At 37.9% G+C, this 69473-nt stretch overlaps 9 protein-coding genes across 15 annotated transcripts in view; 4 read left to right on the top strand and 5 right to left on the bottom strand.

Annotated features, from left to right (window-relative positions):
• Positions 1–2291: 2291 nt before the first annotated feature.
• Positions 2292–8617, top strand: LOC141604660 (iron-sulfur assembly protein IscA-like 2, mitochondrial). 7 transcript variants are annotated; one of them, XM_074423099.1, is made up of 7 exons: positions 2292–2636; positions 3836–3895; positions 4618–5235; positions 6366–6657; positions 6932–7056; positions 7156–7264; positions 8105–8617. In XM_074423099.1, exons 4-7 carry the CDS (start codon positions 6496–6498, stop codon positions 8165–8167), a joined length of 459 nt encoding a protein of 152 aa, XP_074279200.1. In that variant the 5' UTR covers positions 2292–2636; positions 3836–3895; positions 4618–5235; positions 6366–6495; the 3' UTR covers positions 8168–8617. The 7 variants fall into 7 exon arrangements, with proteins under 7 accessions (XP_074279200.1, XP_074279201.1, XP_074279199.1 ...); XM_074423100.1 differs by having other exon boundaries at positions 2292–2641; positions 4618–4752; XM_074423098.1 differs by having other exon boundaries at positions 2292–2641.
• A 497-nt stretch (positions 8618–9114) lies between these two features.
• Positions 9115–15652, bottom strand: LOC141604659 (branched-chain-amino-acid aminotransferase 2, chloroplastic-like). Its single transcript, XM_074423097.1, has 10 exons — positions 15261–15652; positions 11569–11627; positions 11311–11494; positions 11021–11197; positions 10495–10626; positions 10276–10374; positions 10066–10182; positions 9862–9957; positions 9662–9774; positions 9115–9541 (listed from the first exon to the last, which is right to left on the bottom strand). Exons 1-10 carry the CDS (start codon positions 15321–15323, stop codon positions 9427–9429), a joined length of 1155 nt encoding a protein of 384 aa, XP_074279198.1. The 5' UTR covers positions 15324–15652; the 3' UTR covers positions 9115–9426.
• A 2982-nt stretch (positions 15653–18634) lies between these two features.
• Positions 18635–25281, bottom strand: LOC141604658 (endo-1,4-beta-xylanase 3-like). The gene is made up of 10 exons (XM_074423096.1): positions 24755–25281; positions 24563–24637; positions 23475–23839; positions 23009–23156; positions 22419–22768; positions 21528–21705; positions 20774–21310; positions 19939–20407; positions 18911–19551; positions 18635–18799 (listed from the first exon to the last, which is right to left on the bottom strand). Exons 1-9 carry the CDS (start codon positions 24821–24823, stop codon positions 18914–18916), a joined length of 2829 nt encoding a protein of 942 aa, XP_074279197.1. The 5' UTR covers positions 24824–25281; the 3' UTR covers positions 18635–18799; positions 18911–18913.
• Positions 25282–27172: 1891 nt separating this feature from the next.
• On the top strand, positions 27173–30740 carry LOC141604657 (uncharacterized). The gene is made up of 9 exons (XM_074423095.1): positions 27173–27429; positions 27523–27597; positions 27749–27835; positions 28669–28728; positions 28855–28941; positions 29720–29792; positions 29958–30033; positions 30139–30229; positions 30342–30740. The coding sequence occupies exons 1-9, from the start codon at positions 27379–27381 to the stop codon at positions 30456–30458; spliced, it is 717 nt and encodes a 238-aa protein (XP_074279196.1). The 5' UTR covers positions 27173–27378; the 3' UTR covers positions 30459–30740.
• Positions 30741–31679: 939 nt separating this feature from the next.
• Positions 31680–35673, top strand: LOC141604656 (small ribosomal subunit protein uS9m). Its single transcript, XM_074423094.1, has 4 exons — positions 31680–32365; positions 34324–34764; positions 35070–35150; positions 35235–35673. Exons 1-4 carry the CDS (start codon positions 31777–31779, stop codon positions 35324–35326), a joined length of 1203 nt encoding a protein of 400 aa, XP_074279195.1. The 5' UTR covers positions 31680–31776; the 3' UTR covers positions 35327–35673.
• A 1500-nt stretch (positions 35674–37173) lies between these two features.
• Positions 37174–38235, bottom strand: LOC141607012 (uncharacterized). The gene is made up of 2 exons (XM_074426389.1): positions 38119–38235; positions 37174–38034 (listed from the first exon to the last, which is right to left on the bottom strand). Exon 2 carries the CDS (start codon positions 38024–38026, stop codon positions 37490–37492), a length of 537 nt encoding a protein of 178 aa, XP_074282490.1. The 5' UTR covers positions 38027–38034; positions 38119–38235; the 3' UTR covers positions 37174–37489.
• Positions 38236–39617: 1382 nt separating this feature from the next.
• Positions 39618–46610, top strand: LOC141604655 (RNA-binding KH domain-containing protein RCF3-like). The gene is made up of 8 exons (XM_074423093.1): positions 39618–39795; positions 41335–42042; positions 42619–43077; positions 43199–43450; positions 44973–45263; positions 45379–45455; positions 45562–45673; positions 46175–46610. The coding sequence occupies exons 2-8, from the start codon at positions 41368–41370 to the stop codon at positions 46319–46321; spliced, it is 2013 nt and encodes a 670-aa protein (XP_074279194.1). The 5' UTR covers positions 39618–39795; positions 41335–41367; the 3' UTR covers positions 46322–46610.
• Positions 46611–47083: 473 nt separating this feature from the next.
• Positions 47084–49991, bottom strand: LOC141607011 (uncharacterized). Its single transcript, XM_074426388.1, has one exon. It carries the CDS (start codon positions 49339–49341, stop codon positions 47227–47229), a length of 2115 nt encoding a protein of 704 aa, XP_074282489.1. The 5' UTR covers positions 49342–49991; the 3' UTR covers positions 47084–47226.
• A 13187-nt stretch (positions 49992–63178) lies between these two features.
• LOC141604654 (amino acid permease 6-like) overlaps positions 63179–69473 on the bottom strand; it is a 10592-nt gene continuing 4297 nt past the window's right edge. The window contains exons 4-7 of the mRNA XM_074423092.1: positions 68762–68976; positions 68206–68348; positions 64304–64531; positions 63179–63742 (exon numbers count right to left, since the gene is read on the bottom strand). Of these exons, the coding sequence (XP_074279193.1) occupies positions 63311–63742; positions 64304–64531; positions 68206–68348; positions 68762–68976 (1018 nt within the window). The 3' untranslated portion in view covers positions 63179–63310. The remainder of the gene's footprint in view (positions 63743–64303; positions 64532–68205; positions 68349–68761; positions 68977–69473) is intronic.

The following is a 69473-nucleotide window of genomic DNA, read 5'->3' as shown; positions in this document are numbered from 1 at the left end:
CATAAGTTATAACTATTACCTACATCGTATTAAATTATTTCAGTGAACCTAAAACCTATAACATGATAATAAACAGTGTCATTATTCTTTATTGAATATGTTCGTTATTATATTGTCACAAAATGCTAAAGTGATTCATGCAATTGTAACACGACATTCGACATATCTATGTTCTCGAGTCGTTATTATCAATTATATCCTAATAGGGATTGTTATGATAATTATGTTAGCAATTATAGTGGGATAACCCTTTTATGATTCACATGATATACATTGGTTTAAATGATAGTCGTTATAGTTACGTTCAATTGACCCATGAATACAACTGAGTAAAGAAGTGCAACTAAAATCCTGATGATTGAGGTAATAGTCGTCCATTAGTAAAGATAGGACTGAAATGAATAAGATGAACTTGTAATTTACAATATAGGAGTCGACACCTCAACTTGTTTTGTTTAAAGGAATTGTATCAAATTAAGTTTATCTGATTTTGAGTTTCGTAGTAAGCTATAAATGAGTTCTATGATGGCCCTGTTATGAGAATATGTTAAGAAAATTAGTCACCATCCTGTATGAAAGTACAAGTTTAGAAAAATGAAGTTAGATTTTGCCGTGTGAGTATAAATCCGGAAGGAGATTTCCAGCTAGTGTCTGGTTGAATGGTTACATGATAGTTGCTAAGTCTGGAGTAATGAAATTAGAACGGAGTCACAAGTGGTGGGTCAAGTTAGTCATGTTGTTCGTTCAGGTAGCAAATTGGTGGGTTGTGGTTGGTTACGAATGTCGAAACGGGAAATGTGATGTGGTGATTTAAGTGAGTTACGTGTTAACATGGTAAGTTGATATTAGCATGACAGGTAACGAATAATTGTAAATTGGTGTCGTTAAATACACTAACCTTGTATGTCATTGTGTTGGGTGCAGTTTAAATATATTAATACAAAGAACAAAAATTTATGTATGAGTCTTGTATGTTGCCTTTCCAATATCGTTGCTTAATCACTTGTGTGACTCGACCAATAAGTTATAAAATTTGCCAATCAATGTGCATTCGTCGTTTATGAATAAATACCGAACCCTTTGTTATGAGAATTGAAAATATTTCTAAGATGATAAGTCTTTGCTGAAACCTGGTTGTCTTCTTTTCTATTGGTGATTCTGTCGTGACCTAAATCTATACCATCAAGTAAAGAAAAGTCAGATTGAACCTATTAAGTTATAAATTCACATAAATCGATTTATCAAATGTCGACCTTAATTCGTTTCTTATGTGATTGATCCCCTATATTCTAAAGTATGAAAATTACAATGATTGGTGAGGCGAATAATTACTAATGATTTTACTGGTGACGGTAGCATCCTTGAAAGAGTTGTATATCGATTGTTGGTAAGAACTAGTTATCTGGAACGTGAGTTGAGAACCTTTTATCCTTTTTAAGTTGTTAGCAGTAATTTGGGACCGTTGTTATAATAATGAAGGTTACGAGGACGTAACCATGTTTCTAGTTGGGGAGGATTGTAAAATCTTGATGCTTAAATTGCACTTGTTTGTAGGTTATAGTTGACCAAGTTGATGTTTAGTTGTGGGGTACCTATACAAATGAGTTCCATACGTGTTGTTCCTACTTCTGTTAGTTGGTTGATGTGTAAAAGGAGAGTGTGATTAAACTACTGGTATTGAGTTATGAGTTGTGGGGCCTCCGTGCCGAGTTATGTTTGCGGTCCAGTGCGACCATGGTTAATGGGTTATGTTGAATTTGAGATCGGAATTTAGATGGAAGATGACAGTGTTCTCAGATGATTATTTAGTTGATTATACATTTGTGTTCCCAGTTAGTTATTAGTTAGAGTTACTTCGGTTAAGTAAAGACGAGTAAAACTTCGGGACGAAGTTTATTTTTAGGAGGGCAGAATGTAACATTTCGTAATTATTATGTTTAACTGATATGTCAAAAGTGTGTGTTAATCGAGTTAGAAATGCGTAACGTCCGTAAGTACGAAATGCATACCCTTCTGGGGTTTGGGTACGGGAGCGAACTTCGGGACGAAGTTCATTTTAAGGGGGGAAGACTGTAATACCCTGACTTTTTATAAATTATTATAAGCCGGCCGTGTTACGTCGCTAAATAATATAATATTATAATATAATTAATAAACAAACTATAATCACAAGACGTTAAATTTAATCATGAAAGTAGGTACATATTTAGGTTACTCAGTGTCGGGATAATACGGAAGTATTCTCGTAAGTTTACGTTCACATAAGATAATTAAATATAGGATTGCGGGTATTGGTTAAACGCAAATAAGAAACCAATCGGACCCAAAATAATTAAGGGGACCGTGTCTTTGGGAGTGTAAAGCATGCTTTGATTATTTTTATTAAACCTAGACTACCCATACTCCAACCCCACGCCTACACCAACAACAATGCAACCCATACTCATTTGTTTACGTCAACCCCCACACAAACCATACCCCTTTGTCCTTCTTCTTCCTTATTAAACCGACAAAGCCTACCCATTTCCCTTCCATTGTTAATTTGTTATACACCCATACTGTGCAAGTAAGTGAGTGAGAGGCAGAGTGAAGCTGACGGCGGTTGCTAGGGTGGCTGAGGTGGCGGTTCAGGCGAGGTAAGGTTGTCATCACCATTCGTTTTCCTTGTTTTTTCCAATGTCGTTTTTGTAGTATTGTGTGTGTGTCACTGTAGTCGATGAGTCGTGGTGACTAGGTTGTGTTCTTGGGGTGGGGTCGAGTCTTCTGGTGGTCTTGAGGGTGGCTGTTGTGGTTGTTGGTGTCGGAAATAGTGGTTAGGGTGGGTGTTTCGAGTCCGTTTGCGCGTAGGAGTCTTGGGGTGGTGCCGCCATTGACTCGGGGGAGGTCGATGTGGTGGCACCACGTGCTATGTGTCGTGTAGGTGTCGGAGATGGTGTCAGAGGTGGTTGGAGGTGGTGTTGTGGGTGTTCGAGGTTGTTGTCGCGTGTCTTTCAGGCGTAGTTGTGGTGTTAGGGTCGTGAACCAGGCCAGGTTATGGCCGTGGTTCGGCTTGTCGGTGGGAGTCGACCCATTTCTGGGTGTCGGGGGTGGAGCTGGGCGAGGTTGGTGCTGGCATGTGGTGGTCGGCAGTGGTTGAGGGGCACGGTTTGATTGATGACGCGGGTTGAGGGGTGTGTGTGTGTGTCGTGTAATGAATCCGAGTCGAGTTCTTCGCGGGCTAAAAATTGTGGTGTCGGGTTTCTTGTTTGGATATCATTATTACTATTGTTATTATTATTATTAGTATTATTATTATTATGTTAGTATGGTTAGTGTGTTACCATTAGTATTATTAATATTGTTATTATATGCTTAATTAATTAATCTAGTTCCGAGTTATTAGCGAATTAAAGACGGGGTTTTCATAGTTTAATTAATATAATCCGTTAATTGGTCGTATTCTTAATTAATTAATATAATTCCCGTGTCGTTAAATAATTGAGTTAAGTTAATTCTCGAGTTATTTAATATAATTAGAGTCGGGATTGTTCGAGTTGTTCAAGTGTTGATTCGTTTCACCATATAATTCATTTAAACCGTTAATTATCGTTTTGGTTTGAGTTCCGAGTTATTTAAAATAAAATAATAATTAATAATGAGTAATTAATTAAAGACGGGTTTTGAGTCGGGTTTGTTAAAAGAGAAAAGTTTCTATTTTGGGCAAGGCTACCATTTCGGGGAAGTTTCTATTTTAGGAAACTTCCCACTTTTAGAAAGTCACTATATTTGGTATCATTGCTATTTTAGAATGGGGGATAATTGAAGGAATAATAATTAATAAATATTATATGTTTAGGTGACGGTTTTCGCGTGGAGTATTTTTAGCAGCTGTTGGATTGTCATTCTGCAATTTGAGGTAGGGGAAATACACTTGTCCTAATATCGTTGTTGTTGAATTGTGTTGGTTGGATTCGTGGTGGATCTAAGTTATCATTTATATTCGGAACGGTGATTGACTGAATTGATCATATTGAGTATGATAGTACAATATCGGATAACTGGCATGATTTTATGATTCATCATTTAATTGATTTATATAACGTGTTGCATCAATTTCCTTTGAGCATTCATATGCATTGGAGTTGGAGGATGTTGTGTGACATGGTGTGGAGATTATTCAGGGTCTTGTGATATGATGTGGAGATTATTCAGGGTCTTGTGATATGGTGCGGAGATTATTCAGGGTCTTGTGATATGATGTGGAGATTATTCAGGGTCTTGTGATATGGTGCGGAGATTATTCAGGGTCTTGTGATATGGAGCGGAGATTATTCAGGGTCTTGTGATATGGAACAGAGATATTCAGGGTCTGTGATATTCAGGGTCTGTGATATTCAGGGTCTGTGACATGGTGTGGAAGTTATTGATATGGTGTGGAAGTTATTGATACGGTGTGGAAGTCATTGATATGGTGTAGAAGTTATTCAGGGTCTGTGATATGGAGAGGTGGAGTATGTGACGAATTGGAAATGGAGTTATGTATTTTGTTGTCGTACTTATTATGTTTTCCCTACTCAACCTCGTGGTTGACCCTGTGTATTCGTGAACACCTGTGATGATCCGTTTTATGGGGAGCAGACTTGACAGGTTTAAGAGATAGGACGGGAGCTTGATGGGCGTGAGACATTGGATCAGACGACTTAGTGGCTAGATCATCACCTAGAAGACTTTCACTTTTATTTATGTCAGTTCTTGTAATCGAGTTGAAAAGAGGTTTGTAATAATTAAGTCAAAATATTATATAATTGCCTTGGAGTTTAATTTGTTATTCACTACCTCGGGAAACCGAGATGGTAACAGTCCGTTTTATTAGAGAATGTCTTGACGAGGACTTCTTTTATAAATCGGGGTGTTACAGTTCATTTCGAGTCGGGTCGAGTTTAGGCCACTAATAACCGGGTTGTGCCAGGTTACGCGTCGTCATCAGGTCGGTGCTCGGGTTGCAATATTCTCGGGTTTAATCGGGTCGGGTCATTTGAGTCTGGTCCAAATTCCAATATTACCCCTACATTTTTTTTTCCTGTTTTGTTATTTGTTGAGCAAGTCACCTCCTCATTCTTATTCATCATCCTTCATCGGTTCACCATCGTCGACGATTCCTTTATCTCTTTCGCTCTTCCCAATCTTCGTATACGAAACTAATTCTTATATGAGACGGTCTCACAATAAACCTCCTCGTTTCCGCACGCTTTAATCGTGAGTATTTACTTTACCCCCCTTTTTTTTTTTCAATTACTCTCTCCGTCTCAATCATTTATTAACCTTTGATTAAACAAATGATTGAGACGGAAAGAGTAATATTTACGCTTTTTATCATATTGTTAATTTTCAATCGAGCCAATTACTCCCTCCGTCTCAATTATTTAATTATTTATTTAGAGTACCTTTTATATTCTCTAAGGAGTATTTTAATCAAAGGTAGATAAATGAGAATACGACGTAATTAAGCAAATATAGCCGTCATTTGATGAATTATGGATGCAATTTTCATTTTTAGTTACTGGAAATAGCCTTTGAAAGCGGAAATAGTCTCTTTGTATTGCTAACACGGAATTAGGTTATGTTGCGTACAACAATCCTATTATATCTCAATTTGCGGGAGCTATTGAGGAACTGGGGTAGCGTAGTTGTTACTGTTTGAAACAGTTGACTGTTATTTTGATGCTTTAGATAATTATTGATATTGATGGTTATTGTAGTTAATTGTTGATTGTTTCTAGTTGTTTCGGGTTTTGGTGTCTTGATTGGAGCTAATATAGGAATTATTAATGATGCCCGGATACTTATTGGTCCGCTTTGTAGCGATTGCAGCTGGTTGCTGGCATAACTGACATATTCTCAATCAATAAAACTTGGGAGAGACGGTCTTTCAATAAGTTATTGAGAGACCAGATTTTCGTACCCTTTTATTTATATTCGTGACCCTTTTGTTGTTGATCGTGACATAGTAATTTCGTAGCTATCGACATACTAAATGTACCCATTTTATATTTGTACCTATTTTATTAGGTTTAGTACCACTTTTTCTTAAAATTGTAAAATAGTCTCTCAATAAACTTATTGAAAGACCGTCTTTTAGGAGACCTACTCATTTTCAATTTGTTTAATTGTTCAAATTTACGTCTTAGTTTGATTTTCTGCGATTGTGTCTCGTTAAACATGATAGTGAATGGCGGGTTTATATGCTGGTGAATGTCATTGGTTGATGGTTTGTTGGTCATAAGCTGCACTGCTGGTGAATGTCGGAGTTTTGGTTTAGGTAGCAGAACATGCTTGCGATCTGTAGTTTTGGTTCAGGATTAATTTGTATTTCATTTGCCCATCAGAAGCGTTGCTTTGGCCGTGATTAGTTTTCATCTCCTCCACGGGGGCCGGAGAAGTGAACAGTCTGAATACCCAATTTGCTTAGTGTTCCGCTTCAGTGATAATGTTTTGAGCTAAGAAAGAAAGAAAAGTATGGCAATGACAAGATCGTTGATAACACGGATAGCTTCAAATTTGGTTTCTCAAATTCAGCATAATCATCGAGTCCTTGCTTCTTCTTCTTCTTATGCTTATTCGTCAGCTCTTCCAGAAACTTCTTCGGATGCCATTCATTTGACAGATAACTGTGTTCGGGTACCTTTCTGATTTATTTCACCCTTTTTCTGCATGTTTCCTATCAAGTACAGATAATGGTATTACAGCTGAGAAAGTGTTGGTTTTTACGTTCTAGATGCATGTTATGTCCGAGTACCCCAGCTTTACGGTCATTAGTAGTTGTGGGGTGAAAATATTTCGCGCCCCTTTTAAAAGTTCGTAACTTTCGTAGATATAAATATGTTAGTTGTCACCGTTTTTATCAACTTTTTACACATACCTATTTACTGACTATCAAAGGAATTTCTCTTAGAGGATGAAAGAGTTGCAAGCTAGTGAGAATGCTGATAAGATGCTTCGACTTAGTGTAGAAGCCGGCGGATGCTCTGGGTTCCAGTATGCTTTTGCTCTCGATGATAAAACGAATAATGATGACAGGTAAGATATCTTCATAATTTCGACAGTCTACATTGTTGGGCACCTCCATATTTAATTTGTATCTACGTATTTGTGACATGTATTGTTATGACTTTGTAGAATTTTCGAGAAGGATGGAGTTAAGCTAGTGGTCGATAATATATCGTTTGACTTTGTGAAAGGTGCCAATATTGATTATGTTGAGGAGCTCATTCGTTCTGCTTTCCAGGTTAGTCACAGTCTTTTGGAACGATGATTTACTCTTTTTGTTATGAAATTATAATTCATCTCAAGAGCATTGCATAATGTATTACCGGAGTAATAAACTTAGATTACTAGGCTCTTTTAGCTTTCCAACAACACTTTCATGATAAAGTCTACTGCTCTTTTAAAATCACTTTCCTGATATAGGGATTTGTCGCGCTATTTTATCAGCAAAGATAACATCAACAGATCAACTGATTCTTACTGAGTAATGCTTAAAAGAGAGTGAAACATTGAAAGAAACAGGAATGCTCTTTATAATGATCAAGTTACTTATTAATTACGGAGTATGTTGTATTTTAGTAATATGTTCAGGACTCGTGATACATATAATTATATTTTATTTGGCTTGAAAGAGCAAGAGTAGTGACCTGATAGACCGTAAAATGATTAAATGAATAATTTGGGCATATGTTTGAAGTATTAGCTGTTGTATTTGTTAGAACTGTCTCGAGGGGGAGCCGGGGAGGGAATGAGGGATGCCATCTGGCACATGTAATGTTTTCTGGCTGTGTTTGCTGAAGTTCTCAATTGAAATCGTCTAAATTGAACATAGTCAGATTGAATTGAGATGAACTAAACTAAACTGTTACCTTCCCCCAAGGTTCGCACTCATAAGAAACTCTTTTGGTATATCTATAATGATTAATGACACGTAAATTAATGCACAAACAACGTGGGAGGCCATCGAGTCCGATCTTCTACCATTATGGGCTCTTGAAAATTGCAACTCAGTTATACATTTCCTCTGTTTTCTCTTAGCTATGCTCTGTCGGTTTACGGGTACGTTTGTGTGTAATTGCAGGTATCTGAAAATCCAAGTGCAGTTGGTGGATGCAGCTGTAAGAGCTCTTTTATGGTGAAGTAGCATTTCAGTTCAGTCCAAACTTAAAATCCAGATTATTTTCCCATGTTCATGGTGACCACCCACCCTATTCCTCCTCTTCGACTTTCCCGATTCCCAGGTTCGAGTTTTTTTCGTGCTGTCGTAAACATTGTTGTGCTAACAGCTGTGATCTTCTGCTAGGGGACATCCCAATGATTTGATTCTGTAGCTAATAGGAATATTCACAGTATAAAATTTAGACTGTGTAAAGGTTTGAAGTTTACCATGATCTTATTATCGGTTGCATTTTATGCAAAACTACTGAGATTAGGCCGCAGACAACTTATTTAAAGACAGAAACCGATGTTTAATACCATTGTTATATCTGTTGGAAAGGAAATAAAGTTCAAGCTCTGCCATATATTTTTGTAATATACTTGTAACATTTAATGATAAACTAATAATAAAAATTTGTATTGAGATTGAGATTCCTGGTAGAGTTTTTGAAATATAATACTTCATAGCTCCTTTTTTTGGTAAAAATCGTTTTTCTGTTCTTTCCTTTCTGCTGTATGCCTGTACTTTTAAAATGGCTGTTTTTTTTGGTTGAATGTTCTTTTCCCAGAAGCTTGCTTTTGCTGTCACTCTCTCCTCTAAATTAGGGAAGGCATATCGTCACAGAGAAAATGGCTAGTACCACGGGGTGTTGCGTCTAGTACTCTAGGACGTGTGTTAGACACAACACCCAACGGCGTTGTCCATTCTCTCTGTGGCAATAGCAGTACCCCTAATTTAACTTCTCCTTCCTACACTTTTGTGCATAGAATTGCAACCGTCTTCCAAATAAAAGTTTCATCTAGTAGTTTCGAGTTTGGGTGTTTGGCGAACTCAAGTCTAGTACCTGAGGTTTGACTTAATTTCCGCTTTGGTTATTCAAAGCGTAGAGCAACATACTGCTTAATAAATGTAAATACATTATTCCATGCTCATTTGATGAATTACGAATTCTATTAAATAAAAAAAAATAAAAAAAATTATGAACATAATTTAGAATTAGCATTTCCATTATAGCATTACTACGCAGTACTTCCTCTGACTCAACAGATTCTTTACGTTTTATTAAAATATTTCTCACAAAAGAATAAATGTGTAAAGAACCTGTTGAGTCGGTTACACACACTTAAAATGTAGAAGTCATTCATCACTTACAAGTAGGAGCCTAGCTACCAAAAATAAATTGCAGCAATACATCTAAAACATTCACTTTGTACAATATCTTGACCGAAATGCCGAAATTAGAGCTAATTTATCTCCATAATCCAACCTTTCTTATCTTCTATAACACCATTTTGAATCCCCATATATGTTGATAGTAACTTCTTACACACCGACTTGTCGTCTGTCTGGTATTCTACCCTGCATTTGTCAAAAAATTTCATTCCGAAAGTTACATTAGTCTCGGAATGGTTATATACTCTCGCTGTCCTACAGTAAGGAATACTATTGCAGGACCGAGGGGAGGACCGAGTGTAATACCTTTCACCCTGGTATGTAATGCTGCCTACAGGAGAAACTACAACAGCAGTTCCTGTCCCAAAAACTTCATCTGCCATTAGTAATTCGTCTATCGTGATGGGTCGTTCCTCGACCTGCATGGTTGTAAATCGGGAATAAATGCAACTGATTTCATAGAGCAGAATCGGAGAAAAAACTTCAAAGAACGATATGTGACTTACTTTGTAACCAAGATCACGGGCAATTTCGATGATGCTTTTCCTCGTGATGCCAGGGAGAATTGTTCCATTTACCGGGGGAGTTGAAATAGTATTTCCCTGAAAATTCCGAGTACATCACTCAAATGAGAACCATCTATCTCTTTGTGGTTTCAATTAGACGATGATGATTTTGGAATGATTGTACTAATTGCAGTTGTCGATTACCTTAACCAAGAATACGTTGCAAGACGAGACCTCCTCGACATACTTCCCATGCACAGAATCCAGGTATAGAACATCAGAGAATCCTCTACTCTTTGCTCTTATTAACGGTTTCAGAGCCTGCAGCAACCAGAAACACAGATAGTTCTTGGACAAGCAGGTTTCGGGACAAGCTAACGGGTTTGAAATGGTGATGAATAATAGTAAGCTTACCGGGCCATAATTGCTTATTGTTTTAATAGCACCAGTACCTCCACGAGAAGCACGGTCATACTCGGTATCCACATACAAATTGAGCGCTGCAGTTCCCGCCTGAGTTGAGAAAACAAGCATTACAACCACGTAAGTACGTAACTAATGTTCAGTCTTCAGTTCTTAGAAAGAATATGCAGCGAAAGAAAAAATTGGATATTCGAAGAAAAGGAAACTTACTTTGAAATAGTTTCCCACGGGCGAAGCGTATACGAGAAACGTGTACTCGGGAGCAGGGGCGAGCCCGAGAATCGGTCCTGTTCCTATAAGCAAAGGTCTCATGTACAGGGAACCCTTTCCTGGAGGAGGAATCTGGTACACCATTCAACCCAAAAAATTACTCGAGTGAAATATGAAGCGTTGCTTGCTGTACCATAATATCGTCCTAGGCAGTGGTGAAGCGAAGGGGGGCTAGCAGGGGCGGCCGGCCCCGCTGACGTTTGAAAATTTCGAAATTTTTAGTTCAAATTTTCGAATTTTTTCGAGACCCCCTTATAATATTACCCTTTCGCCCCCGCCGAAAATTTTCGCCCCCGCTGACTTAAAATTCTAGCTCCGCCAGTGGTCCTAGGCGTCTTACTTTGTTTGTCAATCGATGTTAGCCTTGATCACTGATTTCCCCAAATATCGTCAAAGTTAACATCTTTGACAAATAAAACGAGGCTTACATAATGACGTGTGGATTCGTGAAAAATACGCTACTCACCCAGCGTTTATTGGCAAGAGCAGTTTGTTTCACTGCTTCAACGAACTGGTGAACTGAAGGCGAAGGCATGCACATTCTTTCAGCGCCAACTTTCATGCGTAAAGCATTTTGCTCAGGACGGAACAAGACTACACGCCCGTCTTCTCGTCTGATTGCCTTCATTCCCTCAAATATGCCCTTTAAATTGGAAAATCAAAATTATTAAGTGTTTTGACTGTTATTCTGAAAAAGAACAGTTAGAAAATATCAGTCGAAATTGACGTTGTTTAGTACATTTGTCCGAATCTCACCTGTCCATAGTTCAGAACTCCGGCAGAAGGGCTGAGTTCAATGTTCCCAAAGCGATTAAGTTCGCCTTGTCGAAAATTATCATCTTCAGAGCATTTCATGACATACATGTAATCTGTGGGTTTTAGGCCAAATCCAATGGAATCCCAGTCGATATCTGCATTCTCGTCATCACTACCAATTTGGCTGTCGACCAATACGAAAATGAGAAAAAGAAAATCAAAAAGACATTGCTACAGAAAATGCAATACTGAGACTACCTATAAGCAGGTGATGCTGCATAGGAGGTGAAGAAATGTCGATCTTCAAGTCGAAAACACTGCAAGTTAAGGAAAGGATATTATCACCATTGGCTAACCAATTGATTTATTTTTCACTTTTCAGTTTAATCTAAATTCGAGTCGAGTAAGATCACAAGTGCACATCAGCACATGCTAGTAGGTTTTTGTATAGACGTAACAATATAGACATCGATCTCTAAGAAGTTACGTTCCATGTCCTATCGAATTCACACAAAGTTTTGAAGTTAGAAGACGGAAAATTTCATGCAGCGACGGTAAATTTCTCTTAAGACGACAATATTCGTCTCAAGATGAATCCGGTTCAAATGCTCCCACTTGCATCATAAGACAAACCTTTTGTCACATCTATCAAACTTAACCCGTTTTAGGTTTAAGAAGGATATTCACGTCTTAAACGGGAATTTGCGAAAAACAAATGGGCCAATATGATGTCAGGAGTTGTGTTTGGACAATTAATAGACAGAGATGGATTTGGACAAATGGGCCATATTTTCAGGTATTCCAAGTAAATTTTGGTTCTATTCATTTATTCAACACTGATGTAACTTTGAATTTTGCATGTGCTTCAATTTTAATTATAAAGATGTGGACATGATTTGTAAATTATTATGAAACAATTAACAAAAAAAAAAAAGCAAATTTCTAAGATGCCAAAATATCCTTTTTTTGGCTTTATAATTTACAATTTTGTGTACCCTTATTGGAATCCAATTTACATGGAGTACATACTCATAACCACGGTATTGTTTTTTTTTTTTGTGAAAAGAAGCGGGATAAACCCAAATAAACCAAGTACGCAACCAACAAAAAACTAAAAAGCATAAAAAGGAACATAACGAGGCCTAGCTACACCTCCCATATCTTGCTGAACCAACTAGAACAAATGCGCCGACATATCCGACACTTCCCAAACTAGCAATTTTAGTGTATTGTAAAACCGTCTTTTAATTTATTTACTGTAAAACCTTCTTTTATTTTACTTATAAAGTTACATATAAAACCTTAGTAACCAGGGTCTTATTTCAAGTCATTTTCATACGTTAATTCAAAATCACTTTCACATAATTTAAACAAACATACAAAAATGACTTGAAATTAGAAAGTAGTCCTCATGTTTTCTACTTTCAAAAAGTTGACTACGACTCCTGATCTAGTATGTTACAAAGTTAGTAATTTGTTCATTATAATACAACAAATTCCTGTTTAAAACGGGTCAAATATTATTCATTTAAAAGACAAAAACAGATTACCTAGAAAATAACAAAAGTGTTGTCCTATCTATTCAAAAGGGCATTACTTAGCCGATTTTTAATTGCAAAACGAAAATATCTCCGTCTTAAGGAAGACTAACTCGATAAAAAATTTCGCATTTTGGTCCTTTTCACAATCACAATTGTGAGTCAATGTCTAACAAAGTTGGATGTAGCATTTTAAGTTCCAAATCTGAATTGTATACGTAACTATAATTGACAATATACAGTGATACATGAATATGGACTTGTCCAGAATGAACGGTCTAAGACTCTAAAGGCCTCCAAAGTCCAAACCATTATTGTAATGCACCATATATATCGTTTTCAAGTCGAGTTTAAAGTAATTATCGAAAATGAGTTCACGTTAACTCAATTACTCACGTTTTTTTGACAAACTCAATTACTCACGTTAACTCAATTACTTTTAGCTTTCGTAGTAAGTCGCTCTCTCTAATAGTCTAAACTCTAATGACTATTTTATTTTAAAATTTAAAAAATTATTATTTTCTAATGACAATTTTTTTTTTTAACTTTTTTTTATATTTTTTTTGGTTTGTTTTTGCTTTAAAAGATTTTTGTGTGATGGAAATATTAATTTTGATTAGTTTTTTTTTTTTGACGAGGGTTTGACGAGGTCAACTTAGCATCTACGCAATATACCCCGCAAACCACGTGTGACATGTAAGACATCCTTTAGGATGACAGGTAACCGCAACACTCCCGTGTAGGGAGTCGAACCCGGGATCTCTCAATTCGTTGTCATTGCAACGCTTTGAGGCACTCCCGCACTCCACTAGACTCAAGCCACTTTGGTTAATTTTTGTTTAGTTTTGTCAACTACTCCTATACGATTATATTTTTTTGGGGGGTAAAGGGAGTTATTGGGGGGATTTTGATGCTGACAGAATTTGAACTAAAGTCATGAACATCGGATTTAATGACTTTACCAGTTAAGGTAGTTGACATCTGCATCCAATACGGCCATATCTTCTGAACGCATAATACATTGAATCATCTTGACTATAGAAACTAAACAAAAGAGCCATAAGCCCATAACACACAACTTGACCCAATTGCATACTAACCCGATCCAACTAAAATAATTACTATTTGATTATAATATAAAAACACTGAGGAAATATTTACTTTTACTCTATTCATCCTGGTTATTACTTATTAAATTATCCTTGTTTGAAATTTCTCTTATTAATTTGGATAATAATAACTGTTGACTGAGATGAAGGAAGTACGATAATATTTCTCACGTTTCCTCGTTCCCTTCACATACATGTCATCATATAATGCTTATTAAAATTAGTAATTAGCTACATTTAGCTCAATTAACAAAAGATTGAATAAAATCTCTTGTTTTTCATTAGTATTTAAAATAATTAGGAATTTAGGATGACAATGACCTTTTAGTCCTTCAATATTCAACAACCATGGTCAATATTTCTCTGTTTGACACCTAATATTTTTCGTGCATGGCATGAGTATCATCTTGATCCACTAGACTAACTCACATTAAATATAATATTTCTGTTCAAATCAAATCATTTATTTATATTTGATTAAAAAGTAAACAAATGACTAAGATGAAAAAGTATCATCTTAGAGAAAACATTTAAATACTCTACTTGAAATTTCTTTACAATATTTTATAATAATCTATGATTGCCAATGACCTATGTTTATAGAATTATAGATGCTAAAAGTATATTGGCTTATTAGTGTCGGAATTAAGATTTGGAATTTATGATCTAAACTAAGTTCGAATATAAAAGTATGGTGAATAAGTAACAAAATAGTGTAACAAATTCAAATGGGTAGTAGTAGGAAGTGGAACTATATAATGATATTTCCTTTATTTCAATTATTTGTTCGCATTTAATTAAAATATATTCCTTATAAAAAATAAAAATATAAACAAATAGTTGGGACTGTTGGTCTTTTTTAAGTCGAATATATCTTTTTTTATCACTAAAACGGATCCAGATACAATTGCATGATGATTATAGGGACAAAAATTATTGTAGTCCCTAGGCAGCTTGTCTACACAAATAATATTGCTCGTCTTAAATAAGAATATGAGAACCATATTGATATAGAGTACTAATATAATCTTAGTGGCTATCTATTTGCAATATAGTGGTAATTTTGCTATAATCATGAGTGATATACTCTATATGTGTAAAACAAAGATAATGGGAGATAAGATGAAACACGAAAATAATACAAAAATATTTACTCTTGTAACGCAGAATTAGGAAGCAACAAAACAAATGTCATTAGAAATACAACGACATCAGAACCTTAATTCCAAAATAATTTCGAGTTAAACCACTAAAAATGAAAATGAAAACAAACCCATGAAACAAAATATCAAATAGTTCATACCTTAGTTGGAGGAGACAAAACTCTGAAAAATGGGATGAAATTACGTTTGCAAAGGCTCTTCATAATCACCACCTTCCTTCAAAATCTTGTAGAATATAGTAATTAAATAATAATTTGCCAATTGTAATCTTGAGAGCAAAGAAAATAACTTTAAAAATGAAAAATACAAAGAAGATGAAGAACAGTTTAGTTTTTAAGCAGGAAAAAAAAAAACAAAAAAGATGAGAAACAGAGAAGTTTTGTTTAAGAATGATCACTTTGGTGTTTCGGTCGGGAGAAGTGCTGTCATTTAATAGTCGTAACAATGTATCAATATTACCGAAAATGACTTAATCTAGTGATTATTACGGATTTTTTTATTTTTATAAATAACGCTAATTCTTGTATGATATGATGATGTAATAGTCCACATTCATTTTTGAATATACTCCCTCCTTTTTTTTTCATCGTTTTAATTTTAGGAATATTCTCTCGTGTACCCCTAAACTTTTTCGTTTTCTATTGTGTACCCCTCATTTTTCATAAAAAATCTTTGACCGACAATAATTCTCTGTTACGAGTTCAGGAAATGGTAAATTTTTTTTCAAACCAATTATCTCGTCAAGGCCTTCAATTTGAAAAAAAAATTCACCGCTTTTTGACCTCGTAGCCGGTAGTTATGGTTGGTCAAACATTTTTTAACGAATAAACTTTGACCGACCATAATTCCCGACTATGAGTTGAAACGTCGGTGAATTTTTTTTCACACGAAAGACCTCTTAAAGACGGTCAATTTGAAAAAAAAGTTTATCGTATTCTGAACTTGTAGCCAAGAGTTATTGACGGTCAAAGTTTTTTTTGCATGAAAAGAGGGGTATATCATAGAAAATTAAAAAGTTGAGGGGTACACGAGAGAATATCCCTTTTAATTTTTAGTGTCTCGGTCAATCGTTTACTTTTCTATTTTGGTAATGCTTCTGATGAACAAATTAATCCTCCACACTTAGGAGGCGTTTGGTACGGGAAAAGGAAAGAGAATGGAGAAAAGAAAGAGAAATGAGGTGAAAGGTATGGGTTACCCTTAAATTATATTAGTTGTTTGGAACAAGAAAGGGAAATTCAATTCCACCGTATCCACCACCAACACCACAAACCACCTTATCCCACGCCACCACCACCATTAGGCAATTCATCGTCGCCGCCCAGTAGCCGCCTCACCGTCGTATTGCCGACCCCAGCCTACCACACCGCCATACACCCTTAACCCAAACCCGAAACCAACCTATAAACAACCTCCACCACCCACGAAACTCCCTCCCTCACCGTAGTAAACACCAGATCTGGTGTTTTATTGTGGTTGGCGGAGGCTTCGACAGTGTTGGGGTGTTGGAAAGAGAGGTTACCGGCGGGGGAGGGAGTTTCGGTAGGGTGGGATAGTTATTAAAGGTGTTGGTGTGGTGTTTAGTGGTTGGGGATGTGGGGTCCGAATGAGTACGCCGGTGAGTGGGCCGGAATGATGAGGGACCGCCGACGTCGCTGGTGGTGGTTGTGTCGGTGTGGTGGGTGTTGGTGATAGTGGTTGACGGTGGGTGTACGGATGTAGTGGTGGAAATAGAGAGTAGGAGGGAAAGGGTATGGGCTTACCCTAGGGGGGGTAGGGGTATGGATGTGGATGGTTTTGGGAGTAAGAGAGGGTATGAGTTACCCTTTGTTTGTCTCAAACAAATAACAACAAAAGGAATCACCCATTTTAATTCCCTTTCCCTTTCCTAAAGCCCCCGAACCAAACGCCCCCTTAATTTAGTCACTTGTCATTCAATGATTCCCCTATTTGCGTTAAAACCTAAGGTAAATAAATGACCGAAAATAGAAGGATTTCTCCGTTTTTTTTAATAGGTCTTAATCGGTAATTATTACGGACATTCAGTAAATAACGCTAATTTTTGCATGATGTTATACACTTATACTAGTCAGTAGTCAATATTCATTTTAAGGAAGATCTTTTCTTTATACGAGTAATATAATATGTATATATGTTATTTAGTAGATTTTGTGTGCGACTGTTGTATCGTGAATGCGAATTTTAATTGATTTGATGCGGTATTGAATGGATCGGAATGATACGTAAGTTGTGTATGTGTAGAATGGTAGATACATCATCAATTTGATCCTCGTTGGCTTGTTTCTATATTGGAAATAGTCTCCACGTCATTGCTATCTTGTTTAGTCAATTTGAGCTCATTTTATGCATTATTTAATCACATATTTCAAATTTAAGACGGTAATATTTATTTTAAACTTCAAATGAGTTTAATATAGTATTTTAGACAAAATCAGAACGTTTGTCCTATACACACAAATAGAGATATATTTAACTCGTGCTTATCTTAAAGCAGGTAATGTCAATTAAAGAAAAACTTACTGATATGTAATAATGTATGGTGTATCATGTATGTGCTCATTTCGTCCATTTTTTCAGCTTTTATTTTCATAGAGATCGTAGTAGTCGTAAATAAGAATGTGATTGATGATTGATTGATTAAAGATGAATATGATTTGAAAAATCGTGATAGGTTTTTATTAGACACAAATAAATATACATGACGTTTATTTTTGAATTTTGTATCCGTCAAAAGTCTCATACAGTAACATTTTAGAATTGCTCGGATTTTATGTGATTTTTATTCTATGTGATTACATTTGGCACCAAGACCAAGAAAATACGGAATATGTGAGAATATCAAACGTCGTTTTATTGATCATTTACGTAAAATTTCGTACATCATATAATCATAATCATATTATTTGATCTCAATTGGATACGTCATTATGGTTGATTAAGTTAGGATGTTAGATTAGACATCCACGTCACTGATATGCTAGATAGCATATCTTAACAAAGGTACACCTCATCCAATATTAGACTCCTAATGTGGAAACAGTTGGTCCCTTTTATAACGGTTAGAAATTGCGACGGCTTCAAATATGACCAATAACAATAACAACATCAGAGCCTTAATCCCAAAATGGTTTGGGATCGGCTGAAATAAATCATTATTTAGAACCGTCCAAGGGTGATTGCAGACCTCAAAATGCGAAAATATAGAAAAAGAAAAGTGAAAAATAAAAAGAGAGTGAAACATAATACAAAAACCAAGGTACCCTTATAGATTTTGAAATCAAAGTCGGGATTTCTGTTACACAAATTCTCATTTGTTATAGAAACTTAGAATTTAAATCGAAATTAAGATCAAAACGATTTTGAAAATTCAAGCCGAAGTAAAATTCAAGGGCCGGAATACCTTAAAAGTGATACTGTAATTAATTATTTTTAAAAATTAAATCCGAAAAGAGAAAATAATTTTTTAAACTAAAATGTAACATTGTTCTAAAAATAAAATAAAATGTAATACTGTAATTAATTATTTACATCAAATTATTGTTTTTTTTTTTTTTTTTTTGGTAACATAATTTACAAAGAGATGATTAGTATCATCTGATTTTGTAGGACATAAGAACATAACAATAGCTTAAGCAACCAAGACAGATAAATCAACCAACTGGTCTTGTTTAAGACCGTCTTAACTTAATATCTCACACAACCTCCTTTTAAGTTAAGACGGTCTTAAACATGAATCGGTGATAACCCAAATAAAGTAGGAATAATTAACTAATTACAAAGAAATGCTAATAACCAGAGGTGAGTCCCCTTCATCCACAACAAAAGTCTTAGTAATTGTATCACCAAGACTAACGATTTCGACCTCATAATTTCCATGAAATCCTCGAAAGCAAAACTCGCCTTGATCATCGACACAACCATGAGTATTAGTCATCCACTCTTGCTTCAGCTTGAGATACCGCTTCCCGGCCTCATTGATATCCCCCTCAGCATTGACAAGATGCGAGTTTTCTCTGCTCATAAACAATTCCCAGAAACCCCACAGCATTACACCGTTAACTGCAGGATGCGCGTATACTTCCCTTAACATAACCTCTAAGTCGTCTCCTCTTATGTGCTCGTTTGTGGAAGACACATCGACTTCAGTGAACCATATTGGAAGGCCGAGAATGCCTAGCTTGTCTAAGGCTGAACATACTATTGAGCCTACTGGACTGTCAATATGGCCTTGGATTCCTATGCCTCCTACTGGTGCACCTTGTTCTTGTAAGTCGAGAATTTGCTCGATGTATTTCTCTGGGCTTGATCGTGGGTCGTGCCCATCTTCGACATGGTAGTCATTTACGAATAGAAGGGCTGATGGGTCTAGCTTGTTCGCGGTCTTGAACATGTACGCTCTGATATCTTTGCCTGCACACATGCATTAAACCAGGGTCAGACGGTCTGAGGATATTTGTGAAAACCAGCAAATCTCATTTCAGATGGGTGTATCCGTCTGAAATTATGACGGATAAATGGCCGATATCTTTGCCTACACACATTAAACTAGGGTTAGCAGGAACTCTCATTTCAGACGGGTGTATCCGTCTGAAATTAAGACGGATAAAATGTGACCATTTTACGATAAAATGTGAAGATCGATTTCTTGATAAAAAGTTACCACCAGTTTATTGTTAGAAAGTGACAATTTTAGTTATAACTTTTTATCATTAAATAATTTATTTCTTATTATAAAATGTCGACATTTTTCTCATCTAAGTTAAAACCGTCTGAAATGAGAAATTTGTGAAAATTTACCTAAATGGTCTTGATAGAATGATCCATGCAACATCTCATTATTAACATCATAGTGCTTGAACTTCCCCTTGTAGCGAGTAAGAAGGCCATTAAGACGATTGTCGACTTCTGTAGCAAGATCAGTTTTATTGAGGGATTTAATCCAGTATTGGACTGTGTCATCGACATCCCAGAAGATGCAATGTCCTCGAGTTTGAATGTTGTTCTTTAGACATAAATCCAACATATCGTCAGCGTCTCTGTAGTTGAAATTCCCTTGCTGCGACTCCGTCCAGTACCACTTGAGTTCATTTCCGAACACAGCCCAGTTGAAGTGTTTCAGAAAGAAGGCCACAAAGTCTTCATTGTCTATGTTTGTCCTGTTTATGCAGGAGCCGAACGGGAAGGTGTTGTTTGTTTGCCGAACTTTCACAAAGGACCCAAGTGTACTTCCTTCAGTGAACTTCAATACCACGTCTCGTTTGCGTATCTGCCGCACATATACAGCAGAATTAAACTTTTTTTTTGTTCAAATGAGCGCACTATGTTGCGGGTAAGAATTGAATCCAATTAATAAGAATTGAATCCAGTTGAATCCTATTCATGTCAGCCGACCCCAAATCATTTTGGGATTAAGGCTCTGATGTTGTTGTTGTTGTTATTTTTAGCACGGGATTATGAAGGAATAAATAAAAAGGGATCGATAAAGGACTCTGATACTTGAACAGGCACTCGTGAGTCATGTCGGATTATTCACTTCGAGTCTGAGTATTATAGCGGCTAATTAATAAAAAAAATAATGTTTCAATCAAAAAAAAAAAAAAGGCGCTGTAAACACGTGAATCCGAGGACGTACCTTATCAATCTGCTTCCTCAAGGATTTGAACCTGGCTTGTCGATCAACAGCGAAAATTTGAAGACCACCAAGCATCAAGTCTACTCCTGAACCAGGACCCTGGATGTAAACCATAACCTTTGTTGGTTGTTTCTCAATCCGAAAAGAACCGCCAACTTCGTGCCATCGATCATCATCAATCTCAACTTCACCTCCATTGACCCATTGACCATCCACACTAACAGCAACATTCACATTCTGTGGCCCTGAAGTGGTTGACCCAACTTTGACCCATGCTGATACCTGATAAGTTAGAAAGAGCTCCACCTTGTCAGTTATCATCTGTGCAGGACCCATCCAATTTTGGGTACGGTTCGTGGTAAGAATGTAACGTCCACTTAGAGGCTCGCGAGGACCTAGCGAGTCCTTTGCCATGGGAGGAAGGATGTGTGGAGAACCAGATGCAACACTTAGTGTGCAGTTTCCCAGAGGAAACCAGCTGTTAGTGCCGTTACTTAGTTCACTGTTCTGGATTATATTGACTCCAAACGCCGCATTCTGCAGAAAAATAAAGATTGTATATTGTATTAGGAACTTCAATCTTGTTTACATTTTGACTTGGGCCTAAGAATATTTACTCGTCAGATTCAGAATATGACGGGGAAAAAGTCATAAAGCAAAATGACGGGAAAATTGTATGACGCAATTTTCTTTAATACCGAACGCCAAAACTATGATTTTCAACATATTCTACGGTAAGAAGTAATCTGCTGACCTGAATGAGTGGTGGAAGAGAAGGTGGAGTTTTCTGCGCGTGCTTGATAATGAAACTGTTAAGGAGGATATCAGTACCAGCAGGAGGTCCTTCAAGATAGACTACTATGCTTGATGGATTGCCATTAATGAGGAACTTGCCTTGGAGCACTGTCCATTCTTTGTCTGTTGCCTGGACACTGCAGCATATTTTTCGACTTGAGTATTACACATTTACTCCAGAAACGCATGAAAAAAATGTGGAATGCTATTAAAAGAACCAAAATCCATCAAACAATCAAATCTTCCAAATCCAATTAATATGTTTTTTCTTGTTCCATATGTGGGATGCACATATAGTAGACCGGACCGGTAAACCGGACGACCCAGACCGGCCGGTCCGATTACAATCCGGTCCGGTCTCTGGGTCCATATAAATATTGTGACCGGTCTCCGGTCTGGTCCGGTCCAAGCAAAAAAAGATCACCTCAAATTACCTTTCAAAATAGAACTGGTCCGGTCCAAACCCGAAAAAAACCGGACCTAAAGGGTTCCGGTCCGAGTTCCCACCTAACCGGTCCGGTCTCCGGGTTTGGCATATGGGGTTGTCCGGTCTGCGGGTCATTGCGGTCCGGTTCTGGACCGGTGAACACCCCCACATATGCGCATTATTCTTGTGAAGATTCATTGCAGGACCGACAAATAAGTCCACTATAATAACCTATGTTACTTTGACTCTTCACTTCTGAGGCATACCCGTTTCTAAAACGACCCTCAAGGATGTGAATATGAAATCTGTAACCGAAACTTACCTATCAAACTCTTCTAACAGAGCCATCAAAGAGAGGCTCGAGTGACAAACGTGTAGGAATAGACTAGTGCATTAAACATTGAAAGATCGGCAAAAACTCACTTTGAAATACCAATATATTGCTCACGATTATCTGGTGTTTTAACCCAAAGAGTGGCTTGAACATTTGCGCTGTTGACATTGTTACCAAATATGCGTACAGTAGCAGTAACATCATATGCCAGTTTTCTCTGTACCCTTCCTGTGATATCTTGTTGAATTCCATGCCAGGTTTGGGTACGCCCGGTTGCTGAAGCAAAGACTTTACCAGACAGTGGAACAATCTTTCCGTCTGCCATTGAGTCATGCAACACAACATTGCATCCTCTTCCTGTCCAGTTATTTAAACCATCCTCGAATGCCGGGTTTATAATTATATTATCATTTCCATCATCTTTGTGTGGCTTTGTATTCTAGCAAGTCAACAACAAAATATAGAGTAAGACAATTGAAGACCCAACAGTACTGTAGAGAAGAAAAGGGTTCCCAGTAAATAACAGCATCAACAATACCCTAGAACCAGTGACTAACGACCTAGAAAAAATTACGCTATTTGGAAGGTAATGTAAACTTGGACTAGCATACTCAGAACAGCAGTATTTTTATTTGAATGTACTTAAAAAGATTCAAGACAGTCGAAACAATTAACATACAGCGGGGCTAGAACAGGAAATGACAACTGATTGTATAAGCAGATCTACGCCAGGATCTGGCCCTTCCAAATAGAACACAACACGGTCAGGCATTGTAGAGAGCGTAAATTTTCCTTTCAGGGTCTCCCACTTATCTGAAACCTGAACCCTGCACATATATCAGCATCTTCCAATAGTTAGATCTATATGAGATTGTTCCTTCAAAAAAAAAAAACATCTAGTCTCTTCTGAAACGGTCTCATACTAATGTAATCTAAGAGACTAAGACCAACCTAATTCAACTAGGATCTTCGCTCATATACCCATTAATTCCCGAAAAAATAAATTCAACAACTAACCACTGGTAATATGGATTGGTCTTATGATAATCTTATCATGAGCTCGTCTCATATGAGAATTAGTGCCATAAAGAAGAACACGAACAAAAACCAAGCTCGGAAAGACATTTGCATGAAAAAGGCAGTACCTTTCAATAAACAGATATTTTGTCTCACTTTCTCTGTACTCCAGTTTCACCGTCCCTTGGACATTGGAAGGCCCGTGATGTCCTGACACCCCAACACGAGCAGAAACATTGTATGTTAAACCTGGACTGACTTTGCTTGTAATATCTTGTTCCAATCCTTGCCAACATTCTCTCCTACCCGTAACTTTTGCATATCCACCAGTAAAGCTAGTTGATGTTCCCTCGATATTTTCTGACTCAGACGAAACTACCAATGCATTGCAGTTATTAGCATGCCAGAAATGCAGGCCTTGGCAGAAGTCATGGTTCATTATGATGTTTTCAATGACTTCACCGATTGGATGACCCATATTTCCTTTCAGATTCTGTTATCAGAATGTATAAAAGCTAGGTAAATACGGAGTACTAAATACAATTCAAAACTTATCATACCTATTTCAAGTCTCAACCGCGTTCAATTTAAAACTGAGTAGGCAAGGAACCTCCAAATTCGTCAAACTAATGTTCGGCTAAGCTTTTTGGCATAACTGGGGCCTTAAGAACAGTTTCAAGGCTAACATGTTTCGAACCAAACATCATTTGTCATCCTTCAATAACTTTATCAGCTACGCTAAGTCGTTAATTACAACTGCAATGCTCTATCACGCGAAAGCACACTAAACACCAAAACCCTAGAAAAGTCATAGATGAACAACAACTGAAAAGAAACACTCAACTAACAATCCAACCTTCCACAAACCATATTGGTCAGAACAACCACAGTAAGTCTCTTGTAAGACGGTTTTACACATACTTTATGTAAAACAAATCCAATGCAGAAGGAAAGTAACTAAAAAGAATCCGTTTCACAATATACTTGACCGCCTTATCCCCATCAAACAATGCAAAACCCAAAACCTAATACTTGTGTAAGGCGGCCTTACACAAATTATTGTAAAACAGGTTTTATTAGTAACTACTATATCCACTAATAGGGATGTGTTTGGATTCGTTTTACATTGTATTAATGTAAAACCGCCTCACACAAGACTAACTGAATCCCATAACACAAAAATTACAAGTAAATTTCACAAAACCCACACAATTACCTCATCAACATTAACAATATCATCATTATTCTCCAATGTGCATTCCATATTTTGCTCAGATCTTTTTGGTAACTCCTAAATTAACAAAAACCCACAAACTATTATGAATTGAATTAGTAAAAAAAGCTACCTTTTTAAAAATTAGTTGCAAATAATAAACAATTAATTAATAACTAATTAATTAAAAATTACCTGAAATTGTTTGATTTTGTGATGTTTATGAACTCGACGTGGGAAGCAACAACCTGGGAATTTACTCATTTATAGAACAATTTAACGAGAATTACGAGTGAAGGTACGAAAACCCGGGGCCAACATTTCTAGACCGAATTCTAGTCGGAGGGTACAATCTTTCCCCGTCATTTGGTGTCCTTTTTCATTTTGGTGTGTATCAGTCAATTGTTGTCCTTTTTATTTTAAGAATGAACTTGAAAAATAATTTGAGTATTCCATCTCCTCTTTTCTTGGTCTTTGTGCCAAAATCAAAGGACGATAAATGACCGAGACGGAGGGAGTAACAATTAAAAAATGGGTTTTTTGTCACGTTGCTGTCGGACCTTTTCCTTAAAAAAATGGAGAAAAAAATACCTAGGATTTTAGATTTAGATTTATCCAAGTTGTTGGGAATTGGAGGATTGAAGGGAAGTGTTTAGGTTTTGCTTGAATTTAAATGGAAGGTTTTGCAATCACCTAATTATGGGGTAATTACTTTTAGTTTGGATTAATTAATTCTTATGAAAGTTGAGTATATCGTTTTTGGTTCACGTATTCTTTTCTTCAATCAAAAGGCAAATGAATGGTTTTTAATAGGTGATGGATCGGATCGAGTCGAATTTTTGAAAATTTTAGAAATTGTTCAAGCTAGTTTTGTTTGTGGCGGGAGGAGGTGGGTTGGTCTAGAGGTGCTCAAGGAGTCGGATCGATGCGGGTTGGGCCGAGCTGCGAGTTAGGCAGCTCGAGCACGATATTAACATATGATCGGGCTAGGTTGGGCCAATGCTGGTCTGGGTTGGTCTAGCACTAGCCTGGCCGACTGAGTAGCACGCGTAAACTTGCATCCCTCATACCCTCATTCATCGTCAAAGTGTATTGAGACGATGAGGGTTGAGGATAACACCAAGAATTAGGTGATGCTAGTGTTTTTATTAGATTGGATCAGCTAGTCTTGCTTGTGACGAGCTAATCTCGTCACAAGCTTGTGACCTCTCATAAAAAGGAAGAGGGGATAAGGTGGGGCACCCCCATGTGCTTTTCACTCACCTCTCAATGGGTATTTTACGCCGTCACAAATGAGAATTTGTGAGATTGGACATTTCGGCTTTTTACTAATATTTCTTCATTTGATAGTTAAATAATATGCGGAAGTCATTGAAGTATTGGGGTAAAGCCGTTGTCGAATGTCGATAGATAAACATGGTTGATCAAATTAATCATAACATCGTAGACACGCATGTTGATTAAAAAAAAAAAAGTGGAAACATAGCCCATACTGTCGTGAACTTATAAAATTAACCCGATAATACAAATGACTCGATATATCCAGACCCATTGGTCAACCTTCATGAACCAAATAAGTAATTTGATACGATCAATCCCGAACCATCTTAACCCGACCCGTAACTTGCTTGCCACCTCTAGTTGCAGGTAGACCTGACAAAATTGACCCGACACCCAAAATTGACCCGACACCCAAATAAGTAATCTGACTCGATTCCTTCGCCAGTGTTTTTCCCAAGAGGTTTTTCTAGTGAGATTTTTAACGAGACATCTACCTCAGTAATTGACATCCAAGAGAGAGTATTATGAAATATTACTATGTAATATTATATGGTTGTCCATATATTAGTATATTCTAGAAATATTATATTATGGAAACTCTACCGTATTGTGTGTATATATATAAACCCCCTCATAATCTCCTATATACTAAATGAATAGGAAAAATTCAAAGTTTTCCCGCCTAAAATATTTCCCTATTTTGATATGATTTCTTATTTTCTTTCCTATTTAAATACAGTTCCCTCTTTAAGATTTGCATCTAGGCTTTTTGATGATAAAAATTTCGTAAAGATATGCTATTAAAAAGTTATAAAACAATATCATTAAATTTGTGTAAGAACTTTTTTCACTAAAATACACACTTCAGGTTATGAGTATTATTTAAATGGTTTTTTTTTCTCTCAAATCAAAATACAATGATGAAAAACGTTAAAAAATAATGAATTGTCAATTTGTATTCTATAAATATAATATACTAAAAGGTAAAATTCTATAAATACCGTGCATACATGCCTATGCACGGGGCCCCCTATACTAGTACAATAATACATACTTACGTTTTATCTGGAATATCTTTATTAGAGCATCCACAATGGTAAGCTAGTTGCTACTAGCTTACCTTTGCCACATAAGATTTTCAAGCTACAACATTTTTAGGCTAGAAACTACTACAATGGTAAGCTACTAGTATTGTGGCTTAGATGGGCCCATATGTCAACTACCTTTCATATCACCCATTTATTTATTAAAAATTCTATTTCCACATGTATTATTTTAGTAGGTAGATTTTTTTTGTAGGACCATTTAAGCTACTAGCTTCATGGAGCTAGTAGCTCAATTTAAGCTAGTTCAATGGAAGTGCTCCAATGGTCAAGCAAGTAGCTTGAAATTTTTTTTATTTGCAAACAAGTCCTTTTGGGAAACCATTGGAGATGCTCTTACACACACTTTTCCCTTTTCTCTCAGTCCCCCAAAAGTTCCGCGCCAAAACAGTTTTAGGGTTTTACAGTTAACTCTGCAAAATTGAAAGAGGGAAAATGGAAGAAGATCCTTGGACTCCACGCAAAACCTTCATTGATCAATTTGTTGTATGTTTTCCCTTCTTTTTCGATTATTCATTTCAACTTCCTTGTTTTTTTTCCCTGATTCTATCTATTTTTTTTTTTTTGTATCGTTCTTAGGTTCCAGGCGACGTCGTTTTGGACCTTTCTACATTAACTCACCAAACTATTAAACTCGGCGGCGGCCTTCGTAAGGTTATTTATTTTATTCGACTAGCTTAGGGTTTTCATGTAAAAGGCGAATTAATTGTGGTTTGATTTCGGTAGTCGATATGAGACGGAGTTTTATTCATCATCCCCAAATAATAGGAAAATTAATTTGACTTTGGGATTTGGATGATGTCAGGATGGTGATGCAATTTCTGTCATAAAAGCTGGCAAATTGAGATTTGTGAAGCCAAACAATTATTGGGTTGAAGGATCTCATAAAAGAGTATGTTTTTCTTAATTGGATAGGTCTAATTTAAGCCATTTTTCTTAATTTTGAGCACCAGATATTTTAAATCTGTTGTTTTTCACTTTTAGACGAATTTGGGTGGTTTTTGAATTTCTGATGTTATTTCTCTGAACAGCTAGTCTTGCTTGTGACGGACTAATCCCGTCACAAGCTTGTGAGAAGGGAGAAGGGAATGGGCACCCCCTATGTGCTTCTCACTCACCTTTCAATGGTCATTTTGTTAGAAGAAACGGTACGGACTAATCCCGTCACAAGCTTGTGAGAAGGGAGAAGGGAATGGGCACCCCCTATGTGCTTCCCACTCACCTTTCAATGGTCATTTTGCTTGTGACGGATATCGCCCGTCTTCAATGAGATTTTGTGTTCTCTGAATCATATTGGTTAACCCTTTCAGTTCCAAATTGTCATATGGGTCTATGAAAATAAATTAAGATGTTTGTTAAGTTATCTCTTTTCTGTTAAGCTATATGTCCCTTTTCATGCTGGAGACCCTCTATCCCGGTTATTTATTGTCTTTTTCTATATTGGGGTGTCTCAATGAGTTGTTGTCCTTTCTATTTTAAGAATGAACAATTTGGTCATTCACACTCAATTTGTTCCACTTGACATTTAGTAATTGGCCCCTTCCTCTTTTCTTGGTCTTTGTGCGAAAACCAAAGGATAACAATTGATCGGTTCCAGTTAGTAGGTTTAGTAAATGAAGTGTGAAAGGTGAATGTCGAATTGTTTTGCTAGTATAAGCAAGTTTGATAACATTTTATTTAACATTGAGGTGATGCAGAAACTTATTTTTGTGATTTGTTGTGCAGTATGTTCCTTGCGTGGAGGATCATGTCCTTGGCATCGTTTTGAACAGTATAGATAAAGATGTAAGCATCTATATCTATCGAAACCCAACACCTTATTTCTATATTTTTCCTTCCCTATATTATCATCTCATATAAATTTGATTCTTAACTTATAACTAAAATACTGTATTATTTTTTCTTTGCTAGCACTGCTTTCTTGTGGACATCAAAGGACCTACACTGGCATATTTGCCTTTTGAAGGTGTTACCAAAAAAAATATTCCGAAATTTGAGGTACGCATTCTGAAGAGCTGCATGGATATAATAATACTGGACACTACTCAATTAGGAATAGGATGGCTACATTAAGCTTTTATTCTTTCTCACTTTTGTGATTTAAGTTGACTTCTGTTTCGTTCATGTATAGTATTTGATGAGTTTATTTGTTCCAAGCATTTCCATGATTATGGTTTCACACAATCTATTTTCTTTCCATTTATTTGCCGCGTTTGTTCTTGTTTCTGTAGTTCGTGAAGGTTTGTCTTCAAGCCCATCATCTCTATTTTTATTATTTCTCAAATCTAAGACCATAGTTAATCTGCAATCATTGTGTATAAAGTATCAGGAATCATTTGTAGATTTATGAATTTATCCACCCCATTATCTCTATTTTTCTCCATAACTGCTGAAAGAGTTTACCGAGATCATTTCTAGTCGAGCCAAAGACACCTTTCTGTGACCGTGGAATTTGACGGAATAAAGCAAAATAACTCACTAAACTGACAATGTTTCATATGCTGTGAAATAGCAATCAGTTTATGCATTTTTCATTATGGTCATTTGAAAACTGTCTTTCACTAGTCCCACATGCCGGATCCATTGAGATATTGGAGTACATGTTGTATTCAAGATGTTGAACTAAAGTGGGATGATTGAGAATAAACCTTCCTGCATAAGGATGTTTAAGAGATAACCTTTTCACTTTTCTTTTTTAACTCTTTCTTAATTGAGGACGAATTGAAGGAGCCTATAATATTCTCTTCTTTAGCCTTTTTTTTCTGTTCATTTGCAGATTGGGACTCTAGTTTACGCCCGTGTTGTCAAAGCAAATGCTGGCATGAACCCAGAGTTATCGTGCACAGATGGTTTGTACTCTTTGTAGTCTGAATTATTTGTCTGCTGGCTTCTTTTTCTTTTGTTTTTGAAGAAAAACCCCGAAGGGTTAGATATCTTTCTGCTTTCTTCTAGATAAGCCTGAAGAAACACGTACATTTTCTTATGCCTTTCTCTGTTATAATTTGTTGAAATAGCAAGCGGCAAAGCAGCAGAATTTGGGCCACTGGATGACGGTTATATGTTTGACACTTCAACTGGCCTTTCACGAATGTAAGAACTTCTATCAATGGCATAAAATACACGATTGTTTCATGTGTTTGTTCTAAATTTTTGAGAATTGAAAGGTCTACTGATTGTCCTTTTTTCTGTGATTAGCCTCCTGAGTTCTCCACCGTCTCCACTTCTTGAGGGTCTTGGAAAGAAGCTATCTTTCGAAATTGCTGTGGGCTTAAATGGCCGTGTTTGGGTACTATTCTAAAAACCTTGTACCCCGTATTTATTTCCTAATTGCCGTGGGCTTAAATGGCCGTGTTTGAGTGCCTATCAAATGATGCAATTTTCTTTCCGAATCATAATAGGTGAATGCTGAATCTCCGGCTAAGGTGATACTCGTATGCAACGCAATCATGAAGTCAGGGTCTTCAAGCCCGGGAGAGCAGAAAGTTTATGTTGAGAAACTCCTTGACAGAGTATAAGCATGTGTTCAATCTTATAAATCACAGTGTATGTATAGTCTGTGTTTTGTGGGTTCTCTTAAGTTAGCTAACGATTGGCAGTCTTGATTCTCGCTTCGTGTATTGAGAGCATATATAACTTAAGCGTAACAACGGATTAACAACCTTATTAACCATATATAACTTAAAAATAGTAAGGGTGACCTGTTATTTAGGTTGCCCGTTTCCTGAGATTGTTATGGGAAGAATGGTGGATATAATGAATTTAATTGGAATTACTAATAGTATGAATTATTCCTATTATTATTGTCAAATTCATTTTAATTATATTGCCTTATTTTTAGTGGTCAAATTCCCATTTTCACCAAGGAATTTATGTACTTATATTTTTTATTATGTGACTTGATAAGGTAAAATTTTGTCATGGTTAATTAATTTGTTACTAATAACAATGAATGTGCTTATGGCTCACCAGTGGCATGCCATGAGCAATGCTGGTTGGTTGTAGACTTGTAGTGACACAAGATTGTTCGAAAATGTGAATATGATGTTAACTCATTAGTTGAGTCATGAACTAGATGGTTTTCTTGGGCAATTAAAATAGATTAGTTCCGCATCGGTAAGATCCTACCCAGTGTTAATAAAAAAAAATGACAACATGAGAGTAGAAACATAACCCATACTGTCGTGAACTCATAAACTTAACCTGGCAATACAAATGACTCGATTCATAAATAACCCGAAATCGAACCAAACTCGACCTAATCAAGCATATTGACCTGATATATCCCAATCTATCGATCAACCGACTCGAACCCAAACCCGAATCGACCTGTTATAGTTATTGACCCGATTATCCCGACTCGTAAGTGACCCAACCCGAACCTGGCTCGAACTGAATAAGTAATCTAATCTAATCAAGCCCGAACCGTCTGAACCCGACCCGTAACCGACCCGAGTGATTTGCTTATCACATCTAGTTGCATAGCATATACCTGAATACCTGAACCCGAATTAACCCAATCAAGTATAACCCGACCTGGATATTTATTGTTACAAACTGATTATTATTCACAAATAACTTGTTAATAGCTTACCCGAAAATGATCCAAACCCAAAACGACTTGACTTGACTCGACCCGATCCAAAGTATACAGACCTAAAGTGACCCGACCCGACCCAAAGTGACTTAGCCCATGTGAAGTCAATTGCTAATAAGCCCATCCATCATTCAAGTGGGGATACCACCAACAAACATCATCACTGAAAAATGAAGAAGAAGAACAGAGAAGAAGGGTTTTAGGAAGAAACAACAACAATAAGAACAATAACAATAACAATGCTCTCTCGCATACTTTCACGAACAACCCAACTCCGTCTCCTTTCTCTATCTCTTCCCAAATCCCCAAATTACCCTCCTCCTTCTTCACAAATCCCCAAATTACCCTTCTTCACCCACCGCCGCCGCCATTTCTCGACTAATAACAACGACGGTGGTGGCGATGACAGAAACCCCGCTTCAAATATCTGGAAAATATCTCAACAGCCCACCGATGATTTAGACGATCTCTTCGGTCCCGGTGAAATTAATCCATTCCAATCGGAAAAGCCCAAGCCCAAGCCCAATCCCAGGCCCAACCCCGCCAACGGAAGATGGGTTTTGGGGGAAACTGACGGTGGTGAGGATTTGTGGTCGACGGAAGGAGGAGAAGCCGGAGGAGGAGGAGGAAGAAGCGAAAAGGCAGGAGAGTTTGAGGCATGGAGTTTGGAGAAGGAAGGGAAAGATGTGTTTGAGTATGATAAGGATGATATTGTTGTTGTTGTTGAAGAAGAAGATGAGAAGAGTAAAGAGGAGAGATTAATGAAGGAAGCTGTTGAAAGAGCGCAACTTGTGAAAGAAAAACACTCTCTTTTGGATGCCATTCAAGGTTTGTCTATGTCTTGAATACTCCTTTTTTTTTTCATTTTACGAGATCAAATGTGACCATTTTACGATAATATGTGACTATGAATCTATGATGTTAGCTAAGGAAAACTTGCTTGCTTTTCTAATTAGTTATTCATGTATGTGAGTATTAGTAAGATGGATAAAATGTGACCATTTTACGATAATATGTGAATATTTCTGATCTTTGTGTTTTGAGTATTACCTATCATGTTAGCAAAGGAAAACTTGCTTGCTTATAAAATGTGACCATTTTACGATAATATGTGAATGTTTCCGATCTTAGTGTGGAGTATGGGTATGTTAGCAAAGGAAAACTTGCTTGCTTTTCTAATTAGTTATTCATGTTTTAGTAGAAGCTTGATTGCGTGCCCAACAACGCGTTTATTGGCTTGATTTTGTGTTTTCATCTTGGATAGGAGTATTAGCTATGATATTAGCTAAGGAAAACTGGCTTGCTTTTCTAATTAGTTATTCATGTATGTCAGTATTATGAAGACGGATAAAATGTGACCATTTTTGGATAATATGTGAGTATTTCCGATCTTTGTGTTTTCATCTTAGATAGGAGTATGTTAGCAAAGGAAAACTTGCTTGCTTTTCTAATTAGTTATTCATGTTTATGAATATTATTAGGACGGATAAAATGTGACCATTTTGCGATAATATGTGTATTTCCGATCTTTGTGTTTTGAGTATTAGTTATTCATGTTAGCTAAGGAAAACTTGATTGCTTTTCTATTTAGTAATTCAGTGAGTATTATTTGTATTATTTAGACGGATAAAATGTGACCATTTTACGATAATATGTGAATGTTTCCGATCTTAGTGTTTTCATCTTAGATAAGAGTATGTTAGCAAAGGAAAAGTTGTTTGCCTTTTCTAATTAGTTATTCATGTTTTAGTAGAAGCTTGATTGCGTGCCCAACAACGCTTTTATTGGCTTGATTTTGTGTTTTCATCTTGGATAGGAGTATTAGCTATGATGTTAGCTAAGGAAAACTTGCTTGCTTTTCTAGTTAGTTATTCATGTATGTGAATATTATTGAGGCGGATAAAATGTGGCCATTTTACGATAATATGTGAATGTTTCCGATCTTTGTGTTTTCATCTTAGATAGGAGTATGTTAGCAAAGGAAAACTTGCTTGCTTTTGTAATTAGTTATTCATGTTTTAGTACAAGCTTGATTGCGCACCCAACAACTCGTTTATTGTAGTTGAGAAATGGAGATCAAGGTTATAACATTCCATCTTGAAATTCAACATGTTTAGTGAGTGAGAGCTACGATAGTTTAGACTTTAGACTCAATGCTCAAGATAAGTACCAACAACTTGGCAATTTGATTTGTTTGTGAGGTCGCAATTATGTCTAGATCAGGTTGTTATAGATTTTGTTGATTTTGGCGGTTGCTTCCCGTTTGTGGACATTCTCGATAACTACAATAGGTTGGTTCGGGTTCGGGTTCGGGTTCGGGTTCGGGTTCGGGTTCGGGTTCGGGTTCGGGTTCGACTCAAATTAGTGTTGTATAATGTCAATTATTAAGCTTGTAAGTTAGTTCCTATACCTTCCAATTTAGATTTCATGTTGTGTTAAATGGTAGGTTTTGTAAGTTGTTAGTGGCGTAGCTAGAAAATTTGAGTGTGGGGTTGTAAATGTCAAATTCGCGAGCAATAGTGAAATTATTGATGGGATGTGATATGGGAAATTTGAATGAAGTTGTACATACGCTTGCATTTTATACGGAAATTTGAGTGTTGGGATGTGAAAAGGCGTGATTTTTTTAAGATTAATGTGTTGTGAGAAGATGCGAGATTAATAAAGTTGCTGACTTTATGGCCATAAATTGTACTTACGCTTGAATGTGTTGCTTCCCGTTGTTTGTCAACATACTCAATTCCAGTCATTAATGATTAGTGTTGTATAATGTGTGGAATATTCAGGTACAAACCGTGCCTTTGGCGATCTCATAGCAGCATCAGGCATAACTGATGCCATGCTTGATAGCTTGATTGCCTTAAAGAATTTTCAAGATATTGAAGGACTTCCTCCTCTAGAACAAATAGAGGACGAGCGCTATGAAAAGACTATACAGAAATCATCGCGGTATGAAATGGAGCTTCAGAAGCAAGAGGAGATTGCAAAGTCTCGGGTCAGGAAGGTCGATGAGCAAGGAAGGGCTTATGGAACTGGAAAGAGAAAGACAAGTATAGCCCGTGTTTGGATAGAACCTGGGGAAGGCAAATTTTGTATTAATGACAGAGAGTTTGATGTCTATTTCCCCATGCTTGATCATCGTGCTACTCTTCTCAGACCATTTGTTGAGACAAAGACGCTAGGTCTTTGGGATGTCAGATGCACTGTGAAAGGAGGTGGTACGACAGGTGAGCGAGCTATAATCCCTTCATTGATTAGTGCATTAAGGACATAGTTGATACAAACCCTTATTAAAGTCGGTTGTTGCCATTGGAAACTCTTGAAGAAGCATATCTAGATTTCTAATCTCACTGTTTCCCTAGCTTGTCCTTTTGACGATGCCAGTTAGAGCGTTTAAAAAAGGATCAAGTGTAGCTCTAAGAATGTCTAGCTCTTTGCGTTGTAATTGTAGACTTGTAGCTAAATACGTCTCTCACTCCCTTGTTTTATGTATCTAATGTGATGATAAGCTTCTATTAATAATGTAAACCAGGGCAAGTTGAGGCAATACGTCTAGGGATCAGCAGAGCATTGCAAAACTGGGAACCTGGATTGCGTCCTCCTCTGAGAGATGGTACAATGTTTTGAAATTCTCTGCGAGTTGCACTTTATATACTATACTAAATCTGACGATCCTGTAATATTCCTTTAATTTCAGCTGGGTTTTTGACGAGGGACCCAAGAATTGTGGAGAGGAAAAAGCCTGGGAGAGCAAAAGCTAGGAAGAGCTTCCAATGGGTCAAGCGTTAACTCGTATTCTGGTATATCTCCAGTTGCCATGTTTGTTATATGGAGCTCCATCACTCGAGTCCGTACTTACTTTTGGTGTAGACTATAGTTGTACTAATGCTCTAAACTTGTCCCGAACATGTTTTAGTGAGGGATTTTTCGACATGCGATTTTGGAAGGTAAAACAGCAGAATTTCTGTTCCTTCATTATTTTAACTTTACTTCTTTCATCCCTTATTTTGGGTCATCAGAAGAATTCTTGTAAGTCCTCTCTCGCTCTCTCTCCTCCATTAATTGGCTAAGATGTATTGTTCGATTTCTGAATATCTGAATCAATTGAGAATAAAATCTGCTGTAGATTAAAGCTTCGTACTAGGCCCCTTTCGTGGTGTGATTCGAGTTGTGTTCTTGTGTTTGAAAATAAGGTTTGCAGCCATCCTAATATTACTGCAGCCAGTGTTATTGACATATTGTTACCTGTTACTCCCGCTTTCTTACAAGTATTAAACTTTCTACTTTCTGTTTACTCACATCAAACTTTCTAGTTTCTACATGTAAATTACCAACTTGTCCTGATTTTGTTGCTGATTATACCAAAAATACCCGACTTTATAAATGACGGTAGACTGTTATTGATATACCAAAAATCCCCCCAAATTACCCTTTTTGGGTTCATTTTTTTTGTTGAACTTCCTTATTCTTTGCACAGAAAGTAGTTGGAAGTTTAATTAGAGGAGGGAGTAACATTGAGTCGTGAGTCAGACTGACTATACTCAGTTTCATTTGACCGCAAAACTTGATTTAAAAGGGTTTTATAATTTCATCCAAGTGTTTCTGATAATCGGTAATCAAGAGTTATTATGTGAAACATAAGAAAGCAATCCTAAAAGTACCCTACCCTGGTTTTAGCTGTTACAAGACACAATGAAGCTATCAAATTCAAGTATTTCTAGAGGGTTTTAGCATACCAGTTTCATAGTGGCACGTTGAAATCTCTTACAGTCTGAAGAGATAAAAATTCCCAGAGAGCGGCGGCCACCGCCTTCTCACTGCTTCACCTTATAATGGTGGTCACCGCCGGCTCTCACCACTATTGAAGTTACCTATCGACTGTCATCTTCTTCAGAGTCGTTTCCTTGACAATAGGGTATGGTGTTTCAAGCTTGCAGTTGCTTTCAAAATTGTTTTCCTATTCTGTATGGTATGGTGTTTTGTGCTTGCACCTACTATTGTTAAGACTTACTAATTTGATCTTGGTTCTGCGTTGGCTTCGTTGGGCTATCATTTCTCTGAATTTGGTTAAGAGAATATTCGTAGTTTTCAACTTGGAGTTGTATTGTTAAAGATGCTAGCTTGATTTCGGTTGGGTTGGCTTGGAATCAAATCGGCTTGTGTTTTGCTTGGTTTTCACAATGTGGGGTTGCTTTGAATCATCAGAATCCAATGTGGAGCGTAATCTATTCGTTTAATTTTGGATTGATTCATGTTTACTAGTTGTGGAGATCGGGCTGGTCGGTGGTGGCACGGTAAAATGATCCAGTTTTGAGGTGATGGTGCTGCTGCGTGAGTTCAGAGATAAGGCAGGGTTATTCCTTGGTAGTCCGGACATACTGTTCGGTTTAGTGGTGGTGTTTGGTAGATTTAGTTTCGTAACAGCTTATGACCAGATATGTTCGATGATGATTACTAACACGCTTTTCTGTCAGTTATAACAAGAATTTTAGATGGCATCTATAGTTTCTATCTGCAGCTGACCATCTTATGTGATCGCGTCTTTGCATTACATACTGACATACTGCTGGTTGCTTTCTATAGTTTCTATTTGCAGCTGGCCATCTTATGTGATCGCGTATTTGCATTACATACTGACATACTACTGGTGCGCTTTTCTGTCAGTTATAACTAGAATAAAGATGGCATCGATAGTTTCTATTTGCAGCTGATCATCAGAATGACCGCGTCTTTGCATTACATACTGACATACTGTTATCTGTTGGATAGCATAGATTTAGAGCAGGAAGAAAGATGATGTTAAATGCGCAGGCTCGTAACTCGTAAGAGTTGCTCAGGGTGAAAGATTAATGCATGTTCCACAGTATCTATCTTTCTGATCCATTATGCTAAATGAGTAAATGGTGACCTCTCGAATCTCGATTATTTATCAGGATTATGTCTTCCTCATCATCACTGATCTGCAGCATCTTCTTGGCTGACCTCTTCTATACGAGTCGTTTCTTCACGAATTTCTACATCCAAGTTATCTTCTTTCTCATCCTGATCAAACTCCGAGACTGATGTATCAAGAGACTCAAAGTTGTCGCTTCCATTAACCAATGACGATTCCCAACCATTCTCTGCATCTTCTGCTCCATGGACTCTACTACTGGTATCATTCATACTTTCGGCTTTTTCAAAAATCTGATTATCAAAATCATCTATCCAGTTTTCTGTTAGCTCCTCATTTCTCTCCGTCTCCTCTTTATCGCCCTCAACGTGTTTGGTCTCAACAAGTTCAGTACTTATTTTGAGGGTTTTCCGAGTACTGAACTCAGAGAACATATCAGTCTTAACATTTTCTTTGCTGACAAAGAGCTTAAGTTGATTAACCACCCAGATACCGAATGCAAGGACAAAACATGTCTGAATTACGCGCTTCATCCACAAGATGTTTGCCCTGTGTTTCCTGCTTGTCGCATTCCTCGATATCATAAAATTTCTCATTCTGTGGCCTGTCCGAAACATCACACCAGTACCCGAAATGAAAATTACATAAAGAATTGTATTGAATAACTAATTAGAGAGTGAAGAGTTACCAGTTATAAGCAAAATCAGAGTTCAGAACTCAGAAGAACCCTGGATCGAGTCTCAGAATCCGATACTCGGTCGGCTCTAGCTTCAGAAAAAAAATGATAGAGAGATAGAGAAAAGTTGAGAGAACAGAAAATAGAATTGAGAATGTCATGTGGGTTAGCTGAGGAAAATAGTAGTTGGAGTTCAGTCATGAAATGTTTCAGCAACTTCACATAGAAAGACTGACACTTCTCATTTCTATTTACGACTTCAGTTCAGCTCAGTTCGATTTAGTTTTATTTTATTCTGTCTGTTTTGGTTTTGTTTTATAAAATTCCAGTCACAACGAACATACCTTAATTCATTATTGAAGGTGTGAAGTCTAGTGATTAAGATATGGTAGGTAGATATTATAAATTGCAAGCTCGAATCACTTTTCTTTGTAATGTAATGCACTTTTGCCTCCTCTAAAACTACCCGTAATCCGTCTATTAAATCCGGCCTTTTATAGCCCATGAAAAAAAATTGGGCATAAACAATGCATTTTCTAAAATTTGTAAAGGTTCAGCCCATTAACCCGTTCCAAACCTGCTTATCTGTGGCCTAAAAACAATCCACGGGAGCCTAACATGTACCCGCTCTGAGACCACATTTGATCACATCTATCTAAATTCTAAAATCATCGGAAAAAAAAATATATTTGGCATTAATATAAAATATAATGTAGAAAACCCTTAACTTAAGAAGGTAATTCACTCTTTTATATTTTCAGTCTATCCGTCCCATGTTAATTCATCTTTTATTCTTTTAAATGACAATTTTCAAAAGATGTAAAAAATGTAAAGTTATTTTCATACACAAATATTTGACCATTTTTTCTAATACCTATCAATTTAAACATTCAATTGAATATTTATGATTACAAATACTTGCCTAAAACGGTCTTACACAAGTTTATTGTAAAACAAATTATTTTACCCACAAATGTATATATCATGGAGAATTTAATTTAGAGTTGACAAGTTTGACCTGATCCGACAGAACCCGAAAATATTATTTTACTTAATCGTAACCTAGAACCAACCTAACCCGACCCAATGACGACCCGTAAGGCCTTAATCCGACACGACCTGATGATCAGTGACTCGAAACTGAACCAGACCCGTCCCAATATTGACCCGATTGAATTGATGATACGACAAATATTAAGTTTAATATTGATCAAAATGAAAGTGAATTTGTGTTTAGATTGATATGTTTGAATTAATAATGAAATATTTAAAACAAACAATGGTAACAAATTAATTTAATGGTAAAATATTGAAATAATGCGATAAAGTATCGGACCCGATAATGACCCGATAACAACCCGACCTAAACCCAATTCGACCCGAAAGGCCAGGCTTACCCAATATGACAACCGGACTTAACCCAATCCGACTGACCCGATTACCGCTCTATACTGAGTAATATGGTATGTTTGAATCCTAACTTATATAAAACCGTCTTATTTAAATCTAATCAATACCTCCATCTCAACCATTATCTAGCCAGACTTTAGAGACATAAACGGTCTTCTATCAGTCAAATCCCCAAAAAAATCAGAGGAGCAATAACACCAAAACCCTTAAAAATTGAACACAAAATTGAAGAACAAAATATCGAGAAAAACTGGAAAAAACAAGAAGCAGCAAGAACTGGTAATTTCTTAATCTTTTTTCAATTAACAAGTTCAAATTCTTAATCCCTTTTTCTCATGTTTTATTTACATATTAATTTTATTGTTGTTTTTGAGTATTTTGGGTATGCATAGAACATAGAAGTTAGAGCAAATTAGTGCAAGAAATCCAATTACTCTTTCCGTCTCAGTCATTTGTTTACGTTTTGTATTCGTTGTGAGATGTATTTTAATCAACGGTAAACAAATGATTCGGAGGGATGGATGGAGCAAGATTTAAGAGGGAAACCCATGAATGTAAATTCAACTGATAAGCTTGTAAGTTGTAAGTTAGCCCCTATACCTTTGAATTTACATACCATGTGTTAATTGGTAATTTGGTATTTGTATGCGATTAGTGGCGTTGCTAGAAAATTTGAGTGTGGGGTTTTTAATGTTGAATTCGCGAGCAATAGTGAAAAATATTAATGGGATTTGATATGGGAAATTTAGATGAAGTTTTACACATGCTCGAATTTTATATGGAAATTTGAGTGTTGGGATGTGAAAAGGCGCGATTTTGTAAGATGAATGTGTGTTTATGGCCATACATTGTACTCACGCTCGCAGATTTACAGGAATTTGAGTGTTTGGTTGTGAAATTAGCATCGCGTTAGTGAGAGGTATGAGTTGTGACTCTTGTGAGTGATGGAAGGCCGATAAAGTTGTAGACTTTATGGCCAAATTAGGTATTAGTGTTTATTCTTTTCGAGGTGGTTTGAAAGTTGTTGCTTTTTCTCTCCTTATCGTCGGGTGAGGATTATATGAGTTGGAATTACGCTAGGGTGTTTGTGAGAGGTGGAGAAAGGTCGAAGAAGATTTGTAAAAGAGTCATTGGGAGCTGTGTTTGACTTCAGTATGTGTGTCATTGGATTAACATTGTATGCTGTTTATGTTTATTTACCCCTTTTCCTTTATTGCTTCTTTCATTGTTTTTTGTATGCTCTCTTTTAGACATTCATGTTTGGTCTGTTCGTGGCGGTTTGAAAGTCGTTGCCTTTCTCTCTTTTCTTTATCCGCAAGGATTGTGTGGGTTGGTATTACTTTATGGTACTGTGAAGGGAGGAGGAAGGCTGAACCGCTGAAGAAGACTTGTGGAAGGATCATTATGAGTTTTATTGGTCTACTAATGATTGGTGTAATACATGAATAGTATAATACGGAGTAGTATATATGATGATAATGGTGCTTGCCTTCAGTGCGTGCCTCATTGGATTAAATTTGTTTGCTGTTTATGTTCATTTTCTTCTTTTTCCATTGTTGCTCTTTCGTTATTTCTCGTCTTTTCTCTTTTGGTGTCTGTCTTTCTACCTTTTTCGTAAATTTTACCTCCTCGTAGCAATAAACAATTTCTTATGATACTTCACATTAGCCGATCCCATTGTATTTTATATTGGGACTAAGGAATTTGTTATAAACTGTAAAGTCGCAGTTTGGTTTCTTTAAACCTTCTAAAATTGAACTTACTTTCATGTTCCTTGTGTGGATATGTACTTATTAATTCTCGTTTTATTCTCTGTAGATCTTGTTGTGACGTTGGGTCTTACATCAAAGTATGTCTGTTTCTTTAACTCCTTCTAAGAGGCAGCATGAGAACAATTCCGTGGAGGTGAATGTTACAAAGACCCAAAAGACATCGAGTTCTGACTCACCTAAAGAGCCAAGAAAAACCTCATCAGGAGGTGATGTTTTCCGTGTACTTTGTCCGACTTCTAAAATTGAAAGTTTGGTAGGAGAAGTGGAAAGCATCATACTACAAATACGTAATGAAACGGGGGCAAAGGTTAGAATTGATAGTCCTGTTCCAGGATGCGACGAGAGAGTGATCTTTATCATGGGACCCGATAGCAATACTGACAGCAAGGAATCAGAATCAACGAAAGACCAAGATAAGTCAGAAGATCATAATGAGAATGGTACTGAGCAAGAGGGTCTTTTAACTGCTGGAGACGCACAGTCTGATAAAACTTCATCTCTTGTAAGAGCTTTGTTACTTGTGCTTGAAAAAATTGTTGAAGGTGAACAGCAAACAGACGTTTCTAAGAAGGAAAGCAATGGTTCTGCTACTATAACGTTCAGACTACTTGTGCTTTCTAGTCAAGTTGGCTGCTTGCTGGGGAGGGGTGGCTCTATCATCAAACAAATGTCAACAGAGAGTGGGGCGCAGATCCGAGTTGTTCCTAAAGACAAGCTTCCTCAATGTGGCTCTTCTGCTGATGATGTAGTTCAGGTAGAAAAATAAAGATGACCCTATTTTTTTGTTTTGTTTTACAATTATTATAGCTGTGGTGTTAGTATTCTTATCCATTGGTATGATTTTCCGTTGATGTCAACATCTTGAGCCTAAGACCCCTTATCATGTTTTGCTGCTTAGTTTTGTAAATCTAACCATTACCCTTGTTCTCATTACGGTATTTGTTTTTTTTTTTTTTTTTTTTATCATGGATCTGCATATAAGATGCCTTAGTGCCTTACACTATCAATATGTGGAAACGTGTCTATGCTGCTTCACAATTTGCTTTTGATGAAACCTGAAGATTTGATGACCCCTGCACTTCTTATTGATTCAGTATGAGCATAGAGCATTGACACAATGATACACATGACTTTACATTTTAATTTTTCTCATTGATCGGAGATGGCAAAGATTAGAAAGACTTACAATTCTTTAGTTTGCATTTTTTGGTAATTTGTACCCAACAAATTGATTTGGCTTAATTATTTACTTTGTTAGTGTACATTTTACTATTTTAGTAATGTGTATCACACGAGTTAATTCGGTTTAGTTGTTACTTTGTTACTGCAGATCACCGGTCTAGGAGATGCAGTAAAAAAAGCTATCAAATCTGTTTCACAGCAGATGGTAGAAAATTCAAATGCAGATCAGGATTCACTCCCTTCTAATTCATCTGGCCCCTCTTTCCATTCACGCAACCATCCTGCTTCGAGGTTGGACTCCCAGTCTTCCCGGCCATTACCTTTTCGAGGGGCTCCATTTGGTAGTGGATTTCGTGACAATGTCGATCTTCGTTCAAATGGTCCACTGTTTCCCCCTAGGTTCCATGAAAACATTATGCCTAACAAAATAGATGTACCCGAAGCCGTCACATTTCGATTGCTTTGCCCAGATGACAAGGTGGGAAGTATAATTGGGAAAGGGGGAGCTATTATAAAGACTATTAAGCATGAAACAGGGTGTGAAATTAATGTTCTTGAAGGAAATCCAGAAGAGGTGGAGCGTGTAATTGTTGTATCTGGCCCAGCGGTAATTTTTTGCCATATCGGTTAACAGATACATTCCTTGTTATCATTTACTACGGAAAAATCAAGGATCGTCTCGCTGAACTGTTTAAAACTGAGGCTTGATTGCGTTATTGTTTTTGCAGTACCCTGAAGATAAGATTTCAGCTGTACAAGATGCAGTGCTTCGCATACTTAATCGCCTAGCCAAAGCCACTCCTGATACCAAGGAGCAGGGTTTAACGTTCAAGTTTCTTGTCTCTTCCAACCAAATTGGTTGTCTTCTTGGTAAAGGTGGCGCAATTATTGGTGAAATGCGGAAGGTTACTGGGGCTTTTATTCGTGTTTTAGGAAAGGATCAGGTGCCTAAGAGTGCTTCAGAAGATGAAGTAGTTCAGGTATTGCTTCCTACTTTGATTTTTGAGTAGTTTTATAAGCAATATCATCTTTCAACTCTAGAAAGTTATGACATGTGTGCTGAACATCCTAGTTACATACCTAAGAAACGTTCGGCCGAATAATGTTATTTTAGCACTCCATATTTTAATTGATTCCCCAACCTAAAAGATATATTTTTGGAACGAACAGAAATGGCGTGTAAAACTTTACATGTTTCTTTTTTCATGTAGTAGTAGATTAGTAGTAGATGGCTAACTCATTTTCGGTTATGGGTCATTTGGAAACCACCACTTTGTTATTGTGGAGAAAAAAGCCTATGTACGCAGGACAATACTCTTACCCCGCTTTGAGCGGGAGCCTCTTTGTAAGCATCGGGACTAAATATTTATAATGATGATAACTTGCAATTCCATATTTGTTTTTTTGAGTGTTTTCTTGCCTCAATGTTTGCTAGTTTGTACTTTGTGTACAGTCCCTCCTTCCAATTTCTAGATTAAACCTAGAAAATGGATTCTAGTAGGGCAGAGCAAAAAATCCGATTATCCAAACTGATCCGATATCCGATCCGTATCCGATCCGAATATTTGGATATCCGATCCGAAAGTTAAGTTTGGTTTGGATATCTGATCCGAAATCTTTGGTTTTGGTTTGGATATGGATATTAGAATTAAAACATTTGGATATCCGATCCGATCCAAAACAATAGTTTTCTAGTATAATTTCGAGAAAATAAAATTTTATTTGATATAACAACTTAATTAATGTTAAAAATATTAGAGAAATATCTAGGTGGTACTTAAATTTTATGTCGAGAACATTGGAATAAGAATACTAAAGAAAATCATCATGTAAGACTATGAATATAATCGTGTTTCGAACTTAATTTTAAAGTAAATTCAAAAGTATGGATATCCGATGGATATCCGCATCCGATCCGATTATTTTGGATACCAGAACATTGGATATCCGAAACATTTGGTTTGGATATTGGATATCTAATTTCAGGATTTTTAATATGGATATCCGATCCGAACTAGCACTTCGGATCAATACCCGATCCTTACTCTGCCCTAGATTCTAGTACGTGTTTTCCCCTTTAACCCCTTACTCTCACCCGACGTTAGGTTACATGTAAAGAACTTGGGTGCATAAAGTAGTCCCTTGTAAGCTTGTAGCACATGGGTTGGTTTTGGAAAAAAGTTAAGTGTAGTATAGCCAATTGTTATTGTAAGAACTTACCGAAAAATTAACGTAAACAATGGAACGGCTTAAAAAGGAAAACCTATACAATTAAATGGAAAGGGTGAAGTGTTCTTTACAGAGCAAATCCGCATTGTTACAGCCTTTTTATGAGATCATGTGACTTGAGATAAGAGTGAACCTTGTGATGAGATCTTGTGGTCTCATGTTTTAAACTCCAGTTTTCAGCGTAAAAGTAGAATGGTTTCGCCTCAATATTTTACATTGTCTATATAGGATTTTAAAATACTTATTGTAATGTTTCTTCTGAGTTCTGAGCAGATAAATGGAGAACTAGAAGTAATTCAAGATGCAGTTATGCATATTACCACAAGGTTACAGCATCATTTCTTCCGTGATGCATTCCCTTCTGCATTTGCTGATCGAGCTCTCCCATTTGCTCCCCGCATGGGGCGAGGGGAACACTCTCCTCCATTCGGCCCGCCATTCAGAAACTTTGATTCTATTGGTGGCCCCCCTTTCCATGGTGGTTTGCACCCTTTTGATGATCATCCTCCGTTTATGCGTGAAGGCAACAGGCAGGGACTTCTTGAAAGACCTTGGCCTCCACAGGTATAGACTTCGTGTGTTGGCGGTGCTGATGAAAGCGTAATAATTTGAACTATAGTCTCTATCTTAATCTTCCGAAAATGTTGATTTTTGCATTTCTCTCAATTTTTTTCCCTAGGCTCTAATCGAAGGCGATCACATGGGCTTACTGGATTATGGTGGACCCCACCAAAGACGAATGTCTGAATTTCGTGGGTACGTTCTCTCACGGCTTTTCTATCAATGGCTCCTTCCGTTTTAGTAACCGTTATCTAGTTTGCTGATACAACTGGCTTCTTGTTTATTTTCGTGTTATGTTCAGAGGAGGCCAACAACCTTTCATCACAAATACAACAGTGGAAGTAGTCGTTCCTAGCTCTCTTATTCCTTCTATATGCGGAGAGGATGGTGGTTGTCTGAGACAGATTCGGCAGGTAATTTGCACATGTATCTTCACTTCACCTGCATATTCACTTGTAGGCTAGCTATGTTACTCTGACTCGGTCAACTAGTGTCGTTCATAACACGGCATCGAAAGGGTTAGGCGTGGGTATATTATGAGAACGACATTTTTGGTCTTAAATGGAGTTTTAGTGTCATTTTGTGTCGGAATGTAGAAGTGCATGGAGGGTACCGGCATTTTACTTTCTATTGACTACGTTTTAGTCTTTGCTGTTGACTCTGATTATTCTCGTATTAAAAGGGAAGGCTGAACCTTGGTTTTAAATACGAATTAGTAATAATTTGCAATTAAAGTTTACCTTTCGCTTTTCTTTACTTTCACTTCCAATTTCGTAACCTAAAAAGTCGGTATTTTTTATTTCCAAGTACCTTTGTCGCGGCCTAAATTTTTTTCGAGTATTGGCATGTGAATTCTTGCAGATTTCTGTAGATGTGTGATCCCTTAATAGTCATTGGCATGTTAATTCTTGCAGATTTCTGAAGCAAGAATAGTGATAAATGAACCAAGACGAGCAGGTGCGCCTGAAACTCTCATCATCATCTCAGGAACTCCGGAACAGACTCATGCTGCACAGAGTCTTATTCAAGCTTTTGTTATGCTCGAGAATGAATCGTCATGATCATTGCACTACCCTCCCGGGGGATCAACTGGCCACAATTAGAGCTTGTTCGGATACAAATTTTGGAGGGAAGGAATATTTCCTATATGGCAAGGATATTAATTTTCGTCATCCAAATTGGCTATCTATACAATAGGCTAAGACGTTGGACGACCCAAACAAGTTTTTTTGTTCTTGGCTGTAGTTAGGGTTAGACATTTTTCTCTTCCTTTTTTAAATGTAACTTCAGATTGCTTTGATCGTTATTCGACATATTTATGAAGTGGTTTAGCGGTCAGTGATTGTCGTATATTTTCTTTCATTGCTACCCTATGATTCTGATGCCTGTGCTGGGGATTCATAGAAGCTATAGCGACTATTTTGTCAAAACGGGTTTAATTTTCATGGCTACCCTCTGATTCTGATGCCTGTGCTGGGGATTCCGGATTCATAGAAGCTATAGCCACTATTTTGTTAAAACGGGTTTAATTTTCCGTAAGATCACAAATATTCAGGTCAGTTAACAGTTAACATGAACCGAACAACCTTGAAACACATCATGAAAAAAAATCACGTTATAGCCGACTAGCAATTAGCTAAAGTCACAGACTGAGGTGATACTCGTGATTTGGATATGAAAACCGTCAGCATTATTGGCCGCCTTTACATCAAGAAATATATGCCACACGGTCTCTGAAAACAATGTGATATGCAACCAGAGTTTTCACTCATCACTTTCTTTTGTATGTTTTCTGCTTCTTGAACTATACTCTTTTGTCGCTCCGAAACCAAGCTCCTTAATTAATTTATTATCGGAAAAAAATAATAATTTTCTCACAAGGAGCGACAAGCCGACAAATATACCGTGAGCATGAAAAAAAAAATAACTCCAAAAATGGATGCATACAAGTATACAACCCCAAACCTCAGCTTTTGTCTTTTAAGGTGTCTTTCAGTAAAATCCTATCAGTAAAACTAGAGAAGAGTTCATACTTGTTCTTGTCATAACAAACAGTCTTAAAAGCTGCAAGAGTTACGCGATCAACATTCGGGTGTTTATCCAATAACTTGCTGAAAAACAATGCTGCCATGTCTACTTGGCCGCCACAACAGAGCTTCCTGATCAAAGTATTCACCGTCTTGGTCCAAACCCTTTTGTCCAGCCTTTCCAAGATATCATTAGCAGTTCTGAAATCATCTTTGTTGCAGTGTTCGTAACATAGCGTTACTCGAGTTACTTCACAGGGAGATAAACCCTTGTTAATCATAGCATTATACAGTTTCTGAGCCTCTTTCAGTTTCTTTACCTTGCATAATCCGCTAATTAAGGCACCGTAAGTAAAACTATCCGGCACACAACCATGGTCACTCATTTTAAGGAAATAGGCGGTGGCTAACTCGACATTTCCCGTCCCACAGTATCCACAGATCATGGAAGTGTAGGATTCCTTGGTTGGAACAAGACCAACCTTAATGGCTTCTTTGAACCAGGATTCACTTTCAGCCATGTTTTTTTGCCTGCAGAGAGACGAAATTAGAATATTGTATGTGTATATATCAGCCTCGTAGCCTTCTTTAGTCATCTTCCCAAGCCATGATAAAGCTACTTTAGAATCATTATGCTTGGAAGACGCGGACATGAGAATTGTGCATGTAACTCTATCAGCCTTTAACCCTCGTTCCATCGTTTCTAAATATAGTTCAGAAGCCTCTTGCAATCTTCCCTTTTTGCAAAGGCCGCTTAAAACGGCATTGTAAGTGCAAATATTTGACGTAAGCCCTTCATCCGCCATTATATCCATTAACTCGTATGCTCTTTCAAAGTTGCCTTGTTTAGAGTGCCCATCAACAAGAGTCGTATAAGTGTCAACATTCGGTGTCAATCCCTGCTCCTTCATTCTACCTAGCAACATTTCCGCCCGACTTAATTTCCCCTCCTTGCAATACCCATTAATCATGGCAGTGTAAGTAAACACATTCGGCTTATAATTCTCACTTCGAACCAGCTTCAGAAATAACCTAAACGCCTTCTCGGTCCATCCTTTTTTACAAAGACCGTCAATCAAAACCGTATGTGTATACACATTTGGTTTACAACCTTTTTTAACCATCTCCTCCAACAATTCGAAAGCCTGCTTAATATTACCTTTCCTGCATAACCCGTTAATCAAGCAAGTAAAGTTGATCAAATTCGGCTTAAAACCCATTTCCGTCATCCTGTTAAAAAACCAGAATGCCCTGCTTACATTACCAAGCTTACAGAATGTACTGATAACCAAAGTAAACGTAGCATTATCGAGAACAATCTTCTGTTCAATCATTCTGTTCAACCACTTATCCATCTCCGAAATCCTCGCTTTCCTACAGCAAGTCACAATCATACTAGCATAACTACAACGATCAGGACACACCCCTTTGTTTGACATTTCGTTGAAAACATACTCCGCGTAATCATCCAAACCCGTTTCACAAGCAATCCTAAGAATAAAATTTAAAGTATGTGTATTTGGACATAAACCCTGATTATGCATTTCAATAACCATGTTAACCGCTTCCTTAAACCTTCCAATCTCCGCAAAATTCCTCACCAAACACGACATTACTTCATGGGCTTTCTCAAAATTCCCATTACTGATCAAACAATTGGCACAGACAATGTAAACCCTCATAAAATGTCGAAATTTCGACAACCCGATTGCCCAATGAAAGAAACTAAGGGAAACACTTGAACCCGCGTCTTCTGAAAGTGAAGCGACAATGGTAATGACTTGATCATGGGAAAGGGTATCAACATCAATGTCAAGATTCAGTCTTTGAGGTGAATATCTTGTATGGGTAGGTTCATGATATGATTGCAGAACTCGTAAACATATTCTCTTAATAAAAGATTGCGGAGTTGATGAAATTGAAGCTGATTTCTGAGAAAATTGGTTTGCATTTGTATGTAATGTAGAGATTACTGAAACTGTAAATGATATGAATTTTTTGCATTTTGATAATTTTGATAAAGATTGAAGTTTGAGATGAAAGGGTGTAATCATTGAGGATAATTTTCAGGTGTCGAGGAACGGAAACTGGTGATTTAAGTGTAGTCGGGTTTTCAACCGAAATTGTAAATAAACCCGAGATTGATATAATATGAGTTCGGAAGTGCGGAGATACACACGTATAATCAAGTTATCAAGTTATTGAGGATTTCTGGGTGTAATGTAAGGGAAATATGGAGAATTCTGGTTGTGGCATTTCATCGAACAGCTCGTGTGCATGAATGTTTGAAGCACAGCGTAGACCGCGGGAAATGGTCAGTAGAGTAGTGAATTAGTGTGATACTTCTTAAAATGTTAGCTGAATTTTGGTGACTAATGTTGTGTATTGAGATTTGAGATGTCAATGGGGCGAGTACAAGCGGATATCTCGTTGCACTCGTCTTAGTTAAAGCGATTATGAATTTTTTTTTTTTGCATTTTTGGTATGCTAGGAAAATGGGGCGGATATGATAAAAGATTTCAAAATAGGGCGTTTGAGATTAAATATTGTACTGTAATCGTTATGAAATGTATGTGCGGTCGTGCGTAGAGGTAGAGGTGGCAGATCAGGCCGTGCCATGGTGGGCGGCATAGGCCCGGCACGACCAGGAATAAGAGTCCTCCCAGGTCTGGCACGACCGTGTATTGGGCAGTGGCGTTTTTAGGATACGAATGATGGGAGTTCGAGTTTAGACTTGAACTTTTTCCACAAAAAATATATATTGCACTTTCAACATCCAATTTTTTTTTATTATGTTCACTAGTTGAGATTCCGTCCTAAAGCACGACATTTGTGAGGTTTAAATTAATTGAGCTTGTAAAAATTAAATTTTTTTTACATAAATTAGTTATAGTTATAATAGTATGTTGTGATGTACTGATTATAATATTAATAAAATTCTAAAAAAAGTTTTACTATTCAAATGACTTTTAGATTAAATTATTTTTTTGTGTGTCTATTTTTATTATTAAAAATAATGATAGCTACCTATTATGGAATAACATAATCTAATATAGGGTCAGTACTTTGTTATTATAAAGCACATATTGACTTTATAATAGAAAAATATATAAACAGTATACGACACATTTAGAAAGACGGTTTAGAAACAACTAAAATATTATTTACCCCTATATTCGTTTTTCTTTTATTTTTAATAGGAAAATTAGAATTATTGATTCTTACTCCTTATCCTTTATTAAGAACAACCTAGATTAATAAAGATTAGTTAACTTAAAAAAAAAGGACAATTTATTTTAGAAAAAAAAAACAAATAAAAACAAATAAAATTGAAACTTTATCAACTCAAACCACCAACTTAAAAAATAACAAATTAGTATACTACGGGTATATTAAGCATGAATAATGGCAGTGTTAATCCTATTTTTAGTTGACATTTGATTTGATTGTAATATTTTATTCCGTAGGTGAAATTTTTAGTCAATAAATTAAAAGTCATAATTTTAATGTGGGCTATCATATTTATCAATTAATTGAGCGGGAAAATTGTGAGTAACTCTTATTCTTTTAGTTTAGTGAGGATTATAAAAAAGACAATGTAAGAGTGATAAAATATCCATCTTGAGTTCAATAAAATCCGTGTATTGAGCAGTGGCGTTTTTAGGATTCGAATGATGGAGGTTCGAGTTTACACTTGAACTTTTTCCACAAAAAATATATATTGCACTTTCAACATCCAATTTTTTTATTATGTTCGTTATAAAAAAGACGATGTCAAGAGTGATAAAATATCCATCTTGAGTTAAAAAAAATTTGAACAATGTTTTGTAATGTTTGTAATGAAATTTATAGGGAGAGGATGATAAAATGAAAGGAATTAAAGTAAATTATACCTTTGAATATCAAAAGAATACTCTAATTTGAGGAGCGGAGAGAAAAAATATATAAGAAAAATAAAAAGATAAACGAAAAAACTTACAAAAATATAGAAAGAACACTTGGGGAAAGAAATATTGGAAAGATGCATGCTATGCGAATTGAACCCGCAACCTTTGGAATAGAATACACAAATTTTCCCACCAGAACTACTTACTTCTAAATTGTACATACAAGCAAATTCACCGCTTCCTCTCTTTCCTGCAAAATCGCATCGCAGCTTTTTCATCTACAACTGTCTAAAATGGATCCAGACGCTTTGTCAACAGTGAATGCAATGTAATTATCAATCTCTCTTTTTCAGATTACTCGTATCTCATTGTCCAACTTTTTGTGTTCCATTTAAATAAAACTCGTATGATTACTTCTTCCTTTTTTTTTTCTTTTTTTTTTTTTTCAGATTTTCTTATCTTTATTTCCATAGCATTGATTGTTGGTTTTTGTTTTTTTAATGATGTATTAAAAAATTGATTGCGAATTTTTGTTTTTTAATGCTGCATTAAAGAAATTGATTGAGATTTTTTGTTTTTTAATGTTGCATTAAAGAATTGAATGTGTACAATTTAGAGAGAAACTAGAGAAAATTTCGCACTTCCTAAATACATAAATAGAGAAATTTGGGAGTTGATTTCCGATAAACTAAATAGAGAGGATTTCATCACTTTTGTCGGTTCTTGGGCTTGGTTTCAAGCAAGATTATGTTATGAAAATCCTAGGTTATTCTACACTAGGCTCACTGCTGAGAACCGGTTGGCGGAAATAGAGGGCGAAGTTGATTGAGAGCACAACCCGCAACCTTTGGAATAGAATACATGAATTTTCCACAAGCAAATTCACCGCTGTCAGTGTCAAAACTCAACTAGGATAATCTCCATTTCTTTCTCTCCATTTTCTCTCCCAATCCATTTAATAATATTTTGTCCTCTATATGCTATTAAACCTTTATTTCCTTGCATAAATCTTGAACCGTTTGATATTAGCAGCATGCAATCCGATCCGTTGATAGGAAATGACCTCTCTATTTCTTTTTAGGAAATGAAGATGATCTTGCGTCAAAACCCTAACCCCTCTTTCCTGCAAAATTGTATCACAGCTTTTTCACCAAGAGATGTCTAAAATGGATCCAGAAGCTTTGTCTACAAAGAATGCAATGTAATTATCAATCTTTTTTTTTTTTTTCAGATTACTCATATCTCATTGAATTTAAATTTGCATTTAACTTAACTAAACATATTTTAACTTGAACTTGACATAAACGTAAACTTTACTTAAATTAAGTTAAGATAGGAAACTTAGTTAACTTAAGCTAATTATGTTTAAGTTAACTTAAGTAACTTCATTTTTTAAAAGTTAACTTAAATAAACTTAACTAACTTATAAGCTACATTTTCAGGTTCGGGTCAATTCGAGTTTGGTTCATTACAGTTAGGTTAATTCGAATTTGGGTGAATTTATGTTTCGGTGATTTCACAATCGAGTCAAAATATATTTCTCATAAGTTCTTTTTTTACCTAGCTATTTTTGATTTTTATATATTTGGTTCAAATTTTATCGTAAGTCGTATGTCCAAAAAATTGGTAACATAAAATTATTTAAATATTTATTGTTATTGGTATTTCACATTCAAATATTATATAAATGAGAAGCTAAGTTTATAAATTCATAATCAATCATCAAATGGTAATTACTCTTAAATTAAACATTTGACTACAATGTCTTATACTAAGTAACTATCTATGTATACTATTGTATAATTAGTATTAAAGAAAGAATAAAAATTGGACAAGTTGTGACCCTTTATAACCCGATAAGATTTAGTATTGAATTTTTTTGACCCGATATGAACTGCTACACGATTTTTAGTCGAACTGACCCGATTCGTAACAACCGTCACCCAGCCAAGTGTTCCACATTCCGAACCGATACCCGAGGTAAGCCATAACCCGAAATAATATGACTAAAACCGATCCGACTCACAAACGTACGCGACTCGAATCAATCCGACATCACAATAACCCGAACCTGATTTAACTCGACTCGAATCCGACTCGACCCACCCGATTGCCACCTCTAGGTATATTTATGATAGACAATTTTTTTATTTTAAGACAAACTTGTCAAGTTACACAATATATTGGCACATTAAAATTTTGCCACGATTTATTATATTTTGTTACAATTATTGTTACATTTGTTATTGTTTTGCCACAATTATAAAGTTCTCGCTCTAGTTCTCTAAATTATCAACTCCGACCACGATCCTCGATATATGTAACAACACTAATTATTTCAAATTAGCAAATGTCTACAAATTAAGTTGAGATTTCTTGAATTTATCTTATCCAATAATAAATACAAAATACGACAAAATAAAGAATACGTACATAATCAAGTAAAATAGGCGTACAGATAATTGTATTTTCTACTTGTGTAAAGATCATCCTCCATCCATTAGTAGGTAATAAAACAGCTACCATCACCTACTATCTTTTGAACTAGAAATGTCTATTTTTATGAGATCATTTTCGTAATCATTTTATTTTAAAATATTTTATTAATTTATAATTTTGATCCGCATTTTCTTATATTTTTATAGAAAATCAATGAATTTTTTATTATAAAACCCGTGGAGGTAAATCTTGCAGATCAAATTTGTGCAGATTGTGAGCATTTCAGTTTATGAATATATTCAATTAAAAGATCATATCTATTTATAGTTCAAGATACACCTATAGAATAGACTATAATAATAACCCAATTTTAGATTCTAAAATTTTAGGCGACAATTTTTACATTATTTTTGGGTAAGATCATTGATATGATCTAGATTTAGCCCATAGTAGAATAGAAGACGTTATACATATTTTTTGCCAATCATTTTTTGCGTTAAAAGGCCATATAGAAATTAATATTTTAGCCGGGAAAAAACGTAGAATCACCTATTTATTTACTAAATAGGGGATTGAGCTTGTTTTTTATATAATATATTGTATAGATAGTGTTCCGGGTGTAAATCCAGAGCAGTTATAGTTACCACCCGTGGCTTTGTAGAATGACGTCTTTGGTTGAATCTCTTCTAGTCTCTATCGTTCCTCTCGGCCTCTCCTGCAACAATGAACGAACTGAGGGCTTGGCTTTGTGCCAAGCGTACTCACTCCGACGCCCAAGTCAGTAAACTTAAAGGGTTAAGTTGTGTTACTTGGCTAAGTATATATTGTAGAGAGATAAGGAAGATATTACCAGATGAATAGTGTATTTAGGTTAAATTGTGGATCCCCTCCTCATTGAGGGTTGATGAGTATTTATAGACTTTCACCTTTTGTCACGTAGTGGCCAAGTGGCCAAGTGGCTAGCAGGTGGAAAGACCGTTCTACCCTCGGCCGCTGGACCTATGACAGGCCGGCCGAGGGGTCTTGGATATGAGTACGCGGATATGTGTCCCGGCTGGCTAGTTGTCCTAGCCGGGACCCAGGTGACAGGCCGATGGTCTGCATCGGCTAGGCTGTCTAAGTCGTTGACTTGCTGTGGATGTCTTTGACCTTGCTCAATATGTTGACTTGGTCAGCGGTGCAGAATATGCCCCATCAATTTGCCCCCAGCGTAGTCTATGCCGTGGTATGGGCTCCGATGTATGTCGAGCGTATATTCTGCGCAAGTGATTTGCAAAAATCTTTCTCCGTCGGCTTCTTCTACTGCGTCGGCTTCTTCTACCTCGGCTTGGTTCTGCTTAGGCCGTACCATATCCCCCCTCCACATGGATGTGTAAAGGGCATCCGATGTGGAAAAGGAAGTGACGCTGGCCGAGACCAGGGTTGAGAGTGCCGGTTGTTTTGATTGCCCCCGGCCGGTACTACGTAGCTTGGTTGATCATGTGGCCGGCGGAGAGCAAATACCTAGGAGTTTGTTGAGGAAGATGAATAGGCGAAGAGATGTGAATGGGCGTGTTGAAGACGCTTGGTCACTGTTGCATTGATTGACGTTCAACTGTTGCAACGATTGACATTCCGTGGTTGCATGTCCGACACGTGTCTGTCCGTTGATTGGCTGACGCTTCATGGGCTATTCCCTGATTGGTCCGTTTTCATGGGCTTTCTCCTATAAATAGGGCAATTATTCCGTGAAATTGGCCACCAATTTCATTCTCCCCAAAATTTTTCTTCTAAACTTTCAAGGGCTTCTTTTTCTTCCGATTTTCAGAGCTGTTACGTCGGCGTATCACTTTTCTTCAAGGTAAACCAGCAAATTTTCAATTTTTAATTGTTAAGTAATTGTTGTGAACATGTCTTCTGCTGATGCCGGGACTAGTAAACCTGTGCCGGGGAGCCCTAGGTCTCCCTCTCCTGAAGTTGATCCTCAAATTTTGGAGGAATGGGAGGATGACGACGATGTTGATGATGACTTTGGTGATGATGCTGAGAGGGCTCGTCCTAATGAGGCGAGGCAGTACGTTATGGATCACGGCGACGCCTGTAGGGTCCGCCTTGACCGTGCTTGGACCCATAAGCTCGCCAGTTGTTCTGGCGAGACATTTTTCGAGGGCCATTTCTTCTTTGGCAGGGGATACAAAATTGTTATCCCCGAGGAGGGTCAGGCCGTCTGTTGCCCTCCACCGGGCCACACCGGCGTATACATGCGGCACTTGGAGTACGGGCTCCGGTTTCCGCTGAATGAGCACGTTGTGGCTATCATTAGAGCCATGAACGTTGCCGTTGCCCAACTGCACCCGTTGGCTATGAGGACCATAGTCGGTTTTGTCTGGCTGTGTCTTTTCAAGGGAGAGGCCCCAACGGTGAATTTATTCCGCCGGCTTCATTATCTCCGGCCGTCAATACCTAGCCGCGTCGGATGGTACAATGTGCAAATGGAGCAGGGTTATATTTCTGTTGACAAACTTACTTCTTGCAAGGACTGGAGAGATCGGTGGGTGTATGTTAAGGTGCCAGATGACTACCCGCTGCCCCGCTCCTTCCAGCACCCAGTTAATTTGCGGTGTGAGACTAAGGCGGAACGTGACAGATGGGTCTCATACAAGAAACCCAAGATGGATGTCAGCAGGGTTTATCTTAAGGATGATGAGAAGCTGGCGATGAGGCTTTTTGAGGCGGACAAGGGTGGGGTGCCGAGAAGATGGATTCCCCCAACGCAGATCATTCTTCAGGATGAGCCGCTCTGCTACGTCGGCCTCATACCGGCCCTAGCACAGGGTGAGTGGGGTCGGTGTGAGGCCCATCACCGCTTTCAATGTTCCTGTTTCTCGAACTTCGATTTGTTTATTGACTCTTGCTTTGTTTCCTTCGCAGACTACTTCGGACCGGACCTGTCTGAGGATACCCTCCGGAGAATGGGGCTGCACAAAGATAAAACCGTCGCTAACTTGCATCCCAAGGCTCTAACCCATGACCGCAGGACGTCGCCGACTGATCTAATGGATCAGCAGCTGAAAAGCTTGAATGCGGTGGAGGCCCAGGCGAGGGTTGTTGGTAATATGCCGCGCCATACGAGAAGAACAAGATCTTCAGCGGCGATGGCATTGACGTCAGTTCCACCTCCCATCACTTCAGTCCAGAAGGAGACGGTGGAAGTTGTCGACATTACCGGCGGGGACTCTGATGCGGAGGGATCTTCCCTTGTCCGTAAGAGGAAACAGCCTACCCCTGTCGCTCATACTTCTGCCGCTGCTGCTGAAACTGCTGCCGGTGAGGAGATGCGCCCCTCGGCCAAGAAAGCCAAGCAAGGTACAGATCTATCCTGTGGCTCGGATTTAGCCGGCTCGTTAGGCGTTTCTGATGACAGGCTTCTCGGTATGTCTATGCATGTGGAGACTGATGCATTAATTGAATTTTTGTAGGTCCACCGCCGTCGGCCGCCGCTCCTACTGAGCAGCAAGTGGAGAACCCTGTGCAGGCTGGTGGTCAAAACGTCACCGTTGGCTCTTCATCCCAGAAGGCTTCCCTCCCCCAACTGCAGGCTGGTGATCAAAACATCACCCTTGACTCTTCATCCCAGAAGGCTTTCCCTTCCCAGCTCGTAGCGGAAGGCGCTAGGTTGATCAAGAGGCTGGCAAAGTGGAACGAGCTGGCTGGTGCTCATATTATAGAGCGGGAGAAGGCCGTGGCTCAATCAGCTTCTGAGCTTGCTGCCGTCAAGAAGGTGGCCGTGAAGGTGAAGCTGGATCTCCTTAATGAGCAGAAGCTTAGGGGAGATGCTGAGAAGGCGCTCTCGGCTGAGAGGAAACTCAGGGAGGACGCTGAAAAGGAGGTCCTTGCTGAGAGGGCTAAGGCTGAGGCCGCGGCGGCTGAAGCTGCTAAGCTGCAGGAGAAGTGTGACCTTGTCCAGAGGCACGCCGACCTTTATCTCCAGCAGAGGAATGAATTCAAGAGCCGGTTTCTGATCCAGGGGAAGGTGATTCGGAGCAAGGAGGCCATCATCAGACAAAAGGAGGAGGACATTGAGATGCTCCAAAAAACCATGCTTCCTGAGATGTGCGTCCAATACCGGGATCTGGCCGAAGGAGCTGCCAGGGAAGTGATTGGGGAGCTCTTCCCTCTTGATGGCTCCTTTCCGTGGGACAAATTTAACGAGCTGTTTGACGACAAGCTCGAAGCTAAGGAGGAAGCCCTGGAGGAGAAAGTCAAGGAGGAGGTGAGGGTGAAGCAGGAGGAAGAGGTGGCCGCGGAGAAGGCAGCCCTTGCTGCGGAGGCTAAGGCGGCCAAAGAGGAAGCCGAGAGGATGAGGGCAGCTGAGGCAGCTGAGGCTGCGGCTGAGGCTGCCGAAACTGAGGCTGCTAAGAAAGCTTCTGGGTCTTCTCTTAAAGATGATGCTGCTACCGCTGCTGATGGCAAGCAGCAACAGGCATAGGGAGACGGGCGGTTGTCACCAGGTTCACCCGGCGTCTCGGATAGCTTTAGCTGTTCGGGAGCCAATTATTAGGCCTTCCCTCCCTGCCATCTTTTTGGCGCTTCAAATGATTTTTGTAACCTTTTGCTTTTCCTTGTATTTTGTACAACTCTTGGTAGGTTGTGTTTAGGCCTATCCCTATGGGGACGGCCATCGTCTGTATTCTCTTCACTTGTAACTTATCTTTTTTAATAAGAGCTCGTTTCTTTTGCCTCCGGCTTGGCCGAGGTCTTTACCTCATTTCTTTTTCTGAGTTTTCTTGCGTTAATAGTTGAGCATCTCAACTGTATTTAACGTCTTCACTTTGCCTCTGGCTCGGCCGAGGTCTTTTCTCGTCTTCGTCCGAGTTGTCTTCTTGCACTAATAGTTGAGCATCTCAACTGTATTTAACGCTTTCACTTTGCCTCTGGCTTGGCCGAGGTCTTTTCTTGTCTTCATCTGAGTTGTCTTCTCGCGTTATTAATTGGGTGTCTCTTTTGTCTCCGCCTCGGTTTGGCCGAGGCAGTCTAGAGTGCGTATCTCAACTGTGTTTAACGCTTCTAAGGCATTTTGATCGCTTTTGCGAGCATCAACTGCGCTGTTATTGACTGTTGTGACGTCTATCTCTCGATGGTGACTGCCGCTCTTGTCGGTGTGACAGTGTGAGCCGGCGTTTGTTACTTGATGATGACTGCCGCTCTTGTCGGTGTGACAGTGTGAGCTGGCGTTTGTTACTTGATGATGACTGCCGCTCTTGTCGGTGTGACAGTGTGAGCCGGCGTCTGCTTCTTGTTAGTGACTGCCGTGGCGTCTACCACTTGGAGTGACTGCGACGGCGTCCGACCTCATGGGGTGACTGCCGTGGCGTCTACTACTTGGGGTGACTGCGACGGTGTCCGCTTCTTGATAGTGACGGCCGTGGCGTCTACCACTTGGAGTGACTGCGACGGCGTCCAACCTCTTGGGGTGACTGCCGTGGCGTCTACTACTTGGGGTGACTGCGACGGCGCCTGCTTCTTGATGGAGACTACTGCTCTTGTCGGTGTGACAGTGTGAGCCGTTGTCAGCCTCTTGGTAGTGGCTATGGGGAAAATGGACACTTTGATGGAAGATGGACGATTTTTATTAAACATAAGCATGCGTCGGGGTGCCCACAGCTGTCTTGGACACCTCCGCCGTTATACAAAGTTTTCCCGAGGTTACCAGCGTCCTAATGACTTATCAAGGGCACACCTTCTTGGTTAGCCGCTAGTTGCCTCCATGAGGTCGCCCTCCTGTTGTAAGGATGGGCTTTTCCCCTTTTCTGACTCCTTTGCCGCTTTGAGGGATTGCATGTTGCATCCTCTGGCGGATATCTGGACGTTGACCACCTCGTCCTTCTCGTCCTTGGAGACGAGCTTATGCGCTTCCCCCCGGTCCGAGACATACATCAGTGTTAGGGCCCGGATGGACATCACCGCGTCGGCCTCACTCAGAGTGACTCGGCCTATGAGAACCTTGTAGGCGGACGAGCCGTCAATGACCACGAATTCAGCTAGGACATTCTTAGCCGCATCCCCCTCGCCGAACATCACCGGTAGTCTGATTGACCCCAGGGGTACCAGGCCGGCCCCAGAGAAGCTGTACAGTGGATTGGTGCAGGGGCTCAAGTCCTTGACTTTCAGACCGAGGTTGAGGAAGCACTCCCTGAACATGATGTTCGTGTAGGCGCCTGTGTCAATCAGGCACCTCTTGACCAGGTGGTTAGATATGTCCAAGTTGACTACAAGTGGGTCGCTGTGAGGGGCGATGACTCCCTCGTAGTCTTTCCTTCCAATAGTCATGTTGGGGATGTTGGAAATGGGGATCGCTGTTTTGGGCACAAAGTTGATGGCCTGATACAGCTCGTTCAGGTGCCGTTTGTGCCCATGAGCGGACCCGCCGTTCTCGTTGCCCCCGATGACAATATGGATTACTCCTATCCGTTCAAAGACGGATTTCCTATTTGAGCCGCCGGCATCAGTCTTTTGGCCTTTGGCAACGTATTTGTCGAGGCTTCCCTTTCGGATCAGCTCTTCGATGGCATTCTTCAGATGCCGGCAGTCGTCCGTAAGGTGACCGGTGTGGCCGTGGTACTCACAGTACTGGCTCGTGTCACCGTCCCCCTTCGGCTTGGGGGGCCTTTCCCATTTCTGGCCTTCGTTCTTGCTCAGGGCGAAGACCTCGGCGGCAGATACGACCAGGGGGGTGCGGCCATTGAACTGTTTCTGGTAGTATGGTCCCGAACTCCCCCCGGCGCCCGCCGAGCTCTGCTTCCTGGCAGATCTGTCAGACCGTGACCTATTATTGTCGCGGCGTCCTTCGTCCGGGTTGTCTTCCCGGCGGCTCCTTCCTTCTGAGTGCCCGGCCTCGCTGGGGCCTACCCAGGTTTTGTGGTAGTCCTCTACCTTGATGGCTCGATCGGCCATCTTCCTGGCGGAGTCTAGTCTCTGGCCGCCACACTTGATGAGCTCATTTTTTAAGTCCCCTCTTGGGAGACCTTTCATCAGCGCGAAGGCGGCCAGCTCGCTGTTCAGATCACGAATTTGCTGAACCTTGCCGTCGAACCTCTTTACGTAGCTTCGGAGAGACTCCCCTCCCTCCTGCTTGATAGTCAGGAGGTCCGATGTCTCTACGGCCCTCCTCTTATTGCAGGAGTATTGGGCCAGAAACATCTCTCTCAGGTCGCCATAACCGTATATCGTCCCGTCGGGTAGTCCCTTGTACCAACTTTGTGCCATCCCATGCAAGGTCGTTGGGAAGACACGGCACCAAACCTCATCAGGCTGTTCCCATACCGACATGTGAGATTCGAAAGCCTCAGCGTGGTCGGTCGGGTCGCCTTCTCCTGTGTATGCTATGGGTGGCAACTTTAGTTTAGTTGGCACCGGGACTTCCAGGACGTAGTCGCTAAGGGGCTGTCTGACAACGTGTCGAACGACACGCGGCGATCGGCTCCTTGCACCCCTAGTCCGGCTCCTCTCCCCGTGACGGGAGGGACTTCTTCTTTGACTCTGGCGAGTCGGGCTTCTTCTTCTCCGACTCTGATGAGTCGGACTTCTTTCATTCCTCCGGGGCGGGCCTCGTGGGTGCTGCGGCGACGCTGTCCCCCCGCGAGTGCGGTCAGGACTTAGGTCTACCACTAGCATTCTGGGCTCCTCCGGCGTCTTGACAGGGCCAGCTTCCTCCATTGCCTCGTTCAAGTTTCTCGGAGTCATATTTTGGGCCCTGATCTCCTGGACGGGTTCCGCCGCTCTTGTCGGTGTGACAGTGTGAGCCGGCGTACTACTAATTAGTTCCAGGAGCAGCTTCAGCTTTGCTGCATCAACCACGTGTCCCATGATGGTGACCTGGTCGGCGGGCAGCGGCATTTCCTGCATTATTGGCATCCCGTACTCCGGTTGAGTTACCCGGCCGGTGGAGGGCTGCGCAACTCCAGAATCGTGGATGGTATCATCATGGTAGAATTCGGTTTCGTCAGTCACGAATACCTCTTGTTGTTTTGACATCTTCTTAGCTTTTTGGGTGGGTTTCGTTTTTTTTTTTTTTTTGTTTTTAAGGGATTTGTTTAGCTTTTAGTATGCTTTTCCCACAGACGGCGCCAATTGTTCCGGGTGTAAATCCAGAGCAGTTATAGTTACCACCCGTGGCTTTGTAGAATGACGTCTTTGGTTGAATCTCTTCTAGTCTCTATCGTTCCTCTCGGCCTCTCCTGCAACAATGAACGAACTGAGGGCTTGGCTTTGTGCCAAGCGTACTCACTCCGACGCCCAAGTCAGTAAACTTAAAGGGTTAAGTTGTGTTACTTGGCTAAGTATATATTGTAGAGAGATAAGGAAGATATTACCAGATGAATAGTGTATTTAGGTTAAATTGTGGATCCCCTCCTCATTGAGGGTTGAGGAGTATTTATAGACTTTCACCTTTTGTCACGTAGTGGCCAAGTGGCCAAGTGGCTAGCAGGTGGAAAGACCGTTCTACCCTCGGCCGCTGGACCTATGACAGGCCGGCCGAGGGGTCTTGGATATGAGTACGCGGATATGTGTCCCGGCTGGCTAGTTGTCCTAGCCGGGACCCAGGTGACAGGCCGATGGTCTGCATCGGTTAGGCTGTCTAAGTCGTTGACTTGCTGTGGATGTCTTTGACCTTGCTCAATATGTTGACTTGGTCAGCGGTGCAGAATATGCCCCATCAGATAGATATGTTGGGCTACAAATAAACCAATTCTTTTAAATTAAGCCTTTATGAAATTCTATATTTAATTATATTTATATTTCGATTTTATTTTGATTACCCGATATTTTATGATGAATACTGACTTATTTAAATATGTAAGTTATTAAAATAAAATATTATGTTATCAAAATAAACTATGTTGTTACAAATTTATAAATTATTTAGTTGGGTTCTGTGCTGTTCGGCTAGTCTTTCACTAAAAGTGGTTCATTCAAATTTATTCAAATTTTATGAAAGTAGTCCTAGTTAAAAAAAAATAAAAAACTATACTATTGGAAAAATATAATAAAAATGATTAGTTTCTTATAAAAAAGTATTTTCTTTAAAATGCCAAATTCATGACACTATTTAATTATCATGATTTAAAATACCAAATTCATGACACTATTTATAGTTATCATGATTAATTTTGCTATAAGTATGAGAAAGTGAGAAACGCACAAAATATTTAAAATTTATACCTTAAAATGTAAAATTCTTTATCCGTGTATTCACAATGCAAGGAGTCTATACTAGTATGGGATAAATTAGCTTTGTTGTATACATAAAATGGCCTTATACAATACTAACGGTATTAGACCGACCGTACTAACTGTAATACCCAAAGAATTTGAGAGGAAAGTTGTCCCACATTGACAATTTGCACATAAGAGCAAACCTTTGGGGGTCATTTGCTACATTCCCCTATATTTATAAAGGAATCCAACCACCACTTATAAACAAGGCCTTATACTTTTAGGCTTTTAAGTAAAGACAAATAATGGGTCCAAAAATATAGGGATTATGTTACGACGGTGTGCGGGTTGGGTTGTTTCACTAACGGTCTAACACAAGCTAATCGTCATCATCTCTGTAATTAATAATCCTGTAACAAAGCACAATTTGGAGTATCAAAGTTCTCCTACAATGTCTCACACATTAAAAGTTTTTACAAACACAAATGAAATCAGACAGCCTTCATCCTTGAGGAGCTTTAAAGGGCTGATATTTCTTAACATCGACGATAAGTCCCTGAATGGATCCTGCAGCAGCAATCAGCGACACAACTAAGCAGACGTAACTAAGTAGCTTAAGGGCGATCCACTTGGGCGAGTACTTTGGCACTTTGGCTTGTGCAATGTGCAATTCGACAGGAAAAAAGACGGTCAGTGGCCAAAACGAGAGGGCACCGAGTAAACCTAGGAAATCATTGAAGAACGGGAAGATCATCGCGAACAATGCAGTTAGGATGACGTATACTGTCCGCCATACAAGTCTAAACCAGTTAAAGTAGTATACTCCGCTCCCAAATGGAATCACAACCGGATGTTCACGGTTTATGAACTTGTTGTCTGGCCAACGTTTTTTGGCGTGCGCCTCTACGAAGCTGAATACGGGTTGTGTGAAAACCTGCATTGCAAGAGTCGGGTTTACAGATATTGTCAGCATTCTTCTTCGAGTAAATTGATAAACAGTACCAATATAAAGACCTTTTTTTTATAAAGAGTACCAACATAATCAATAATTCGTAAACAGTACCAAAATAATAACTTTTATCTACAAATAGTACCAAGTCGCCTTTTTACTCCATTTTGTTTTCCCTACTTTTCATCTAACAGAAGAGTTTGGAAGTGGATGAGTCAAGATTTGTACTTTAAATGATGGTTTCTTGGACTTTCTCCGACTTGGTACTATTCATAGATAAAAGAGTTAATATTTTGATACTGATTACGAATTATTGATTATGTTAGTATTGTTTATAAAAATGGGTCCTTATATTGGTACTGTTTATCAATTTACTCTTTTTCTTTTGTTATGTTTTAGGCCAGAACATACAATTTTTTTTTTCGGCTTAGAGCATAGACTGGACTCGTAATTACTGACCCAAAAACAACTCGAACCTGAACAAACCCGTAACATAAACAACACGATGAAAAAACCTAATTGAGGCTTGTAACGACGGTTGTTTACCTGGTAAGCACCGACTAAGTGAACGGCAATGAAGATATTAGCCAAATCGACAAGCCAAAAAGGGTCATAAAATCCGAAACCAGTAAGGAAATTTCCCGGAGCATCATTGCCAAAAGCTGCATAACCAAGGCAACCACAGAGTATGTAAAAGATGCTAGTGACCGAGACGCCAATCAGGGATGCCTTCTTCATTTGCTTGTTTTCTGCTGGTTCTGATTTTAGTGTATCCTGTCACCATTAACATGTAAATCAATTATTTGTTGTAAAATTCATTAGCTTATACTTAATGCAAAATGACTTTAACCAATTGTTAACTTCTTGCAGCTCGAGTTAGAAAAACCTCAGCTAAAAGTCTAAATCGATGGTTAAAGATAAAATTAATAAATTGTTCTTAACTTCATATTGATAATCACAAACATTAACTAAGATGATAATCGTGTCAAAAAAGTACTCAAACAACAACAGCATTACCTAAGTGTCTCAATAAGTCCGTCATTTTGTTTTATTCATTATAACTAATATTTGTGACCAAAACAAAAACAATTTAAACTTTGTCAATTTTAACTAATATTTTTATTGGAATATTTTATTCCGTCCTATTCGGAATAACTGTCCCATTTGGACAATGGCACGAAAATTAAGGAATGAAGTTAAATAATCAAAAGTATTGTATAGGGGTAAGAATATAAGAGAGTTAAATACTGAAAAGTTTACTAATAGAATGGGTTAGGGGCGGTTGGGGTCGTAAATAAAGAAAAGAGCCAAGGGTAGGAAAGCCATTAAACATGTCCAAATATGGCAAATGGGTGAGTTATGTAAATATACGGAAATAGCAAATGGGACAGTTATTCTAAATAGGAGGGAGTATTAGTTACATATGCTTCAAAATAGTATCTATACTGAAAGTATTTAAGCAATAAGTCTCAGGCTCGATTCCCTTAATAAAATAATGTCCTTTTAACTCAAAAAAAAATTACTACGCAAAATACACCAAATATATTTGAGAAATTAATGATCAAAGTCGACCACCATCGTCCACAAAACTACAATTTAGAAGGGAGGAAAGAACGTAAACTTTCACTATTGTGAAGGGTCGAAGTAGTGAAAATAACAATAGCATCATCACAGTATATAAGGCACTATCATAATATTCGTATCGAATAAAGATGCTAGAATAAATGAATAATCCAAAAGAGAATTATATATTTATGTTGAAAAAACAACTTATGTTTATTGAGTTATCGTTATCATAAATTCATCTTTGGACAAAGATAATGATTGAAGTACATACTACATAGTATGGGCTTGTTATGAGGCCACGAACTAGTTTATCTTGCCACAATATCTATGGACTTATGGAGTATGGGTACCCACACTTGTCTTAATGCACATGGACTACCACTTTAAATGGTCATGTTTGCAAAATATCAACACAAATTCTTGTGAGTTGTGACTTGTGACTAGAGATATCAAAATTGACCCGATCAAAACAATACCACACCCGAACTAAGGATCCGTATTCCCGTAATCCTAATAGATCCGAACCAATAGTTTATGGGCTATGGTTGCATCATAAAGGAGTTGCATTGATAATACTGCATCCTTATCAGTCAATAGTTTACGTTTGCTTCATTTCCCCCTCACAAAATAAAGCAAGTTAAACTATTCACCGGGAGTCTGGAATAGAGGGAGTAATAGATCTGAAATTTACCTTAAACTCAAATGAGTTGAACCGACACGAACTGACTCAACCCCAACCTGGCCTGATTGACCCATTTGTCCGGCCTACTTGTGACCATTACAAATTTATAACGGTTCACCATCGATTTAACTAATCACTTATTTATTTATTTATTTATTTATTTATTATTATTATTATTATTATTATTATTATTATTATTATATAGGCTTCTATAAGAATTATTTTCAAAACGATCTTACATAATAATTTTATTTTAATTAGTTAAGAAGTATATTTTTTTCAAAAAGTAAAAGTCAACGGTCAAGCTAGTCAAGTGAGATTCTCAATTCAATATTAGTTAAGAATTATTTATTTACTTTGCACCGCCTAAAGTCCTAACCCGGTTTTTGGGCAAGCCCATAAAAGAGATTGACATGATGCACGAATTTGTTCCAAGATTGTTGTTTCACCTACTTTTTGGGATTCTCAATTCAATGTTACATGCTTGGCCCACATTTTATCACGAAATTGATTGATGTGGAATTTAGAAAAGTTGAGAAGGTTTATGTGGTCATGCGTAGAATTTGTAGCTTTCAACATTTGACCATTCAGTCAGGTCAGGTCAGATCAGGGCCGTCTCGGAGTTTTCGGGGCCCCTGTGCGAAATCTAAAGATGAGGCCCTATATAATATTTTACGAAACTATTTTATAAAAACAATGAAAAAAAGGGGCCCTATATATCATTTTACTTAACTGTTTTATAAAAACAATGAAAAAAAAACATAAATGTTGGTATTGGGTTTTGAACTTGAGTCTTGTGTTTAAAAATCTACTTACTAACCACCAAGACACTAGCTTTCAATTAGTTTTCAAATTTCAAAGTTTATTTATCCTTACTTTACTTTGGTTTTACGGGCTAAAAATTTTGGGGCTTTTGTGCGTGTGCATGTGTGGACCATGCAGACTAAAAGACGCAAAGGTGGATCAGGTCGAATTTAGAGTCAGGTGTGTTATTATTACTAAGTTATTCAAAATTGATGGTCATTAAGCCTTCAATAAGCATTTTGGCCATATATACTAGATCGGGTCAAGTGAATTCAAGTTCAATGTTCAAGCGCAGATAGTAACAGGTTCAATTATACGGAGTATGGATCGATTATTTAGGTCCATGCAATATAATGTTCAAAAAACGACATCAAAACTTAGAATTATATAATAAGAATTAAGAATAATGTTTTTTTTTTTACTACTACTAGTTTTTAATTGAACCTAGTATTTACCATTTTTATCATGTACGAGTAAGTAATTAAACAGACTTTATTTTCTGAAACAGTACTAAATTCCTGCAAGTAACAGATGAGATGCAGAGTACAGACATGCAGTGATAGCCAAAATAGAGGGGAATTAAACACAAGTCAAAGTGATACGCCCCCACAAGGCCACAACCATAAAAAGTGCGGTATATTCGATCTCTCATTTTCAGATCCATGCATCAACATCATCATATATTCTCTATAGGCTATAGCACATAGGAAAGTCCTTTCTAAATTATCACAAATTTTTGTTTAAGATAACAATACCGTTTTAATGGTAAAATCGAGTTCAAATAAAAACACTAGACCTGACAAACAGATCAAACCGATCAGATCGTGTCGTATTCGTGTCCGTGTCAATTTTAAACGGGTCACCAGTACCCAACCCCACCCGACTCAATTACATAAAAGGGTCTTTTGTCTCAACCCTAAACCAACCTATTTAACCCGACCCGTTTAACCCATTTATCTTTTAACAGGTCATTTTTAACCCAATTAACCCATTTCACCCAATAAACAAATAAAATAAGCTAAGCGTTATAACTCTATTATCCCAAAAATGATGAATAAAAATGCTTATTTTTAAGTTGTTTGTTTGCATTATTGATTAAATACAAATATATTATGATACTTTTAAGTAAATGGGTTATTCGTGTCGGGCTCGTGTCAAAAAAGCTCAATCCTAACCCGACTAATTTAAGTTTCGTGTCATGTTCGTATCAACCCAATTACTTAAATGGGTCACGATATCTTAACCTAAATTAATCCGCTAACTTCGTATCGGGTTCCTGTCATATTTTCGCATCGTGTCAATCATTGCCACTCTAAAAAACACATAAACTCAAGTTCAACCCTCAAAAAAGAAAAATGTATGAAATTCAATGGAACAGACTGATTTGTAAACTTACTTGTATCTCGACGAGGACATTAGAATAAGCATATGCAAAAGCAATGTTGCCAATTGCTTGAAAACATCTCCATACTTTATCCATCGATGATAATTTTGGTCCTACGGCTACTCCCGTCAATGTTGTCTTCCCCATACCTCCACCTAGTATTCAATTTAATTTAAGCACCAAAACGGAAAATAAAATAGCGTCATTTATTAATACCGTGTCTTAATATCATCCTCTCATCACCTGCATGCACACTTTATTCTTAAATTCATATTTTAATAAAGAAATATTTAGTCAGGCTGTTTTACACTAATATTGCGTAAAACAAATTCTTAGACAAAATAAATAAACAAAAGGTTAATATTGCGTAAAATAAATTCTTAGACAAAATAAATAAACAAAAGTTTGTTTATTTATTTTGTCTAAGAATTTGTTTTACGCAATATTAGTAAAACAGCCTGACTAGCTCTTTCTTTGTAAGATCGATTGTTTTTATATTTTGAGAATAGAGTCTCTACGATTCTTGGTCCGCGAGTAGACGGGACAAGATAGAGAGCGAGGATCGTACCTACGACACTGGCAAGGGAAAGGGCGAGACCGATGGAAGCGTAAGCAAAGGACATAACAGCAGCAAGAATGGAGAGCCAAGAAAGTTCATGAAAATCAGGAATTTGACTAAGTACAATTTCCATGCATGCAAATGCTATCATATATCCTGTGTTTGATGTGTAGCATAATGCATGGTGTCCTTCTCTATGGAAACAGTTTGATCTTTTCACTGCCCTGTTTCATTCAAATTAAATTACATATTAGATAATTAAATAAATAATTTAACTTATTTAATTTTTATCTACGTCGTTTTTACATTTTGAAATAGATTAAATTATCAATTACGTCCACGTTTTATTATTTTGAAATAGAGTATAAAGAAGAGAATAGATGTTGGGGCAAAATCGTCACTTTATTATTATTTTTTCACCTAAAAATGACATTGGGTGCAAATTATAACCCGAGCTATTAATTTGGGAGCAAGTGTACAAAAAAAGGATTAAGCGTGGGTGTAATTGATAATTTATTTTGAAATATTGACTTTATTTCTTGTCAATATCATTCATAATATTTATAATTTTGTAATTTTTGAACGGACAAATATATTTTTGTAGAAATTGAAGTTAAAGGCTCAACTCGAAAAACAAAAATGTTCTAAACTGTATAATAAAGAGTAATAAATATAGTTAATCAAACTGTCAAGAACGAAAGTCGTATCTGAAGACTCGGAG

This window comes from Silene latifolia, chromosome 10 (genome assembly GCF_048544455.1).
Source record: "Silene latifolia isolate original U9 population chromosome 10, ASM4854445v1, whole genome shotgun sequence".
Lineage (NCBI taxonomy): Eukaryota > Viridiplantae > Streptophyta > Magnoliopsida > Caryophyllales > Caryophyllaceae > Silene > Silene latifolia.
The sequence above is the reverse complement of the archived record's forward strand: the minus strand, read 5'-3'. Positions and strand labels throughout refer to the sequence as shown.

Excerpts from the sequence above, each read along its gene's own strand:
- LOC141604659 (XM_074423097.1), bottom strand. The coding sequence starts at position 15,323 with ATGAAGAGCCTTTGCAAACGTAATTTCATCCCATTTTTCAGAGTTTTG. Across the intron at positions 10,375-10,494 it reads CCGTGGGAAACTATTTCAAA|GCGGGAACTGCAGCGCTCAA; the intron begins GTAAGTTTCCTT and ends TTCTCAACTCAG. Across the intron at positions 9,542-9,661 it reads ATTACATACCAGGGTGAAAG|GGTAGAATACCAGACAGACG; the intron begins GTATTACACTCG and ends TGACAAATGCAG.
- LOC141604656 (XM_074423094.1), top strand. The coding sequence starts at position 31,777 with ATGCTCTCTCGCATACTTTCACGAACAACCCAACTCCGTCTCCTTTCT. Across the intron at positions 32,366-34,323 it reads TCTTTTGGATGCCATTCAAG|GTACAAACCGTGCCTTTGGC; the intron begins GTTTGTCTATGT and ends TGGAATATTCAG. Across the intron at positions 34,765-35,069 it reads GAAAGGAGGTGGTACGACAG|GGCAAGTTGAGGCAATACGT; the intron begins GTGAGCGAGCTA and ends AATGTAAACCAG.
- LOC141604657 (XM_074423095.1), top strand. The coding sequence starts at position 27,379 with ATGGAAGAAGATCCTTGGACTCCACGCAAAACCTTCATTGATCAATTT. Across the intron at positions 27,430-27,522 it reads CCTTCATTGATCAATTTGTT|GTTCCAGGCGACGTCGTTTT; the intron begins GTATGTTTTCCC and ends TATCGTTCTTAG. Across the intron at positions 28,942-29,719 it reads AAAATATTCCGAAATTTGAG|ATTGGGACTCTAGTTTACGC; the intron begins GTACGCATTCTG and ends GTTCATTTGCAG.
- LOC141607012 (XM_074426389.1), bottom strand. The coding sequence starts at position 38,026 with ATGAGAAATTTTATGATATCGAGGAATGCGACAAGCAGGAAACACAGG.
- LOC141604658 (XM_074423096.1), bottom strand. The coding sequence starts at position 24,823 with ATGAGTAAATTCCCAGGTTGTTGCTTCCCACGTCGAGTTCATAAACAT. Across the intron at positions 23,157-23,474 it reads AAATATCTGTTTATTGAAAG|GGTTCAGGTTTCAGATAAGT; the intron begins GTACTGCCTTTT and ends ATATATGTGCAG. Across the intron at positions 21,311-21,527 it reads CTCTTCCACCACTCATTCAG|AATGCGGCGTTTGGAGTCAA; the intron begins GTCAGCAGATTA and ends ATTTTTCTGCAG.
- LOC141604660 (XM_074423105.1), top strand. The coding sequence starts at position 6,496 with ATGGCAATGACAAGATCGTTGATAACACGGATAGCTTCAAATTTGGTT. Across the intron at positions 7,057-7,155 it reads AAAACGAATAATGATGACAG|AATTTTCGAGAAGGATGGAG; the intron begins GTAAGATATCTT and ends ATGACTTTGTAG. Across the intron at positions 7,265-8,104 it reads TCATTCGTTCTGCTTTCCAG|GTATCTGAAAATCCAAGTGC; the intron begins GTTAGTCACAGT and ends GTGTAATTGCAG.
- LOC141604655 (XM_074423093.1), top strand. The coding sequence starts at position 41,368 with ATGTCTGTTTCTTTAACTCCTTCTAAGAGGCAGCATGAGAACAATTCC. Across the intron at positions 43,451-44,972 it reads CAGAAGATGAAGTAGTTCAG|ATAAATGGAGAACTAGAAGT; the intron begins GTATTGCTTCCT and ends AGTTCTGAGCAG. Across the intron at positions 45,456-45,561 it reads CGAATGTCTGAATTTCGTGG|AGGAGGCCAACAACCTTTCA; the intron begins GTACGTTCTCTC and ends TGTTATGTTCAG.
- LOC141607011 (XM_074426388.1), bottom strand. The coding sequence starts at position 49,341 with ATGATTACACCCTTTCATCTCAAACTTCAATCTTTATCAAAATTATCA.